A 71,560-nucleotide genomic window follows, 5' to 3' on the forward strand; every position below is an offset into this window, starting at 1 on the left:
TTTTGTAAATCTTATCCTCATATTTCATTTATTGGCAATAATTGCTCATACTGTCCTCTACCTTGGTACAGTAGGACCAAGTTTTCTCTTGTCCTTAAAGTCTGGGGATCTTTTTGGCAGAGAACAGTGGAAAATTTGGCCAGTGCAGCTTCAACTAATTGTGTCAGCTCTGGTGATATTCAACCATCAGGGAGTAATTAACTGGAAAAAGAATGAGAAGAACTGCACATCAGAATCCAAAGTCTAAGGTGAACAGGCAGAAGATCCAAACCCAGGGGAGACTGTGCTTTATATTGTGGCTACGTGGTAGAGGGCAGATGGGACTATATGGAGAGTGGAAGCAGGATTCAAGACTCAAGGTATTCAGAATGAAGGCAATAGCAAGGACGCAGTGTTCACAGCCAAGGTAGAATGGCTTTTAGCTAGGAAAACATTAAAAGTGGTGATCCTCTCCTTCTTTCCCTTGGCACTAGTTGCTTGCTTCCGTTGCCCGTGTTGTAGCTCTGTGAGATCTCAAACTGCAACAGGGTCAGCTGAATGGGGGAGCTAACCAGGCTGGAAACAAATAATTTACTACCTAAGGTTTATATGCCAGTGGATCAGGTCCCAGATCTGACTCCCACACTGCTCTTCAAGCAAGGATGCTGGCACAGGGGAAGGGCTGTCACCAACCAGAGAGATGGGGACACCCTCATTTCATACACTCTCTCCCTGAAAGTGTCAGGCTATGACAGCTAACGGATTAGTGAGAAGAGGCTAGTGGCCACCCTGGTGCTCGTGCTTAAAGAGCCTGTGTGAAGAAACAACAAACACTTGAAAGGCTGAGCAGGCCTGGGCAAAACCAAGCAGTCATTTAACTACCACAAGCTGCTGCTTTTCAGAGGCTGTGGGCTGCACAAGTCATTACAGAACTCATGAGGAGCCCACGCCTGCAGCCCAGTCAGAAGTAGCTTCAAAAGATGGTCCACAGAGCCCAGCTTCCAAAACTCTGCTCTGAGCGTCAACAGCCTGCACCCCCTAGCAACTTCCCACCAGGGAGCAGCACCAGTGCAAGCTGGATAGAATTAAACTGGTCAAAAAAAAAAAAAAAAAAAAAAAAAAAACAAAAACAAACAACCAAACAGAAAAGAAGTAAGGACTATAGTTAGACCAGCTTTAGATGGAAGCAGCGATAGAGAGCGCTGTATCCTGGGAGGTAAGATTAGCGAGACAGATAGACAGATTAGAGCTGAAACAGAGATTTCATCCAAAAAGGGGGAACTCCGCAGGACATGCTTTTCCAAACAGAGGTTATGTGGCTTTTCTGAATAGATACCACAGGAGGTGAGCCAAATCGTCACCTGGAGTGAAATGGGAAAGCCCTCCTGTCAGTGGGGCTCAGGACTCATCCCAGCTGAGACCTGATCCACTGTACTGATGGCAACAGCCAGCCTTTCCACGTGTCTTCTGTGTGCTGCTGCTTCCTTCTGCCTGAGTCTGTGACCACCCCCCACTGGGGGAGAGGTCGGGGAGCCACTCACCTTTGAGGCCACACAATGATTTCATAGGAAGTTCAGCCCCAAGACGTCTTCCCTAAGCTGCATTCAGTCACCCCTGCTCTGGTCAGCTGCCTTTTGTTAGAAGTGCTTGGTCTCGGTAGAAGAGGCACTGTGACCCTGTTGAATTGCTCTCCCTTATCCTTGGGATGATTTTTTTCCTTTTTTTTTTTCTCAAGAGCTTTGATGTGGAGAGGTAAGGGCCAAATATCCCACACCCACCCCGCCGCCCATCAGCTGCTGCAGCATGGTTCAGCGTCTCGCTGGGCTTCAAGCAGAGTTAATCTCCTCTTCACTCCCACTTCCTCCCACCCCCCTCCAGCTTCGCTCTCCGCCATGAGTTTAGCTGGATCTAGATCACACAAACACCCCTGGGCTCCCCTTCCCTGGAAGCAGAAACTGGAGTGACCCCGGCTAGCCGCGGGAGAAGAGAGACAATCTGCAAGCCCCCGGCAGCTGCGGTGGTTCTGCCTGCTGCTGTGCGCCAGCACGAGCAAGCAAATTCCAAGAAGATGCAGTCATCAGCAGCTCTGTGAAGACAGGAAAGTGGTTACAAATGCTCCCTGCCTCAAAGAGAGAGAGAAGAAACCACAGTCTGGCTGCAACCTCACCTCGTGCTTTCTGATAATCTGCTGTTTAGAAACATGCGCTATGGTACCAGTGGCTAGGTAGAGGTGAAAACAAACATGCCAAACATATCTCTGGCCAACTCAAATGCAGACTACTTTCAGCATGCATACAATAGCCCTCATGAACAAAAGGGAACAGAGGCAGAGGTTTCTTCCTCAGAGCTGTCTACATGGCATGTTCTGGAAGAGAAAAGTTTGCCAGGGCACACAATGCAACTGTCGGCTTCCAGTAGAGGCAGGACTGTTCTGCCCCAGTACAGGCCCTGGGGTTTTCCATACTGAAGTCCCCTGTGAATCAGATACAGCATCTTCTTTATACACTGATGCTACTCAGCAGAGGAATAGGTGTCATCATTCAGTAGGTTTTCCCTAGGCTTCTGCCTAAATTTTCTCTATTTTGATAATGTGCTTCATTTGCCTCTGTTTGCTTGAAAAGGATGGAGGAAGTATCCACAAGTATCCCTGCCCTGAGATTAAGTGGTAGAATTAACAAAGTTGAAAGTTTTCTGAAATATTTCATAATCACTTAAGGGACCAGATTCTTCATCCAGTCCTATGTCCACATATTGTCCAGTTGGAAATGACTGAGTTGGGTGGGGCGGCAGTGCAAAGAGAAAATATTGATGCCTCCCCAGCCAATTAGTGCCAGCCCTTAATGAGCTGGTTTATGAGCTGAAGTTACACGTTCCCATCATACCTCTGTAACTCACTAGTGTGCCCCTTGTTTCAGGAGCTGTAGGGGAGGGCATGTCCCTGAGCTTCTTTCCCAATGCTCCACTGCTGCAAAGCTGCGTGCTTCCTTTTCCGCCCCAGTCTGAAAAGGCCACAACAAAACACAGAATCTGGCCTCCATTATCGATATCTGAGATTTCATATTTCCATTATCAAAAGGTTTTACTGAAGCCTGGAATTTGCCACAGTGGGTGTCCTTTCAAAATCCGCCAAGTTTGCTTTAGAAAAAACAGATAACATTACCTTGGTATTTGTGGTATTCCTTGTGCTGCTCTTCCCACTTCAGTGGAAGACTGCTGAGGATGTTTAGGGAAAGGCTAATATAAATGTACTTCAATATCAAAATAAATATTTGAGGCTAATGTGCAGCTTGTATTATTCATGTTCGTACAGGTTTGGTTTAAAAAGAGCTGCCCCAGAGCTTTTAGGCTATTGCTCCCCAGTCCAGAAGGATCAAGGCAGCTCTGTCATGAATAATGGCTGGTCTTGTCCATGATGCACAAATGGTTTTGAGCCCAATACTGTTAAATTACAGCAGGTGTGATCTGAAGCCTGTGCTGGTAAGAGCTGTTTCATTTCCCACTGTTCCTTGTGTTGGTCTTCAAGTGCCTGGGGACCATTGCATCTCCCCCGAGAGATGTGCACAATGGGATTGCCATTGTTCTTGGCGTGGGCCTGGAGATGGGCAGAGTGGCTACATCTGGCACGCAGTCAGCCATGACTGCACAAAATGTGGCTCCGGTTTGGAGCTGCTCTGCACAGCTGGAGGAGACAGCTCTGATGAGTTTCTCCCATGTGAGAGCATGCATTCTAGAAGACAGACACTAATGTGCTTGATCAAGTCTATGCCCACTGTCTTGATCTATCTCTCCATCCAGGCATCACTCCTCTAAGGGCACTTTGTGCAGAAACTCACAGAGAAACGATGACTTACTGGAACTTGAGGTAGAAGGGAGGGCAAATTCATGTGCATATGCAGATAAAGAAGTTTCCCCATGTAAAGTATCTTTTTTGAGGTGGAAGCATGTTGCCAGCACTCAGCAAATAATAAATAATAGTAACAGTACCAGAATTCTTCCACAGAATAATTCATCAGCCACAAAAATTACCATAACTATTCACCAGCCTCTGGTCTGGCAGGGCAAAAGCCAGAAGCTTAACATGCTGCATAACGGGAAAAGAGAAATTCTCCAGGACAGTCCTTTAGTAATCTGGAGAGATCGTGGTTTTCCTGCTTTGAACTGTGTGCAAAGCAAAGAGAGAAGTTCAGAGTTAACCAACTGATAATTCAGGTCTAATATTTGAAAAGATCAGACACTGAATCCTTGATGTTTGGTCTCTCACACCATGTTGGTTTTATTCTAATGTATTTGTTGCATCAGGAGATTACAGCAAACCATCCTAGCATAAACCACATGGGGGTAAGAGTCTAGGAGAAAAATATTAAGGCAAATGATTGCTGATTTAAGCCAAAATTTAGTTAAGCAGGGCACCATTGCATAGCTAAGTAAACAGACAAAACATATGATGCTATTTGTGCTTTAGGACTTATAAACTCCTCTATGGTCTAATACTGCAACTCCCATGGGATAAAATTTGATGCCTCAAATATCCTGCTTCTGCTAAAAGGGCTTCTAAGAAGCACCTGATGTGAGACACTCATCTATACAATCTGTACCAAAACAAAGAAGAAAGAGCTGCAGAATTCTGGAAGCACTGGCGCAAAACACAGCCATGCAAAACAGGTTCACATTTGATCTCTTTCTAAGAAGACGTTATCTTAGAAACATCTCAGTGTGTAAGGCACTAAGTTGGTAGCTTGCTGCTCACGTAATGCTCAAAAGACTGAGTTGCTGAAGACTTCATCACAGGCATCATCTTTGAGACATGCTATTTTTCTCAGTTACCAAATCTATGTATTTGGGTTTAGTTTCAGTGTGGCTGCTGTTGCCACTGTAGTGTTACCTGTGGTACTGCAGAGAAAGCAGGAGACAGAAGTGTTCTCAGTGGTGCCTCAGTTCCACAGGGAAAAATACTGGTTGGTTTCTCCTCTCACACAGAAATAACTCCACTGGCTTCAATTGAGTTAGCGCTGTCAGCTCCAAATCAGGTCCATTGACCTTGCTCAGTATGTCTTCAGAGCACAACATTACTGCTATTGTTGCTGAAGTTACAGGATTGAGCAATGATGGCCTGTATTTGTTATGGTGGACCTTTGAAACCTACACGAGGGAAACATTGTGGTATTCCACATAGATTTAGCTAGTACACAAATGGCTTTAAAAATCCTTTTGCTCTCTCCTTGTGATTGTCAGAAAAATCCTGCAATATCCCATGATAACACTGAACACAGACAGTTGTGCTCCCCCAGAGCAGTATGACACTTCACTTCAAAGTGATGTTCCTTTGGGAATATCTGGTGGTAGCTTCTTATAGAGGCAGCTAGCCTTGATTTTCTATCCTAGGCCTACTGACACAGGGTGCAGAAACCATTCCTGAGCTTCCAGGACTGATGTGTATTCCTGCTGTGACTGAACACAAGTGGTCCTGAAGACAAAACCTTAGAGATGTGTGCTGCAGTCCTAGCGGTCTGGCTGTAAAACTCTTCCCTGGTGAGGATGATAAGTAAGATTCTGGAATAGCAGATCTTGTAGGGTTTTAGCTCTAAATAAATCCAAAGGAAACAGGTACAAAACCAGGCTTACTGAACTGGCACAGACACATGTCAGAAAGTGAAGAAAGTGACAGATCCTGATCCAAGCAGTGGTAATGGGGTTAAAAGGAGAGCAGAGCTCATCTGCTTCTAGACGAGGCAAAGTCTATCTATCTCCTTTCCCGCCTAGCAGATGACTCTGTCCACTTTTTATTTACTGCTGGACCACAGTGTTGTAGATAATCACAGTGTAAACAATATTGTTTTAGTAAAGCTTTTGTCTGTGTTTTCTGTAGGATGTAGAGTGTCCTTGTGAAATCAGACTGTTACGCCAGGCTCTGAAGAAGACGTGTTCAGAGACAGTGACTGTTCCCAGGCGTTCGAATGAAATAAAACCAGACCAAAGGTGGGGGTAGAGTAGAAGCCTGCATGAGGATCTTGATGGAGTTCCCACAGCAAGTCCACAGCCAAGGAGTCCAAACACCTCATGCCCAACCAGCATGGCGCTGCTTCCCAGACCCTTTGCACTGATCATGAGGTTATGATTTTCCTGCCCTTTGCTGTAACATACAGTCTGGTTTGTAAGATGTATGAAAATTATGGCTTCATTGATAATGTGATCCAATTAGTATTTGCCAACCATTTGGTCTCTTTTGTATATTCAGTATTACCAACAGAGATCACTGATAAACTAAGAAGAACTGCACGTGCTCATTTTGCCTCCTTTCTGAAGTTCTGGATGTGTTTATCCTTAACCATAATTCTTTCCTCAGCCTTGCTCCTACCACTGGCCCTGACCTTATCCTAAGCTGTCAGAATAAAAGCCTAAAACCATATATGGAACCAGTTTATTTAGTTATTTATTTTGTTTTTAAAAATACAGCTTGATAAGCTTGAAATGTGAAACACAGGTCTTCCAATTATCACAAACTTCTCTGATTGCCTATCTGGTTTGCATGTTTTTATGCTAATGTGTGTACACTCTTATTAATTTAAGTGGAAGAAGTGGGCTATCTTACATTTACAGAGTTGATATCGTAAAAGCACAGGTAGACTAGAATTTATTCATAGCCTTCAGACATGGGTGACCAAAGCTGAGAAAATGCTAAAACATTAACATGCTTCTTGTTGTTATAATTTATTACAGTGGCTGTATTGCAAGTTCACAGCTGGTGTTACAACATCTGTAGTAATCACTACACAGTTATGGTTGTGCTAGGTATTGAGGAACTGGAGCACATCCAGAGAGGGGCAATGAAGCTGGTGAGGGATCTGGAGCACAAGTGTTATGAGGAGTGGCTGAGGGAACTGCAGCTGTTCAGCCTGGAGAAAAGGAGGCTGAGTGGAGACCTTATCATTGTCTACAACTACCTGAAAGGAGGTAAACTGTGCTTCTCTGGAAGTAAAAATAGACCTAACAGTTGGACTCTACAAAGTCTGGATGGAGACTTTGTGGGGAACAACTTGGAGAGGAGAGTACTGACTGGATGCCTCAGCAGAGAAAACCAGGGGTGCAAAGCAGCAACTGGTTTCACCAGCAGACTGTGGAGAATAACAAAGGGGGAAGATGCCAGGTGGCTGCATCCATGACCACTGGTGGCTGCAACAAGAGTGCTGGTACAAGATGCTGGAGCAAGTTGTGCTGACAGTGCAGGACTAGGGCTGACATGTAGCTAGCACACCACTGGCTCTTTCAGCTCTTTCCAGGTTGCTATTCTGCTTTCCCTGTCAGGTAGTTTTGTTTCATCCCTTTGCTTTGTATTTGCAAGTGGGAAGGACATCAGGACATGGCTGGGGGAGGTAGGGGTTGATTTGTTGTTATTCTCAAGCTTGTGGCAGGGAAGCAGGACGGAGTTTGAAGGTGACTCAGTTCCCACTTTCTGTACTGTGTTTATCTTGTGTCAGTCACCTGCTTTGTGCTTCTGCTGGCTGCTTGAAGAACTAGAAAGAAACACTGTAGTGTTTAATTTCACTTTTTGAAGCACCAACATTGCCCTGGCTGGAAAAAAAGGAGGCTGGACAAGCATGCTTATACTTGTAGTGGTATTGGAAAATTTCTCAAGTATCTGTGGGCAGGTGTGGCTCACATACTTGGGTTAAACCTGATCGCCAGGTCTAGGGTCAGGAAGGAATTTTGCCCTAGGTCACATTGGCAGGGATTATTGTGTTGGTTTTGTTTCCCTTGCTTTGCAGTGTGGGCTGTGGTTGGCTTCCTATATTATCTACTGCCATCTCAAGAAAAGCTAAAGACCCAGGCTTTGGGCCCACAACTGGAAAAGTAGATCCAGCCCTACAGATCTCAGTCCTGCCTCATATAATCATGCAGTCACTTTATGACTGTGTGCAGAGACTCTAGCCTCAGAAGCGTAGAAGTAGTCCTCAGGACTGTCAACATCCTTCAGATTGCCCTGTCATCTGAGCATCTCCACCTAATAAAACCCCTGTAAGAGTATGATTTGGAAATCTGGCCATGCTGCTCATCTCTCTTCTCCTATGGCACAGTAGGTTTGGCGGCAAAGGTTTTCAGACTGTTTTGAGTGATGCAGCATTTTGTGCTGGGGGTGCGGATACTCCCTGGAACTTCTCAAGACTGCAGGATGCTTGTGACTGCGATGCTCTGGACTTGTTGATGTGGGTGATCTTCCCTGAGTGCCACAGAGCTGTCATTTGACTTCCTGTGTTGCTGAGGTGGGGCTGTGTTGGTACCGTTCACTTTCTCTAGCAGTATCTTGTAGAAATTACTACAAGGTTTACATTTAACAATTGCTGCTTCTCTACCTGGAATCACATTAGGAGGGTTGTTGCACAACCCAAGGACACTGGAATGAGAAAACATTACTTTGGAGAGATGGCAGTTTCAAAGCAGGCACTTTTCTCTGTTAATCAAAGGACTCCAGACATAACTGCACTGTTAATTCATTTCAAATATGTTGCTGCATCTGAATTTCCTAACTAACCAGTGATTAAAACAACATGCTTGTTATAAGCCTCTTGGGGAGTGGCTTTTGTGATGTTGGTATTAGTAGGATGAAAACAATCAGAAAGTTAGGGACATTCTTCTGAGGTATTGAAAACCCTTAATGAGGCCCTTAGTTATGCAATAATTTCTTTGCAAGCAAACACATGCCTATTATCATTATTATTGTGCCGATTGTTGATATCCCACTGACATGAACAATTTAGAGAATTCCAAGTATTATGCAGCTCTCCTGCCAGCTCAGAATAGGCTGACACAGCTACAGCTACCTATTTAAGAAGATTAGCCTGATTTTATTTGCATAAGAATTTAAAGCGACAAAACCACTTACCACACCCAGGAAATGATCATTAGAAATGAATTACTGCACATTCTTCTGTTAGCTCTGTGGTTAACTTCTGAGTGCTAAAGTAGTTACCAAATCCAAAGATTGGACTATTTTCTCCTGGGTTTTCTAGGTTCTTTGACATACAGAGAAAATGTCTTATTATCTATACTGGTAAAGAGGGATCTTGTGTTCAACATACACGAGTAACCTTCAGTGGGCATTCCCTAGCTAAGATGACAAGTAAATCTTGGCATGACTTGCATTACTCATACGCAATTGCAGCAGTTTTGCGTGTCTGGTCGACCTGTACGTAAAGCCAGCCAACGCTCTGAGACATCAGACTAAAGCAGTCGCAAAACAGTGGGCTTCATTCTCTGTTGAAGTTCCCCCAGTCCCGCTGGCAGCAAAAAAGAGCCCTTCAAGAAAGGTAAGCCATTTTATGCTTTGGTCCTCTGCTGAAGGGAGGCTGGTTGCAGAAGAGAATCTGTCGCAGCAGCTCAGGCTTGAGCAGGTAAGTGAAAGCAGAGAAGGAGCAAAAACAGATGGAAAAGAGAAGATAGAAAACTTGGTACTACAGTAACAGCCAGAGGGCCCTGCCAAGGCCAGTGCTCTGCTTTGCTGGGAATGAGATTCAGCCGGGACAATCTGATTCTCTTTTTCAGCTGAGAAGTCCCCAAACACGCTCAGGGACAAAGATCAGGCTGACCAGGTAGGTTAAACCGAGAGATCGCCAGGTGTAGTGCCAACGATGGGCACCCATACCCGGCTGGAGGCCGCTACATATATAATGTATATGTCACTCTGCGATTTCGGGCAGGAACAGAGACCAAAGGTGCGGGGCTGCCGGTACCCCCATCCCCGCAGGAACCAAGCGCCCAGGGCGGCGGCGGCTCCGTCCCGCGGCAGCTGCGGGGCCGGGAGGAGGCGGCGGGGGTGGTGGCTCCGTCGCACGGCTGCGACGATCCGCGCCCGCCCTCTGCCGGCACCGGCAGCGCCCGACCCGCCGGGCAGCCGGGCTCCGGCTGCCTGGGTCGGCCAAGAGCCGAGCGCTCGGGGAAGCTGCTGGAGAGGGGTGAACAACGTTGGTCTAGTGTGGAAAATAACGGTGTTGTTTCAGAACGTTAAGAATGGAATAATATATTTTTTCTTTCTTTTTTTTTTTTTTTTTTTTTTTCCCTTGCTTCCAAAAATTCAACTCGAGCTACTTCACACCTGTTGAAATTACTGGACGTAGTTTCGTTTTGAAACCTTTACAATTTTAAAAGCCTCTTCAATAATAATTTGGGTGATATTTCTAAAATAAGGAAGAATGCCTGAAAGAGATTTTCTCCCTCCAGTCAAATGGGAAGCAGAAGCAGTATTCCAGCCCAGCTCCTAGCAATGAAAGAGAAAAGTGAATTAAATGCAAAACATCTACAAGCCAGCAGTAAGAGCAGTGAGAACACCTGTTTTTTGTTGTTATTGTTTGTCAGTTTGTTTTTTGTTTGTTTGTGTGTGTGCTTGGTTGGTTGTTTTGTTTTTGTTTTGTTTTTGTTCACTCTTGAACACATTATTCTTCTGCCATAAATTTTGCACCCTACCAATTTTACTCTTGTCATCCCCAGAACAATGGTACAAGTTCTGGAAAGTGCTAATGATGTTATTGCTGAATCTTGAAGCAAATATATCCTTATCTTCTCCAAACTGATGCTTTTTTTGTTGTTGTTTGTTTTTGTTTGGTTTTGTGTGTGTGTTTGGGATTTTTAGTTTTTGTTTTGTTTTGTTGTTTGTTTTTGTTTGGTTTTGTGTGTGTGTTTGTTTGGGATTTTTAGCTTTTGTTTTGTTTTTAATGGACTATGTGGCACTTGCATAGCTCTGTCAGAGAAATGAGGCTGAAAGGAGCCTAGAAAGGAAATTGCACCTGATGTGGCCCCTGATCACAGTGACAGCACTATCTGGCCATACTTTTTGGATGCATATTTGCTGTGAATGGTGCCTGAGGAGTTTCCAGCCTTCCCCAGCCAGGAACCTCACACCAAAATCTCCATGTGACTGAAAGCAGCATGACAGCTAACCATGCCTTGGAGAGCCAGGGAAGAGGTGTCCTGGGAGGAAATCAGACACAGAGGTAATGAATTCCTGAGGGTTCCCCTCTCCACTATGGGCTGGGGCATGCCTGGCCCTGCAGCTCCCTCCCAAGCTGACCTGGGGATGGTTGCTCTCACCTCTCCAGCCTTGCTTCCTTCAGATTGCTCAGCCATCCCTACATCATCACAGCCTTGCTGCTGGCCATGGGGTGAAGCCACGTGCTTGCAGAGCTCGTGAGCCTAAGGTTGTTTATGCTCTGTGACCCTGGGCAGTGGCAGGGACTGGCAAGAGATGGCTGTGGGACTCGGACAGCCTGGTTCCCAGGATATTAGCAGGTATATCATTGAACTGTCAATGCATTCAGCAGCTCTTCTTGCCACTTGTGGCAGTTAAGGGACCAAAAAGTGCTTGGAAGTCTGATCTGAACTGATTTCCAGGGGCAGCAGAGCACTAGCATCTGTCTGAATTCTTCAAAATCACATGCCCGAATGGCCACAGAAAGTAGAATCATAGCATTGTACGGGGAGATCTTCCACCTCAGGGCTGGGAACTGGCAGGTTCATGCAAGGAACATTTGTATTCTCATGTCTATACCTCTCACATGTGGCTAGATGTTTGCTTCCAAGGCTGTCGAGCTTACCATTTATGTGGGCCCTAAATTCAATGCAGACAACTTTGTCAGCTTGAGCTTCTCAGCCTGTGCAATAAGAATGTGAAGACACTGCACAGCAGTAGGGAAAGTGACAGCGGAAGAGGATGGTGGACCCTGTTGTGGAAATGCTCCTCTTGCCAGTGATGCTGGTGCAGGGTCCATATAAGGAAGGATGCACTTGTGCTGTTACAAGACAAGACAGGCATTCAGGATTTTAGGCCATGAATTTAGGGAGGTCCCTTAACAAGGAATTTTGTTCTCACAGTAGCTGATGGGAGTCTTTCTGTGGAATTCAGTCCTTTTATAAACAAAAATGGAAAATGTCCTGTTTGACACTGGAGAGGAAGTGCTTTGGAGCGAAGACCGTCTCTTGCTTTGATGGTTGGTGGCCCTTTAGTCCATCAGTTACACATGGAGCAAGGAATAAGAGCTATATAATTGAATGAGAGAGAGATTTTAAGGCTCTGATTAAGGGAAAAGAAAAAAAAATACTTTTCAGAAGACAACTGATATGTACCTTCGGCTCAGGATTTTCAGGAGTCATGAGTCTGAAGAGAGAAACAGAAGTACAGACCCCGGTAACCAGGGGGCCAGATTGGTGGCAGATAGGGCAGTCTGATTTAATGCTGCAAGGAGGTCAAAACAGAAACTTTAGCATCAAAGAAAGGAGGAGCACTGCAAAAGCCCAGTGCTCACAAGTAGCACTTACCGGAGGTATCATATAAACTTAACCCTGCTGTCGTTATTCCTATTGGAAAAAAAAGGAGGTGAAGGCCATGACCTGTGAAGCAGAGGTCAGATGTTACAGACCATCAGACAAAGGAAGTGACAATGGGGAAATGTTCTTCTCTGAAGCATTACCAGATGGTAGCTAATCTCAGTCAGGGGAGAAGGCATGGCCATCAAATCTACATGCGCTTCCTGAACCTGACACTCAGGCACTATCAAGGGAAAAGACTGTCCTTCCAACTGTTACAAGACAGACTATGCAATGCAAACCATGCAATTAGTCACAGTCCTGTGCTGATTTGGGACAGAATTTTCAAAGATCAGACGTATAAAATGCATTTACTTGTTAATTGCTTCTGCATAAAAGCTGGAGTCTGAAATAGCCTAAAAATTTCTGCCTTAATGAAAATTTTTCCTCCTGACTCCTTTGCTTGTTTGCCAAAATGATTTTGGTTTAGGATTTAGAGGAAAGCACAGTTACTCACATCAAGGGCTGGTATGAACTGCCCGAGCTCTGTGATCAATACTGGGGTATGTCCTAGTGACTTGTTTTATGATAGCAGTGGTGGAAATGCTGTTGTCTCTGCATTCAGCTGCAAGTCTGCTCACAGATTTACTGAGACATCTCTGCTAGCTGAGCTCAGGTTGGACTACAGCATATTTCCATATCTGTAGTGGGGAGAAGGAACACACAAATGGGCATACAGGTGGAGGTGAGCTCAGTAATGCCAGAGTGACATCTACTCGAGGCAGCAGGGTGCAGACCCAAGAATGGAAACCTGAATGGTTTTGTGATGTTCATGACTACATGGCTTGCATTTAATCTCATCTGAGTAGCTTATGTTTTCTCTATGCTTCTGTTTTCTTGCCTGGGCAAGAAGGAATAGAGCCCCTGTTGTTGTAAGCAGCTGCCACGAGAGCTGCGTGCAGAATGCAGAGCTGAGATGTTGCTGTCTGTGCCTGGCAAGAGTCTTGTGAGACAAAGACTGTGATCAGGTTTGGGTTTCTTCCAGTCACTTCTTCTATAGGTAGGAATAGGGGGTTCACTAGGACTCTAGGCCAAGCATTCTTGCCGTATCTTTTGGAAACCTCAGTAGTGTGATTTAAGTCCTTCAGTTTGGCAGGGCACTCTAAAGGCTTAAAAAAATAATCCAGTCTACAGAAAACAACGGCAATTAAGCACCTTCATGAAATTCAGTGTGTGCTATAGTGATAAGCTGGGTCTTTCATTGCTGTCGTGGTCAGATCTCCTCAGCATTATGCACGTGAGCAGTATCATACTCGTTTTTTTTTTTTCCACAATCAGGAAAAGCAATGAAGATGTCATACCTTACATGCTTACTGCTCATTACCTTAATTCCTAAAACTGTTATGACCTGATTTAAGGTCCTTACTTCTTCTAGTCTTCCTGGAAACAGGGTGCAGAGCAACACACACATATTAAAATGATCCACTGTGCAATGCCTGTGTTTCTATCTACCAGTAATGCCATTTTTTGTGCCTGACATGTGGGATGTCCAGCTCTGATCCTTAGAATTGATAGCTGTAATACAGGCCAAGGAGGTATAGAGGTGAAGTTCAAAGCCATGAAGTGAGAAAATCCTCCTCAGCTCTCTGTGGCATACCCCTAGTGATGCTGCCATGTGCTAAGAGCTGTCTTCCAAGACCATTTTCTGGGTACCTCAGCCACCCTGTAGTGAAGCAAGGTTATGAATACAACAGAAAAGCAGGTTTTAGCCATGACATAAGCTGTAAAATCACTCCGAACTTGTACTGCTTTTGCTGTTGTTGCCTCTTGAGAAGTTCTGCTTCATCTTTTGAGTGCTGTTAACAAGGACATTTCAAAATGTTTTGCCTGTGCTAAATGTGCACAGCTAGCAAAGGGAACACAATACACACTGCTTGCAAAAAGCCTTGCTCTGCCCATTGACAGAGTTTACCAATCTTGAAATTCCCTTCAAAATTCAGGTCTGTTGAAACTGGGGCATCTTTCTGGTTTCTTTTAGGCATCTTATTGTTATTGTGTGAGATGTACTCTATGGGGCAGGCAATCATTTTAGAGAGAATGGAGTTTCTCCCCCCAAACTGGCAACTATTTATTAGGAAATGTCCACAAAGTGACATCATTTTAGAACTGCACCAGTAGAGCAGAGCTGGCTGGAACTTTCAGCATGAATTCAGATTTTGTTGGACAACAGAGTTGGAGGTTTTGACTAAAATGTTTCTGAAAATAGCAAAACTCTCACCCACTCAGAGAGCTGAATGTGAAACCTCAGATTTTGATGGGGAGAAAAAAAAGCGATGACATTCTCCTTCCAGCTCTGGATCAGCCCCAGCAATAAACTTCGCTTTATATAGGAAACAAATAGACATAATAGGAATTAAACCATAAGCAGATCATAAATAGAAAGTACAAAAGACTAACACAAGTATCGGATATGCACAAGGCATCAAGTTGAAGAACAGCAGAAAAGAAAATGAAAAAAAGGGGGAAGGTATAGTTTGTCTGTTGTAAAATGAGACCAGAGTAGAGATAGAATCATAGAATCATAAGATCATAGAATAGTTTGGCTTGGAAGGGACCTTCAAAGGTCATCTAGTCCAGTCTCCTGCCATGAGCAGGGACATCTTCAACTAGATCAGGTTACTCAGAGCCCCGTCCAGCCTGGCCTTGAATGTCTCCAGGGATGGGGCATCTACCACCTCTCTGGGCAACCTGTGCCAGTATTTTGCCACCCTCATTGTAAAAAATTTCTTCTTCATGTCTAGCCTGAATCTCCCTTCTTTCAGTTTAAAACCATTACCCCTTGTCCTATTGTAACATGCCCTCCAAAAAATCTGTCCTCGTCTTTCTTACAGGCCCCTTTTAAGTACTGAAAGGCTGCTATAAGGTCTCCACAGAGCCCTCTCTTCTCCAGGCTGAACAATCCCAACTCTTTCAGCCTGTCCTCAAAGGAAAAAGCATAGGAGATGAAGGCATAGATGTTGTCTTGGTGCAATGGGGAAGGGTTTTGCTTCAGTGATGGAGAGCCTGCAGTCATGGACAAGGCCAGGAGCACAAGGCAGGGAGTCTGCGCTCTCTCCACAGCAACATCATCATACATGCAAAGTAACCACGACAGTGTTTAGAATGCCATTGCGTGCTGCACAGAAGGGATTACAGGACAAGTGTAAAGGAGGACTGGTGATGGAGAGAGGTGAGACAACAACAGTGAAGGTGCAGGAGTTGGGAAGGGGGAAAGCAGGAGTGTTCACTGCAAACAGCAGCTTGCAGGGAGCCCTGCTGGATAGAGGCAGGAGAGGAGAGAAGCCATCTGCTCAGGTTGAGTTGGAAACTCTGATCACACTGTGCAATCTGGTTGGAAATGGCAGCTGACCTAGCCTGGCTAGGAACTGAAGATGCACCCATGCTCTCCTTGAGGATGTGAGGGACCTGGTGGCTGCTCTTGACACAGGGAAGCTACTCTTCCAGAAGACTGGCCCTGCTGTAGATATCTGTCCTCGATCACCTCAGCCCAGGCTGAGGGAATTTCATGGAGCTGCCAGAGGTGGCTGGAAGACACCACGAAGAGCCTCATGCTGCAGCCAACCTCCCACTGACTCATCTCCCCATCAGGGCCAGGGCCATGGGATGCGCTTACCAGGGAGGTGCAGCCTTACACTGGAGAGGCAGGAGCTGTTCTAGGAGACACCTATGACTCCTTTGGCCAGCAGACCCGTCTGGGACCTACAAGCTTCAGGCTCAGCTTCTGCCTCTGCCAGAGGCTTTCTGGGTGCCTTTGGGCAAACAGCTCACTGGCCCCTGCGAAATGGAAATAATGAGTATCAACTCCTCCCTCTCGTTTGTCTGCTCAAGCAATTCACAAGCAGCTCACAGCTCAGACTGGGTTTTGCTCCCTGTCTCTCTGTGCTCCATGCGGGGGATCCTGAGGGCATCGCCGCAGGACAAAACAGAGAGAACAACAATAACTGCGCAGTCCTGGCACAGGAGGGGGAGGATTGTTTTCAGCCTCCGCAGCCCGCAAGTGTTGGTAGAAATGACAGATACAACTGGGCCTCAGGGGTTTTTTACATTTATATGTCTGGGGAAGGACGTCAGTGGCTGTTCTCAGCCACTCCAGTCACTCCAGTCTTCAAAAAGGGCAAGAAGGAGGACCCGGGTAATTATAGACCGGTCAGCCTCACCTCTGTCCCTGGGAAAGTAATGGAACAGCTTGTCCTTGGTGCCATCTCAAGGCATATCAAGGATAAGAGGGTTATTAGGGGCAGTCAGCATGGCTTTACCAAGGGTAGGACATGCTTGACCAACCTCATAGCCTTTTATGAGAATGTAACAAGGTGGATGGATGATGGCAGAGCGGTGGATGTGGTCTACCTTGACTTCAGTAAAGCCTTTGACACAGTCTCCCACAGCATCCTCACAGCTAAGTTGAGGAGGTGTGGTCTAGACAATAGAGTAGTGAGGTGGGTTGCAAACTGGCTTAGGGAGAGAAGCCAGAGAGTGGTAGTCAATGGTGCGGAGTCTAGTTGGAGGCCAGTATCTAGTGGAGTGCCTCAGGGATCAGTGCTGGGGCCAATATTATTCAATATATTCATTAACGATTTGGACGAGGGAATTGAGTGTACTATCAGCAAGTTTGCTGATGACACCAAGCTGGGAGGAGTGGCTGACACGCCAGAGGGCTGTGCTGCCATCCAGCGGGACCTGGACAGGCTGGAGAGTTGGGCGGGGAATAACCTAATGAAATTTAACAAGGGCAAGTGTAGAGTCCTGCACTTGGGCAGGAACAACCCCAGGTTCCAGTATAGGTTGGGAGATTACATATTAGAGAGCAGTGTAGGGGAAAGGGACCTGGGGGTCCTGGTGGACAACAGGATGACCATGAGCCAGCACTGTGCCCTTGTGGCCAGGAAGGCCAATGGCATCCTGGGGTGTATTACAAGGGGGGTGGTTAGTAGATCGAGAGAGGTCCTCCTTCCCCTCTACTCCGCCCTGGTGAGACCACATCTGGAATATTGTGTCCAGTTCTGGGCCCCTCAGTTCAAGAAGGACAGGGAACTGCTGGAGAGGGTCCAGCGTAGGGCAACAAAGATGATTAAGGGAGTGGAGCACCTCCCTTATGAAGAAAGGCTGAGGGAGCTGGGTCTCTTTAGTTTGGAGAAGAGGAGACTAAGGGGGGACCTTATTAATGTTTATAAATATATAAAGGGTGAGTGCCATGGGGATGGAGCCAGGCTCTTCTCGGTGGCAAACAATGATAGAACAAGGGGTAATGGGATCAAGCTGGAACACAAGAGGTTCCACTTAAATTTGAGAAGAAACTTCTTCTCAGTAAGGGTGACAGAGCACTGGAACAGGCTGCCCAGGGAAGTGGTGGAGTCTCCTTCTCTGGAGACATTCAAAACCCGCCTGGACATGTTCCTGTGCGACCTCACCTAGGTGTTCCTGCTCCAGCAGGGGGATTGGACTAGATGATCTTTTGAGGTCCCTTCCAATCCCAAACATACTGTGATACTGTGATACTGTGATACTCCGTTGAACTGAAGCTAAAGATTTGGTCAGGTGGGGGAGTGAGCAAGAGAAAGACATTCAATTGCCATGGAAAGAAACAAGTATAACTCCTATAAATGCTTTGTGTCATCTTAAAGATCCTACTGGAAATGCAGCTTATTCTCTGACCAACATGTTTTCTTTGCAGAAGGCAGAAACTGATGTCTTTTTCTTTTTTCTTTTTTTTCTTTTAATCTGCAGCAGTAGTCTGTACCTATGTATTCTTCGCCTGAAATGCCTGTAAGTTCAATCAGCTGAAATGGCTTAAATGTGGCAAGGGATGGGGCAAGTTCACATTGCTCTAATAGGACCTTGTGACAAAACACAGCCTCACTGATGTAACTGGAGCATTTTCTTCAAATCTTGGCTGATTCTGAAGGATGAAGCAGGAAAGAAGGAAATACTTAACCTTTCCAGTAGAAAATACCATGGGAAGCAGAGAAACTAAGACAACATTCCTCTAAAGCCCCATCATAGAGTTGTCGCCAAATCTGCATAAAGTTCTTTCTCTTCCCACTGCCTTTATAAGAGTATAAAAAAGGCATTTCTGAAATTTTGCTGGTGTTGGACTTTGGAAAAAAACCCAAACAAACAAACCCCTGCAACAGTTAAGCACTGTTATTTAATAGAGCTTTAAATGCTAACCAGCAACCTTAAATCACCAAAAAAACTTGATAACGGTTGACAAAATTCAGCATTAACAATTTGAAACAGATGCCAGACCTACCTGCATTCAGATTTATGTGCTATGAATGGGTTTATTGGAGGGAACGGTGGCGGCACCTGCCAGTTATCATGAAAACGGTCTGAACATTCAATTTGTGGAGCCATTTCTTCAGTGCAGTCTGAGACACAGCTCAGTGCTTCTTCCAGCCTCATCTTCAATGCACTGTGGAGCACATTGTACTGAGGAATCTGACGGCCCTGGGCAGATGGAGCGGTGATGTCATCGGGCTTTTCCATTTCTACTTCCTACGAACATTTGCCTTATTCTTACATCCCAGCTCTTTCTTGACATGTTTTAGACTAGAAACATTTTTCTTTTTTTTTAGGTGCAGAGAAGGAATCACTTCTTTTTAATTTCAGACAAGATCTGGCAAGTGAGCTCTTGTTGCTAGTCAAAGAAAAAGCCTTAAAAAAATTAACACAGAATCTGTGTTTAGGAAAGTGATTTGCATAAGCCGTACACTCGGTTCTTAGAGTTGGAACAGTTCTAACCTATGACAAATTCCTCTGTCTGGGCTGTCTTCCAAAATCATTTTCATCTACCCTGGCAAAAGAACTGAAGTCTGCGTTCTGCACTAATTAACGGCCTTCAGGAGAAGGGCCCCAGTTGAAATGCTGACACACTTTGTACACACTTTATTTGTGAAAGGGGATACTGAGCCCATTTGATGGCGCCTCCTGCTCCATCATGCCGTGCAAAATTTTAAGTGGGGAAGCAAAATGGGTACAGTTATGTCTTGTTAAGATTCTGAGTTACTAAAACACTGCAGTTTTCCTCATTTAAAAGCATGATATTGGGAATTTTTAATCTTTGAATAACATTAATAAGCGTTAAAAAGACTAAAATCATGGGAGTTCCTTAGTGACATTCACTACTTTTATGGAGCATTCTGGCTTAACGCAGCTGAGTCTCTGTCTCACTAAACGTCTTAGTTTTGGAAACAGCAGAATGTACACCCGACATCCCTTTCACATAAAACTGGAAACTGCTGAAAAGGGAAGGCAGATAGAACAGCTGTCCTGATAACTCTGTGGAATCCTTCTAGCAGGTCTACCCAGTCCCATAAGGAAGCTTTCTGTGCTAGATCAATGAAGATTCACAGCTTTTAGGCACCCAAAGCATTCAGTCAGAGTCCCTGGTTGAGTAAGGCACCTACACATGTGTAGAGTCAGGCATACCAAAACACAGCACCCTAAAAAGCTAAGGGAGACACCCCTATGTTGTCACTAATAAATGGGAGATGGCATAATGTTAGTCTTCTGTGGAAGAGCATCCATCCCTGTTTGGACCTCTCACCAACAAGCTTTCTTCTGGAGCTTTGTGTTTGAGCCAAGAGAGTTCCTACTTGCAAGGTACAACCTTCTACAAGAGGAACAGCCTATGCCAGGTTCAGATTCAGTCCCTGCTCTGTGTGATATGATTACTGCCTTTGCACTGAACATCCAACCACAGAACTACCTGTGGAAGGGAGTCTGTCTTAGTCTCTTCTTCTGAGGTTGTTGATCCGAGTATTTACCATCTGCTTTGGAGAAATGAAAACACATGTGCTTGGACTGAAGGGATGCTGGATGCTAACTATTTCATCCAAGTGCCCATCATGAGGCAAGGAAAGAAACTCCTTTTCTGGCTTCTGTGTGTGGAGCCTCACCTAGGAAGCATGCTCTGAAAACATTGATTATACTCAACTCTGCAACTGAACCACATGGAGAGCTCCTGTGGAGACTAATAGAGCTTAACCAGGGCTCAATGCACTCACCCTGGATAGGGAAAGGAGTGAGGTACATCTATCCAGCAGCAGATGTTCAGATGCTTAGTGATCTGTGGGAGAACACTTGGTAGATGCAAGGGCATTTAGGCAGCTGCATGGTGTTCGGGGAATTTAAGGAATCCTAGCTCTCATGTCTTAGGCTTTTCTCCTTTCTCCTTTGTGGTGAGTGCAGAAAAAGAAAAAAAGGAAGAACAGAAGGATTTCTCTCTTAGATATTCTCATAGCTTTTCTGTCCTCAGGCTTTGCCCTGCTTGCCTGCTGCAGCCATCAGTAAACTATTTCATAGTGAAGCAGGAATGCACTGATATTATAGCCACCAAGAAAGATTCAGGGTTTTTGCTAGCAAATAAACTAGCAGACATAATCAACATTCTTTGTGAATCCTCATCGTTCCCTTAGGAGGAGGAATTTCCAGTCTATTTTCTACAAACCTTAAATGTGAAGTTTCCGCAAGCACAAATGCTCCAATATTTTCTCTTCTTCTTGGGTACAGAGGACAATTCTGTCTTGTTTGTGTCCCTAAAAGTATTGACTGTGTTAAACACTAGGCACGTGCTTTCAAAAGAAAAGCACCATGAATGCTTACATGTCCCTGTATTATCAGCCACGTGCTTCATCACTGGGAGACAAACAGTCCACTGAAATGTGGCTGGCCTGGACGTTCCACATACCAAGCAGATGCAAGCAGAATGCCATAGGGAAATAAGAAACACATTGTATGTGATTTAAAAGGCTTACAGCTATGGAATATCCTTCTGAAAGCCTAATGAATATCTCCAACACATACGCAATCGAAATACAAAACGCGCCCTGCATCAAAATACAAAACCTCGGAACTGGAGATAATCTCTAAAGAGACCCACAAAATAAATCTACTGACAACAGCACCTATAATCAGACAAACCCAGCATTTGGCTTGTCAAAATGTCTCCAAGCTCAGGATTTTCTGTGGAGAGGAAACCATCCACAAAAATTCTTTCTTGGTTTTATGCCTTTGGGTTGCCACTCAAATAAGCTTGTGTGCTGGGTTTGGGGATTTTCTTTGTTTTGCTTTCCTAGATGCTAGTACGGCCCAGACTGACTTTGACAAAATTACAGATTATAAATTTAGCTTTCTTTCCACAGATCTGGAAAAGGATCATTTAAACAAGCACTTGTTCAAGCGACTGAAAATTGAGGCTTTTTTTTTAACCTGTTGACTGTGGAAGTGATAATACCCTACATTTACATCCAGTGAGGAGAATATTTAGGAAGAAGGAGGAGGGAGAGGGGAAAATCTCTCAGGGTTAAGCTTGTAAAGGTGCTTTTTTGTTTGGACCTCCCTGGTTATTTTACACATGAGCTCTTGGAAGTATGCCTGCAGTTTCCATCAAAAGCTGAGGTGGCAAAGGTGGCAAAGGCAAGGTGAAAGAGGTTAAGAACATAATTTCACCCCTCATTCTCAAAGGGAAACACATCTCTGAGATAATTCATTCTAGAAATGTGTTAATTCCTGAGTTTTCCCAGTTGCTGTAGTAAGTGGAGGAATGGCTGGTGTTACAGCTGTATTGTGAGGTGAGAAGCAGGGTTAAGCAGGCCAGGTTCCGTGACTTTTTGTCAACAAGACTGGTTGTAACAAGAGCTCAGAGCATCTACTCTGTGGTTAAACAAGATGAACCCAAGGTAATTAAATAGCATAAGTTGTGTTGTTTCTTCTTGTCCCTGTGTCACACACCTTACATAAAGGAGCTATGACACACCTTAAGGAGCAGAAAGTGTTCAGACTCTTATCCTCCAGAGAGTGCTAAGAGCTTACAAGCATGCTCAAAAAGCAGTGGACAAGTTCAGCTTTGAGAACAGACTCAGCCTTGCTCATACAGTGCACCAAGAGTATCAAGGCTTTGAAGCAAAAGCAGAAATGGCATAGCACTTTTACACAGAAATCCCAGGAGGTGCCTCAACTTTGGGGATAAAGTTCTGGGAAAAGGTGTGGGAAAACACCACCATACAATAATAACACAAAAACTCTGCCTACCATTCCCCAGGTTGGTCCTGCATGGACAGATGATCAAGACTGCCAAGAACAAAATATGTGCTTTCACATACAAAAAGAACAAGAAAAGTAACAGATATGATAGACAGAAACTAGGCTGAGACTCAGGAGACCAAGCTGAGAGAGTTCACTAATTTCTGCCACTGACCTGCTGTAGGACCTTGGGAAATTCATTTTGCTTTTCTTTCTTGCCCACTCATAGTATATTTTCAGGGTGGGGACTGCCTGTTGCTACCATTTTAACTGTACAATGGGAACTCAGTCTTAGTTCAGCCTGTTGGTGCTACTGCAATTGAAATAATAACATGTAAAAATAGATTATAACAAATAATCAAATCAATTGGTGGAAGAGTGCAGATGGGAGTGAAAAGAGATATGGGTAACACAATATGAATGAGCAGAAAAGATAGGGAGAAAAAATGGCCTGAAAGGAAGAAAGTGAAAAAAGGGAATAAACAAATGGTAGAAGAGAAGTTGAACACAGACAGACACTGATCATTCTGAGATCAGCTGGTGCATGTAGTCTCCTGCCATTCAGATGGAAAAAAACCAAAGTTTTCCCTTGGCCCCAGTAAGAGAACTAGTGCTAATACCATCCTGCCTGTCACTGGCTGTCTGCCAACCCTGGTTCCCTGTTTGTGAACTCCTAGAGAGCATTTAGTGATTTGAACTTGTAAGATACTTGGTTAAAGGCAGTGGAATCTCTCCTTAAAGACCCAGCACAACTATAAGCCAAGCACAGTTGCCAGCATTTATTAGTCCTCCAGGGGCCATCTTTGACCTGTGCTAATGTAATCTTGCTTAAAACCTTGTGGCATACCTGGGACCTGACTGTCTACAGCAAAACACCAGTCTGAAGTATTTATGGATTAAGATAAAATTATAATATAATTTCCAGCCATTTTTAGGGGAAGTCTTCAGTTTTACTCGTGACTAAGTGATACAAAGTCTCTAAAAGACTACCAGTGACAGCTAAGTAGCTCAAAATATTGTGATAGAAGGTGAAGTCTATGGAGACAGTCAAAGCCAATGCTTCTTAAAGTCGATGGAAAGATTTCTCTGTCCCTCTGAGTGTTGAATTGGTCTGTGAGAGACTGGATGAGATCCAATTGAGGCCCACAGTTACCAGAAGTTGCTACCAACCAATGGCTATTTAGTGAGTCACATTAATCAAAAAGATGGCTGCAGTAACATACTCAGTGACCAAAGGCTGCGGACACAAAATATTTTTCATTCTTCGTAGTGTTCTGGGGTCAGAAGAAAAGGGCATGAAGGCAATAATAATGAATTTATCAGTCTGCACGTGACACTCACCGAGAGGTCTAGAGGAGCAGTCAGATGAATGCAAACCCCATCCTGTTCTCTAAAAGGTATTTGGTCCACAGGGCTGCAGGCTGAAGTCACCATGTCTGTCAGGATGACTCCCTTTACCCGCAGTGAACTGCTGCTTTAAAACAAAAATCCAAGAATTGACCTACCCCCACAACACTGCCAAATACAACTGAGATGTCTTAGAATCTGCTCTCACTGTGTCTTTTGTGTGAAATGTTTCCTAAGATGTCTCTATGTGGCTATTAGCTATTGTAGTTGCTGTGCCGCTAAACTCTTTTAAATGGCAAGTCAAAGGGTCTACTTGAGATCTCTCCTGAAATCCTCTTTTGTTATGGATGGCTCTCAAGCTAAACCTGGAAAACAAACAAACAAACAAATAATAATGAAACTGCTAAGGAATGGCTAATATTCCTTTCTTTCACCCTCACTGAAAATAACTCAGAATCATATATTTAAGGGAGCACAGATTTCTGGTCAACCTGAAAGAAGACACTGGAATGAAAACTGGTGAAGACAACATCAACATGCTGATTATTCAGCCATTGCAAGTCTTTCAGGGGAAAGTTAAACTAAACAGTGGGACACATTTTCTATTGGTGAGGATGGTTTATAGAAGAGGACAGAATACACTGCCTAGAGAAATCATGGAATTTTTAATTTTGGAGACTTTTAAGCAGAGACGAGGCAAATGTTTGCTAGGAACAATTTAGGTAGCACCGATGCTATGGCGGAGCAGGGGAATAGACCAGAAGACCTTTTCAGGTCTCCTGTAAATTTATCTTCTTTGATTCTATGCTTACAAACAGAAAGGAGCATTAGCCCAGAACATGCTAAACTTGGGAAGGTGTGCAATAATGATTTAAATGCATTTATAGACAAACTAAAGCTTAAGAAAATATACATATGAGGTGATGAACTGCAAATGAGAGATGACAGAGAAGTAAAACACGGGTATTTGAAATGCAGGCTGAAAATAAAACAGGGTTCAGCTCGGAAAATGCATGCTAACATACTTGGGAAAATATAATCTGAAATAATACCCTCAGTGGGAAAGCAAAGCCTGAAAATCATTTATGTTACAAAGGAGTCTTCTGGCTGACTGAGTAGAGTGAATTAGATTGGTGTGTTTAAAGCACCACCATAATGGATGCAGCTCAGCTGGGACTTTAAAATTCAAGTTTGCTGCTACTGCAACTGAGGCACACAAATAAATCCCCCAGCACTCATGGTAACAGCCTACCAGCTGATTTATACCGCCATTGAAAATTTGGCTTAAGTGTTTAGAAATTAAACTGACCACCTGCCCTAGGAAATAGCTTTGGTGTTGAGTCTCCAAAGCTTCACCTGGAGACCAACAGCTGGCTCTAGAGATATGCCCTGATGATGAACTGGCTGAACACTGTTTTCCAACAGAGTGAGTAAGGCAACAGGCACCCTTTTACCCATCCCCAGTTTATGCATAGTAAGGAAGCCTGAGCAAAGTCTTAATTCACTGACATTAGTAAACAGTAAAATTAATCTTGCTGGGTTCTGTGGACACAGAATTGTACCAATACTGGATATTCAAAAATTCTGAGATTAGCTGGAAGAAACAACTAGGCAAGTAAGTGTGAAAGAGTTCAGGTGATGAGATAAATCATAGAAATGAGCATGGGTTAAAAACCCCATGAATGCAGATATTGACAATCTCTTAGTTTTTCAATTCTTACAAACTATTAGTCTCTTTTACCTGCCTTGGCTACAAGCCATCCCTATCTGTCTGTTCAAAAGGAAATCTAAAGCCATTGAGGAAAATTCCTTCTCCACTCGATAGAAGCAATCAAATCAAACTCCAGATCCTTGCTTATGTGAGGAACTTTAGAATGTAGGTAGACAGAGATGACAGAAACACTACACCCCACTCAGTGTACTCTTGGCAGCACCTTTTTACCTAGTTACAGAGAAAAACAACATATTATTTTCAGAGACTTCTATTTTCTCAGAATCTATAAGCAATAATTTTGTTTTAGGTGTTTTCTTTAACGCAAAGTTCCATTCTGTCAGTGGTATACACAGCAGCTCCTGCCATAAGGACAAGTCCAAGCACACTACAACTTCATGAAAGACCTTATGTCAGCTGGTGGAAGCAATGGGAAAGTCTGTGTTTGCTCTGTGTGAAATCTACAGACTCCTGTAGTGAACTTATTTGTACTTACACACAGGAGTTAGATGTCCTGTTACCAGATAGAAAAATTAGTTTGCTTCTCTTGGCCTCTAATACTCCCTTTGTGATTGTTGTATCCTTTTCTAACTCTTGTCCATTTTGAAGGAAACAGAAGATAATATTTCCATAGGAACTAACCTACAGTCTGAGGAGTCTGTCTCCTAGCTCTGTTAAGATGATAGCCACAGAGTAAACCAATCCTTCCACTTCTCCCTGCTCTTGATACTATTTCTCTATCCAAAGGAAGCTTTAATTAGACCTCCCTGTTTTAACTACATCATGCACTGAAATGAGGTCATCGCTATAATCTGGCAAATGAGGTTGATCTGTGTGGTCCTCCAGCTGTGCAGAGAACTTTTCCTCATGCGACTTCTCCTGTTCACTGTGAAAGGAATTTTATCTGACATTTTTTCTTTCTCTCACTGTAACTATGAACACATGGAAAGGGTCTGATGTTGGCCTTCACCACATTAAGCACAGAGAAGGTGTGTTGGACAAAATCACTTACTGAGTTCATTGTGCAGGATCCTCTCTGAGGGCCTTCAGTGGTGGAAAATACAGCATGATTACTGGAACATGCCATGTCAGTTTCCTGCTGAGAAATACTGGATTGGCAAAATATGCCTGTATAGGAAGCAGAGTCATCTGGAAATATACAGGCCAAGTCACCCGAGACTCATGCTGTCTCCCCACTATGGTCCTAGTTCTGTCGCAGGAGCCCTTTGGGGTGCAGAGGGTCAGTTTGTTTACTGAACTCCATGGAGTCATTCCAGACTTAACAGTAGTGCAAACACAATCAAACTTGGGCAAAAATGCATTCAATAGGCTGCAAGAACCAGAAACATGTTAGTTTTCAATTCACTGACCTTCTTTGTAACCTTTATGTATATTTACTGCCATGTAAGTGTTCATAAAGTAACACAAATGACTGGCCAGGATCACCTAGGAAGTAGAGTTATAAATCCTGATGAACGGTAGTGATTACTGTCCTGGGTTCAGCTGGGATAGAGTTAGTTTTCACAGGAAGATGAGAGGGGGCACAGCCAGGACAGCTGGCCCAAATTAGCCAAAAGGGTATTTGATACCATATGATGTTATGCTCAGTATATAGCTGGGGGAGCTGGTTGGGGCAGGGAATCACTGCTTGGGATACTGCTGCTTAGGAGCAGGCTAGGCATCAGTTTTGTGAGCAATTGCATTGTGTATCCCTTGCTTTTTATATTCTTTTATTGTTATTATTGTTGTTATCTCTTCTTCTGCTATTCTGTTAAGCTGTTTTTTATCCCATCCTACCAGTGAGAGAGGAGTTAACAAGTGGCCACGTGGTTCTAGTTGCCAGCTGGGGCTAAACCACGACAACTACTTACTGGTATTTATCTCTGTTATGTTAGTTATGTATTCTATTATATTTCTAAGCAAATTCCTTTCTTGTTTAAATATTTAAAGATCTCTTGCACAAGCAGACATCATGTTATATGTCCATTCCCATGGAATCTTGTAACCCCCAATTTAATTATTCCAAAAAACCCACAACTTGTAGCCCATTATCAATTTTCTACCTTCTAAATTTCCTCCATTATTACAGTGTTTTTTCTGTTAAAGTAGTTTCTTGAACTGGATTTACCATTCAAGGAGCAATCGTATAGGGATGTACAACTGAGGACTATGGCGCCCTTGTACTTTGCTAAGTCAGGTCTTAACATATTTCCTTATAGTCCCTCTGCTTCCATGCAGTGTATAATAGTGTATTGAAAACACATCTCACTTGGTGTTCGCTATCACTCCTTGGCCTCTTTTGGTGCTGTTTCCCTGTCTTCTGCATTTCACTAGGTACTTGTATTTCAGCTGTTTTTTTTTTTTTTTACAGCTGCCTTGCATTATTCTAAATTCTCTCTTTCTTGATATTATAGATTATATTATAAATACTATATTATTCTGTCCTGAAACTGTATGCTGTCTCTCGTTTTTTTTTTTTCTGAGTCATATTCTATGCCTTCAGTGGTCATTTTTGTTTTTTTATTATTGGCATTATCTAAAAATTTCAATATTATCCTATTTTTTCTATTTTTCACATTATATAAAATCACTCTTAGCCTGCAGTCCCTACATTTGTGTCATAACATGTTGTCCCTGGATGTCCATAATTTTTCTCATGACACTGTGCAGATTTCTAAAGAACAGACTACACAGTACAGAACAAAAAACCTGGTTGTTTGGACACCAGTCTCAAACTTGCAAATTCTTTCAAGGGATAAAGAGCAAAGTTGGAGAAATGCTAAAACCATAGAGCTTGCTGGGGGACAAGGACTGGCTGGAGTGCATGAGTGACAAGCTGGTTTGCCGTAAACCCTGATTTGCTCCACAGAGCAAGGAGCTTGCTTTTTCTTTTATGCTCCCACTTTCCAATTTCATGGATGGGAAGTTATCTAACAGAGGGAGAATCAAGCTGTATTGCATTTAGTGTGTACAGAGGAGAAACAAACCTGGTAATGACTCGATATCTCCTGGGCTTGACTCCAAGAACAGTGAAAACTTGGGGTAAAGACCTTGGACCCCTCTGCATGGGGATAAACTCTGCCTGAAGAAAGGTACTCAGGAAGGACAGGAACTCTGGTGGAAACAGCCAAGAAGAATGTGTAAAATTTGCATCAAGGAGGTAGGTAAACAGTAGATTTTATGACCAACTATTTTTTTCAGACTGACTTCCCCAGCTATTTTGCTTGCTTTTTAAATCCATGTTTGCCAAGGAGTAGTGCAACTAATATCAGCTCCTACAAATCATGGCTGTATAAATGAGTCTGAGATGATGGAGTTGTGCTAAGTTCTTGTCTGATATACCATGTTATGCTTTGCTGGCCCAGCATCATGCTGCTGGTGAGGACATGATAGGCAACAGCCAGTTCAAGACTGGCAACTAAACAGAGTTCCCTGCAGTCTCACCAGACTGCCTTCCCCTCTTGTATTTCAGGATTGCTTGTAAAATTCCTCACACTTTGTATCCCTTCTCCAATGGCACTGATGATGCTTTCTGAAGCTGCAAAAAAACAGAAACACAACAGAAGTGTGCTCTAAACCAGAAGTGATATACAGGTGTGATACACCAGATGTACTGATAAGGTCAATTATTTTAAAAGGAAACTGAAGAGACTGTGCACACATGTCTGTGTGTGTGTGTGAGCACGATGTAGCAGATGTATCTCAATCCTCTACTTCCATCCTGCTGTTGGAGGCTTGAATTCTCCATGGCTGGATTCTGTAAGAGGCTGCCAAATGGAATGATTATAAGAGGTGAAGAGCTGCTCTGAACACAACTCAGACTGCTCTTCATTGTCCAAGTTGAAAGAAATATAACAAATACAGAGTGAAAAGTAATTTGGGGTTCTGAATTATTTGGATACTCAGAATCCATAGCAATTCCGTAACATCGGTAAAAATGTTTGTGAACAACTCATAATGTTTATAATGTAAATATTTCCTTATTAAATGGCATTGCCATTAGAACATTTCCAAATGTAAATATCTTAATTTACGTAATAAATTTTGAAAGTAAATGTATTTGTTACCTTTAAAATTAGTCCCACTGAATTTGTGTGAAATACAGTATATAAGATAATTTTGAACCACCTTTGTTCTGAGCTAAAGGTCAGTATTTTTCTGTACGTCTTTATTTCTTGTGAGTTTACTCTCTTGTAACAAGACTGTAGATTAGCAATATTGTTATGCAGGAACTAGCTTAAAAAGATAAATATCTAGAAAATCTTTTCTTAAAGAAAAAGATTTTTGTTCCTCATAAGGCAGCATAGATGGGGAGAACCAACCAGATAACTAAGTCCAGTCGCTTTCTAATTTCTGCCTTGCTTATTAATTAACTCGTCGCCATCTGAGAAGTGGAGAGCAAGCACACCTGCCTGAGAGGCAATCACCTGCTGCAAAAGGGCTCAGAGCTGTTACATTTTTCAGAAGGATTCTGATTCACCGCTACCACCCTGTGTCCTGTGGTACCTTTACTGGATTTCAGCAGTTCCCATGCCCTCAGAGCCCACAGGTCCTGTGCCACCCTCCCTGCTCCTCCACTCTGCCAGAAGTGACTCAGGATTACTGGATTTAACTATTATAAGACACAGCTTTAGCACCATATCCACCAGACTGACAACAAAATATACCCTGCTGCTACCTCCTCTGCTCAGGTCAAGTTTATCAGTAAGCATTTTAGTCAGTCCATATATGGCCTCTTTACAGGATTTTTCAGTGTCTGAAAGGCAAATATGTCCCTTAGTGTTTTTCCCAGTGTTTTTGTTTCATCAGCAATTGGATTTCCAGGCTGGCTTTCTACTTTGCAAACAAAAAAACACCTCTTCTATTTTTCCTTATTAACTTCTGGATTAGCATTAACGTAACACTGGGCACATCATTTTCTGGCTTCTGCTTTTCAGTGTCTGACTTTTGTGAATCTATTTCTTCAGCTTCTTTTGGTGGATCCTGACATCTTTCTTTAAATCTTTGGAAGGCAGGGTCATGAGGCCCCTGTAATACCAACCCAAAGGCAGTGGGACCTGTTTTGCTAGCATTGCCACTTCTGTTGCTTTTTGTTGGTATTCTTCTGCTAGATTAGATGACACTGTATGGGCAACAGTGCAATCAAAATCAAGTCCATGACTCTGGTTACATTTTGGCTACATCCCAAATTTCTGAACTCCAGGGCATGTTCTTCGGTGATCTTGTTTCAGCTTCCCTTCCTGGTTATGATTTTGAGCATTGGCTGTATTGGTTTTGGTCTTCATGCCAGAGGGTAAACCCTTGCTTAATAATGTGGTTACCCACTGCATCTGCACAGGTTACTTGTTTTTCTTTTGGTAATGTTCAGTCCTTGTTGCTGTAAACTTTCGTTTTGAGTCTTTGCATCTGTTCTTTAACCTGTCTTTGTGGAGGCATATGCTAGACATTATCTCCTCCCGGTTTTGCACTAATTTCTGCAGCCTTTTGACCACCTGATGTGAACAGTCAGCTTCACTGAAGCAGCAAACTCTGAATTAGTCAAGAGTTGGCCTGCTATGTCATGTAAGTTTTTCATAGAGGAGTCTAAGTCTGAAACCACAACCTTAGAGTGCTTCAGCAGGATGTTTTTTGGCACAATACAAGCTATGTTTGAGTAATTTCCCTGACATTCCCTGGTCTTCATCACTGAGACCATTATGACTGAAACTAAATTATTTCTATAAATTAGTATGTCTATGCTTAAATTATCTGCAAATTCATCTTGGCCAAAATGTGTGGGTTGTTTTTTTGTGTGTGGTTTTTTGTTTGTTTTCTTTTTTTTTTTTGTTGTTGTGATGCCATTTTTGCTTCTCTTTTCTTCTTTTCATCCCATTCTTCTCTTCTGGAAAAACTAATTTCTACTGGAAGACTAGTTTACTTATTTATAGAAAATGTCTTGTTGAAAGATGGACTCTCTTCATATTTGCTTTCTTTCATATTGAGATGAGTAACATTTGCTGATGGATTATTTTTATCTTTATTTGTACCTAGTCCAACAGATTTATGACCAGGCTCTCCAAGGACAGCAAAACATGGGTCAGGGCCATCTGACTTTTCATTAATCTCTTTATAAACCATTGCAATGACAAGATTAGAGAGTCTGTCAGCCTAAAAGGAAACCTCTTCTAACTCTCACTTGCCTTCAAGTAGTGGCCTCACCCTCTGCTCTCTTTGGCTTCTTTTGGATTTTGAGTGGTTTTCATCTTCAAGTGAAAATCTGGTGGCTCAGTCCTGGATCTGACATCCATAATAATATGTTTGCCATAGACACTGAATCATCTTGGTGGTAGGCTGCACTGTATTTTGTGCATTTGACATAAATTTTGGTTGCTTTTTTCAATCATATAATCTTCTCACCTAATTTCCTACTTTATTTGGGTATTCCATTTTGCTGGAGGTAGGAGAAGATGCTTACAACTTGGATTACAAAATCCTGATAATGAAAACTCAAGAACAGATATGGCACCTGAAATTATTTTTATTCATTTTATTTTGGAAGTTATTAATTTTCAAGTTGATGGTGTCCTTTTAAGTCAGCAAAAATCTCAGCTCAACTCATTCCAGCCACCTTATGGTGGCATGAAGTTTACCTTGCTGGAGAGCAAAGAGGACCAAGAAAAACAGCTCTGTCAGTGCAATTCAGCAAGATCATAAACGGGAATGGGAAGCCTCAGGGGTGTCTTGCTGTCATTGAATCTAATTGTTCATAGAATCATAGAATAGTTTGGGTTGGAAGGGACCTTCAAAGATCATCTAGTCCAACCCCCCTGCAATAAGCAGGGACATTTTCAACCAGATCAGGTTGCTCAGAGCCCTGTCCAGCCTGGCCTTGAATGTTTCCAGGGATGGGGCACCGCAACCTATCAAAAAAGTGAATCTCTTACCAGATAAGGCAGTTGGTACTGGCTGAGGAAGAGTTGCTGGAAATAAAGATTTATGGGTTACAGACAATATAAATAGAGGCATTCAGATAATTATTTGAAGCAATGTTTTACACAGATCCTGGGTGTGACAATAATTGAAACCCAATGATTGAAAAAGCCTCTGAGGAGACAAGCAAGGTCAGTGTGCTCATGAAGCTTAGGGGAGAAAATATGCAGTGACTGACCACAGCTGTCACACAAAATGTTGAATTTGCCTTGACACAAAGGGGAACTGGGGGACATCCTTTCTTCTAGAGGAATGGCTACATCAGCTGCATGAATCAACTGGCTGTAGAACTGCACATCCCTGACTTAATCCAACGAGCACAAATGTCTTCCTGCATAAGCCAGAGCAGGATGGGGAATGTAAACATGAGAAGCCCCTTTTAAACAGTTCTAGACTACACATTTCTGAGACTTCTATCAATACTCTTCCTTGTCCTGCACCTGAGCTGGCTTCAGACCATGTATAATATGACTTCCAGCAGCAGAGGATGCCCATGGTCATGATGGTGAGCATGTTATAGAGACCTACTATGAGAAACATGTGAGTATTGTGATTCAGCTGACTACTGCAATCGTTGTAGTCTGCTAAGTGTAATTTGTACTTGTATTGTGACTTACTGTGATTTATTGTGATTGCCATTCTACTAAATGAAAATCCTTTGTAACATCAAATACTTTCAGGTAAGTAAATCTGGTATTAAAGATTAAATCCCTCAAGTGTGGAATATCTAAAAGCACCTATTTAGAAAGTGTTGGAGTCCGATGCTGGGTCAGATGTGCTGAGTGGGATCCAGGATATTGCAAGTACCAACTACACCATAGCTAACATCCAAGATGATGTAGCCTAAGATGTCCCTGCTCATTGCAGGGGGGTTTGGACTAGATGACCTTTGAAGGTCACTTCTGACCCAAACTATTCTGTGATTTGATGGTTCTATGATCTACTGGAAGGACAATGGATGTGAGGGCTCACTGTTTTCCCTGGTGCTACCACTGCACCAAAGTAGCCACAAATTCACACTGGTGGCATAACAAAGCTCTGGGGACCCCCTGTTCCCTTTGCACCTTGCTATGAGTTCCAGGAAATGTGGTTGCCATGTGGCTTCACCTTCTTCCCGTGACACTTCTGTCCCAGAGGCCTCACACGTAGGTGTAACATCTATTTCAGCCAAGGCTGAATTTAACCAACTATACCTTTTTGTTTATCTAAGAACAAGCTATTATTGTCAGCACTAAAATATTTTATTTGTATAGGTCTTAATGTGAGATGGTCACATCTGTTTTTCTCAAGTTATTTATTGTTATATACTACAAGAAAGACAATTTGTGGGAAAAAAATTTAAAAAGCAAAGAGGTATCATAAAAGTTATTCTATATCAACAGGGGAAGCTGTAGGATTAGGATATTAACCTAAAAATATACTACCTATAGAAAATAAAGTTAACCACTAACAATAATATCAATACTTTATTCTAATAGAGTGCTTTTCATTAGTATATTGCTAGATGTTTCACAAAGTAGGCATCCTTATTGCATTTTATGGATGGGGAAGCTAAGATGTGACAATGCGACATGACTTCTATATGTCATGGAGCAGACCAGCAACAAAACTGGGAACACAGCCTTGGTCTCCCAAGCGCTAATGTGGTGCTTGATTCACTGGCAATGCTGTGATCCCATTCTGCCATCTACAGCATGTCGTTTCACTTTGTCTAAGTCAAATTCATAAGTAGCATCACAGGAAACAACCTATCACACCAAGATCTCTGCAGTATATGTCAGTTTTCTTGCACTCAGAAATGGCTTTCATTCTGATTCATGGGGTACTTTAATTGCAGCATGAGAAGTGAACACCCTAGGGAAATTACATGAAATTTTACAAATCAAACACTGTTTGGGGAGTCAGCAAATGAAACAGATGCAAGATACCATAATGCAGATGCAACATGGCATGTACAGAGCAGAGATACCTCTTGCCTCTCATCCTGTACCATTCCTGACTGCTGGCCTAAGCCACCGAAACTCCTCAGTAGACAAACCCAGCAGAAAAGGAAGGAGGAGCTTCAGAGGAAGGAGAGTATCTGCTGGCTGTTCTTCACACACTTCTCAAAAAGCCAGATTAGGGATAAGGCAGACTATGGTGAGGGGAAGCCTCAGAAATGAATAGTCTGGAACTATTTCAAAGAGGTTTCTTAGACCACTGAAACATCCAGATGAATTCAAAAGATGGTGAAAACAGAAAGAAAATGGTGTCTCCAGACATTAGCTCATGGCCTTATTTGTCCCTTACATGTGCTGAATAATCTGAAGAATCAACTGGACTTTCCTGCCTCAGCAGCACTGTTGTGTTTGTTGGGTCCAGGCAGCTTTCAATGGATGGTTTTATAACTAAGCTGTTCAGTCACTGTCACCAGACAGGCTCTTTGGTCTCCCACTTATCTTGCTCCAACCAGAAAGCAGAGTGACATCAGCATTTCCATAACAACAGTAAGGCCACAAGGACACAAAGGGTGCTGGGGTGTGTGGAAACTGAGGCATGCCTTCTACACCTGCCAGCCCTTAAAGCCAGCATTTGCAATTAGCCTGCTGTTTCCCGATGTTGGAGAGCTGAGAGATGCCAGAAACACTCAGCACAGGACTTCTAATAAATCCTCACACATTTAGGTGTAGCCCTGAGGCTGCTTTTAGATGTTTGCCTTTAACTTCCCTTGGATTCAAATACAGTGTTATAGTCCTTAATCAGTAATATGATGATCCAAATTGCTTTTAAAATCAAATTCTTCTCCCTGTAAATTGCACATTTAACCTAGTTAACTTGCAATTGGAGCTGTAACAAGTTGGATGTGTCCATCCATTACCTTCCTGCTTTTTTTTTCTTCGTGATTACATCACTGTAAGACATAAGCATCTCTGGTCAACTAGCACATCTGAGCCCTCCAATAGCACTGCTGAAATACAAAAATATTCTTTTAAAAAACGAGAGTGGAAACGACAGAGTTGTAGTTCATCTCTCTGAAAGTCAGGGGATGGCGAGCCTGGAGCAGAAGACACATCTTCTGATTTATACTCATTGCCTTAGCCTTAATTCATCCTTCTCTTTCTAGTCCAGTCTTAGAATTTGTTAGAAAATCACTTTCCATGGACATCTATGTCACCATACAAAGCAAGTAAGGGTCAAGTTGGATACTGGGAAAAATTTCTTCATGGAAAGAGTTGTGAAGCAGTGGAACAGGCTGCCCAGGGGGAGTCACCATACCTGGAGGTGTTTAAAAGGCGTTTAGACGAGGTTCTTAGGAACATGGTTTAGTGCCAGAGTTAGGTTATGGTTGGACTTAATGATCTTGAGGGTCTCTTCCAACTAAAATGATTCCATGATTCTATGATTCTAAGCCTCCACAGCAAGAGATTCTGACTTGGATCAAGAACAAAATGTCTTTGTGAGATACTGGAGCTGGACTGTTGCCTTCATGTAGCTGTGCGCCAGTTCTGAAATGAGAATAGGTACCCAGTTTCGCCTGGTAAATTCCCACCACTTTCCATGAGCACCCATTACATACAAATACACATTGTGAGCATCAGATGTTTCATACCGTATCTAAGCACAAAGGTACCAACTGGATTTCCCAAAGGTGATGAGGCAGGCTGGGCCACTCAGAAAAGCTCTGGCGAGATCATCAGGCATGAGGAACGTGGAGAGAGCAGTGGTGTGTAGGTAGTTTGAGCATAGGAGATGGAGGGGACTTGCTGCTGTGGTTCCCATCTACGAGTAAAAAGAGATGAGCATGTTTAGTTTGATGTGCACCTGGCTTACACGTAAAAGAAAACGTGTGTTGTCGCTGAGAGCTGGAGGTGACGAGAGTTCACAGAGCATCCAGATTTCTGCCTAAACCCCCAAACTACCCACTATGCTACAGCTTTGGCAGAACTGTCCCTTAAGATCTGTGTCAGAGAAGGAGTTGAGTTAAAACTATTTTGGAGTCTGTACCAAATTGCTAGAAATATTCTCTTACTGCTCTGCCTTTTACTGCACTGATGTTTTAAAAACATTTTTGTGAATATAAGCACTGGCTACAGTGGGGTAAGCCAGGTTACAAAAGAACAGCCATTTGTATTCAATGCAGGCTAAAAAGCAATGGGAACCCATGGGAAAAACGAGGTTATAATAGTGCAAGTGGCAGATTTAGAGTGCCCTGTGTGTGATCATGATGCAACATTCACAGCAGCACTTGCTTAGGGGAAAAAGTCTCAGTGAAATGTTGAAGACCTGGGCTGACAGAGGGAGTTAGGAATTTTAGAGTAGTTGCATGTCTGTAATCATAAAATTCTTTAATGCCCATTTAAAGGCTAATTTAATGAGGCCAGGTAATTCAAGGCATAAGTAATGAGTTACTGAAAATGTTTTCAATCAGTCCAGCTCAGTAGTGGCCAAAGTTACTGTCATTTAATTGTTGGACTTGGCTGCTTTCCTGCTTGACAGGCACTCGGAAGCAGGCACAAGGAACTGAGAAAGAGCATTTACCCGAGAGAGAGAAATAAATATTTAAGCTTGGGGTTTTCACATGCACCTGTAAATGTTGGGGGTGACCCCTACTCTGAAATTCCTGTCTTAGGTGCTTCCAAACTTCTGTCTCACTCTCCAGAGCTGTGAGCCCATGACCTCAAGTCTCCTTCCCCCTGCCTGGCCCAGACTCTGTGTCATTCCCCACCACAGTGCTCACACTCCGGCTGCCGTGTCCACTGGGGGCTGGCTGGGCTCCAGCCCACCATAGAATCACTGAATAGTTTGGGTTGGAGGGGACCTTCAAGGGTTATCTGGTCCAACCCTGCTAAATGAGCACGGACATCTTCAACTATCAGGCTGCTCAGAGCCCAGTCCAGTCTGGCTGTAAATCACACACAGAATCAGAGAATGTTAGGTATTGGAAGGGACCTCAAAAGATCATCTAGTCCAATCCCCCTGCCAGAACAGGAACACTTAGATGAGGCTACACAGGAAGGCGTCCAGGCGGGTTTTGAATGTCTCCAGAGTAGGAGACTCCACAACCTCCCTGGGCAGCCTGTTCCAGTGCTCTGTCACCCTCACTGAGAAGAAGTTTCTTCTCAAATTTAAGTGGAATCTCTTGTGTTCCAGCTTGAACCCATTACCCCTTGTCCTACTGTTGATTGTCACTGGGAAGAGCCTGGCTCCATCCTCGTGACACTCACCCTTTGTATATTTGTAAACATTAATAAGGTCACACCTCCATCTCCTCTTCTCCAAGCTAAAGAGACCCAGCTCCCTCAGCCTTTCCTCATAAGGGAGATGCTCCACTCCCTTAATCGTCTTTGTTGCCCTACGCTGGACTCTCTCCAGCAGTTCGCTGTCCTTCAACTGAGGGGACCAGAAGTGGACACAATATTCCAGACGTGGTCTCACCAGGGCAGAGTAGAAGGGGAGGAGAACCTCCTTTGACCTACTAACCACCCCCTTCTAATACACCCCAGGATGCCATTGGCCTTCCTGGCCACAAGGGCACAGTGCTGGCTCATGGTCATCCTGCTGTCCACCAGGACCCCCAGGTCCCTTTCCCCTACACTGCTCTCCAGGGTTGGCACATCTACCACCCCTCTGGGCAACCTGTGCCGGTGTTTTACTCGGCTGCCAGGCAGCCGTGCCCAGAGGACGGGGAGGGGGGGCTCGGCGGGGGCTGCAGCCGCCCCAGCAGGACCGCGGCCAGACCCTAGCTGAGGGAACCCCCGCCAGCCACCACGGCCCCCTAAGCCGGGGGGTGGGCGGGGCCCAACCGCGGGGCGGGGCCTCATGTGCCCGAAGCTCCGCCTCCAAAGCCCGCCCTTCGAGAGAAGGTAAACAGTGTTCACACACGCATGCGTGCTGCGACGGCTGGGACTACGCATGCGCACTACTTCTCCTTCCCCACTCCCGTTGTTGCTCTTGCGCACGCCGCGGGGGAGAGATTTGACCTTCTTCGCGTGCCGTCCGGCGCGAGGGTTGGTGGGTAAGGCAAGATGGCGGCTGCGGCTCGCTGCTCCCGGGTTCCCCGCGGCCTCTTGTTGCCAAGGGCAGGTGAGTGTCACTGCCGCCCAGGGGCCGGAGTGCTGCGTCTCCCCGCTGGGTCGCGGTGGAACCCGAATGCTCTTGCGCTCTCGGCCGGAGCCTGTACGGTGCCAGCGGCCTGCCCGCGCTCACCGCGGGGCGCCCTCGGTGGGGAGCGGTGAGGGAACTCACAGGGCAGCGCCTGAAAAGCAGCTGGTTAAGATAACTGCTTGCGGTGGAAATGATGTGGTTTCTGCCTTCCTTCTCTTTAGAGAACTGGGGTTTGCTGCCCTAATGCCTGCGTGGAGTTGGCTCAGGCTGCCGGTGTAGCGGTACAGTGGGTTGTCTCACTGGGACTGTCAAAATCTCGGCAAATGAAATGCTGCCCTGTAGGCTAAAAGTTTAAATTCCTTTTACGACCTTGACGTTTTGGCCGTGGTCTATAAGCGTGCTTAATTACCAAAAATTATATATAAAGCTTGTATTTGGGCCTTTGCTGTTAAAACAGAGCTGATATTTAGTTAAATTGATTCAGCACTTGCTCCTCTGTTGAGTGAAGTGAGAGATGGGAAACAGGACATGTTGGTTGATAAAAGGGAGGAAAGAATTTAATATGCTTCTAATTGTAGCAATGTGTCTTTTAAAGAAAAAGATCGTTCTTGTTTACTGTGGATATTTGAGGTTTAATTCAAATCAGTTCTCATAAACTGCTTCAGATATGGATTGTTAAAGTAAATTTGAAGTGAGAAATAGGTTATGGTTAGTGAAGAAGATGAAATTGTACTCTTTTGGGTAAATAATCTCTGAGCAAGTGTGTGTTACACTGAAGCTCAGAGTTTTAGCAGTGTCGCTCAGTCTGGCGATACTAACATGAGTTGTGAAAGCTGTATGGTTCTATTAAATTATGTAGTCCAGAGTTATTATGTGTTGGCTGCATTTTGACAGGGCTCTGTGCCACATGGAAGGTCCTACTGGTTCTGAATCAGTGTGAGGATCTCTCTAGCCTACTTTCTTTGAGTCTCATGGACATCCTTAAAACTCAACTTTTTTTTTTTTTGTATATGTGTAACATGGTAGTCACTGGGCACTGAGCCATAGATGGTGATATATTGTGGCAGATCTTGTACAGTTATGGAACAAGAAAAGAAGTACACCAGTAAAGACCTTGGAAAATAAGGAAGGTGAAAACAGGAGTATATGCGCAGGTGGGAGAGCACAAAAGAGGAATTGGATGTTATTTGTTAGTGTGACAGTCATAGCATCATGAAGAGCATATCATCAATAATTTTTGCAGAAATGACAACAAAAAAGCTACAAAGTAGTTGGAAGATGTGTAGAATATTTTTCAGATTAACTTTCCTTACCTTCTTACATAGGTTGTTCTGTTTAATAATACTTTTTTTCAGCATGGGTTCACTGTGGACTAAAATGTTGCTTTTAGGTTTTGTATTGTAAGGACTGAAATATTCCTATCTGAAAGTAACACATACTGTTAGCTCTCTAAATGTGGATATTGTGTGGTTATTTTTTTTACAAACCTTTAGATTCTAGAGAAGCGTATGTAAACGTAGTACTGAGCTTTCTGTTTCACCATCTCAGCATACCATGTAGCTTCTTTGCATACTTGAAGGAATGTTGTTGGTTATAAAGAACCTAGTCATTTCTCTGTGAGCCCGCCTTTTCTAAAAATTAGTAACAAAACCCTCGTTATTAAAACACCACAAGAATAAAGGTAACAAGTTAATCAAACCATCTCTCTCAGTATTATCCTTTGCACTTGCACTCGAACTGAGCTTGGTTAATGTTCGCTCTCCGGCTATCCATTACATAGCTACAGGCTTTATTCTGTACAGAGTATTCAGGATACACTCCTGATTTCATTGGCTACTTTATTTTGTTGTTGTCATTTAAAAGAATAAATTAAAAAAATTCCCCCTTCCCCTCAAGATTTTTGAATGTAAGAATTTAGGGTATAAGCTGCATGTTTGTGTATTTTGTGTCAGATAACGTTGTAAAGATAGCGTGGTAATGTGTTTTAAAACATGCTATATTGGAAATCCATTGAAATTACTGTCTTCACCTTCACGGTAATTTTGCAGAAGTATACATGAAGTTTTTAGAGGGCAATGTAAAATTAACTAGATGGTAGAAAAAGCAGAGAGTGAAGATAACTGGTGAATATAGCAGTGATGAGTTGGCATGTTCTGTAAAATTTCAGTTTGAGGTGTTGTAAAGTTTAATATGAACATACTGCATTACTTTAAGAACCTGACATATAATTTTAAGATATTAATTGGATACCACAGAAGTGTGTATTTCTATTAAACTGTAGCAGATCTTTCACAAGTTGTGTGGGATTTTTGCTTGGGTGTGGAGTTTTTGGTTTGTTAGATTAGTGTTGTATGTTTTGTTTGTTTGTTTTTTGGGTCTTTATCAAAGGGTATATTTTCCTTCTTTCTTATACTTAGTCTCAAGGTATCTGCTCCAGTAATGGAGAGGCCCTGCGTATCTGCCACTTTAAGGCAGATACCATGCCCAATTTAGCTGTTCCTGATCTTGGAGCTTTTTGGTAAGAGAGTTGCTTTTAAAGAAGTCATATACCTACTTGAAGTTTGTGTAGGTAATATCTTATTTTGTCCCATTTCTATCAGCCAATTGGAGTATATCTTCTAGCCATATTGTATTAATTTCATAAGTGCAAATGTATATATGGAATTGCTTTATTTATTTAAGTGGGTGCTAGCCTACTTTCAGGACAAGGTTGGAGATACGGTATCTGTTTTTATTCCAGTTTGTGCAGTATGGAGAGAGGAGGGATAGACAAACTTTGAGGTACAGAAATGCCTCCTTAAGGCACTGAAATCTTGCTATTTTGTTTTTGGTTTTGTTTTTGTTTTTTTTTTTTTTTTTCTGGTTTGAATTCTATTAGCTGATCTAACAAAATATAATTTGTCCAAACACACCTTGTCCTTTTTGTCTTTTTAATGTCGTGGCTACAACATAAGTGTCACAGGGTAACTGGCAATACAGAACCATATGTGGATAAAAGGTACTCTTTCGTTGTACAAGGGGGATTTTTTTGTGGTTTCCTAAAGAATCCATCATTCTGTTATCAAATATTAGTCTTGTTTTCATGATAATTCTTGGTACATAGATTTATATGGGGCAGATGAAACTTGCTTATTCTTATCCAGAAAATGCTTATGGCTGTGACTTCCTAAAAGTTGGATTTCTGTTATACTTGTTATATTCTCAAGCTAGTTTTCCAAGGTCAGCTCCTAGAGTCTGCTCTTGTCAACAGCCAGATGTCTGTACCATGTTAACACACTCTATATTTCATCTGTTCCTTTCTTTTTATAATCATGGACATGTACTAACATTAAACACTTCTAATTTCAAAAATCTCTTTCAGTCACTTAATTTCTTCCTTTTGGCTAACTTTGTTGGAGGGGACATAGGCTTCTTCTCTTCAAACTCCCTGTTGGAGCTACCTTAGCAATATCCTAGTGATGTCCTGTTTCCCTGGCTGTCATCTTTTCATTGCCCTTTGAGAAAAGGGACAGCTTGGAGGCAATTCTGTATGTCATGGCTCTGGCTCTTTGCATTTCTTCGTTTCTCCTCACTCCTAGAGATTCGATATAGGTGGGTTGCTCTTCCAACATTTGGGTGTGCTATATTTAGACTGAGGTAAAAAGTCTGGTTAACTGCATCTGGAGTGATTCTGAGGTCTTTATCCTGCAACACCCAGATCTAGATGTGAATATACTTGGATGGGACCTACCTGTAGCAAGTATTCTTTATTTGCTTAACCTCTGTGCTTCACCTTATACATCAAGTGCTAATGCTAGCCGGTTAAGCTTTATTTGCTGTTTAGGAACCGATAACCTTAGTCTGCACTTTTCGGGTCATAATTTGGTCTTTGACTTTTGTAACCACTTCCTTAAGCTTCCTGTCCTCTGATCTATCCAGATGTCTCTGGAACAGCCTGTCAGGACTCTTGACATGGGAAATTTTGGTGAGGGAGATTAGAGGAAATGAATCTGTAATGAGAAAAATAACATTAACTATGGTTTGACGCTGATAGCTTTTAGCTTATAATGTGCTCTCTCCTGTTTTGTGTTATAGGCCCTGGCATTTCTGTGTTAGCTGCAGCACCATCTGTGTTGCCGCAGCACCGCCAGGTTCATCATGCGGTGATCCCTCATGGAAGAAGTGGACGATCCTCTGTTAGTGGTATCGTGGCCACTGTCTTTGGGGCTACAGGTTTCCTGGGACGCTATGTTGTCAACCGTTTAGGTAATATTCGCCAGTAGCGCTAAGTAAAAAATTTCGGTGTTTAACAAAACTCTGGTTTTGCTTAATTTTGCAGGATAAGCTAGAAATCTGTAGCATTTTTGGTTCTTAAAAGTACAGCAGTGCAGAAGTGTTTTGTGTGATATTTTCATAGTGTTTGGTCTGCTAAAGTGCCAGGATGTGACAATTAGTAAAAGCTGGTTTAAACTAGGAAATGTAGAAGCCTTTGAAGGTTGTTAAAGTGATTAAAATAAGCAATTCTCCTTCAAGTACTGTTTTTCAGTCTGTAAAATGCAGATCTGAGGAGCATACAGCATGTATTTATTTCTTCTGGTTTTGGCCTTATTAGGACTTCTTAGGAAAATGTTTGCAGGAATTTGATTGGAATTCTTTAGAATTGCCATTTGAATTTAAGTATTAGAAAATAACTCTTGCTTTTTTTTTTTTCTTCTCATTTCCATGCAACTTAGAAAATGCAAATATCCTTATGTTACACATTTTTAGGTATTGTACTAATATTTATAGCACACACAATGATTTTTTTTTTGTTGTTGTTAATGAGCTTATATTGTTTCTTACAAGCCCAAATGTTCAAGTGTGTCCCTGCTTAAGAATTCCAATGATGTAGGTTCCAAAACTTACTTCTATGCTACTTTTAGCTTTGAAGATAACTATTCAAGATATCTATGTGTATTTGTTGTGTGTTAACATCACAGAAAACAAGGAATTTTTGTCTATTCAGAAGTTCCTCTGCTTAAAGTGATGCAGTAGTTTGAGAGAAATGAAACTTCTTTTTGAACACTTAGGTCGCATTGGATCTCAAGTAATCATACCCTATCGCTGTGATCGGTATGACCTCATGTATCTGCGACCGATGGGTGACCTGGGGCAACTTCTCTTCCTTGTAAGTCTTTTACTTTGGCTTTAGATCAAATACAATGCCATTGCTATACAAGGAAGTCTGCTAATCGTTCTCAAAGTCAGAACTCCAGCTATTGTTTAGCCTCTAAATGGAAATGATGTGAAAGAGCTTTCTTTGATTATGCCTATCTACACATTATCTCATCTTTTTCCCATTTGATGCTCTGATTACAGGAGTGGGACTGTAAGGACAAAGACTCTATCCGAAGAGCCCTGGAACACAGCAATGTGGTCATTAATCTTGTTGGAAAGGAATGGGAAACAAAGTAATTTTCCTTTTTTTTTTTTTTTTTCCCTTATATAGATAGATTGGCACTAGATATTGGGTATTGTAGCCACATTTACAGCATGTGTACAGTATACAGTAATGCTTACATTGTTCTTGGCTTCTATGAAAATGCAAAACTGAAATTTTACGTATAAAAGTTCTTTCATTTCTATAAATAGTTAACTAGAATCCTGGTTGTGATCTGCTCTTGAAGTGTGTTCTTTCTGTAATTTTCTAGTGTACAGCTTTTGATCTGCCAGAATGTTCATTTTACAGCTTTCATACACCTTACAGATGTTTGCTGGTTGCTTTCCCTCTAGCTGACAGGGAGTCGCTGGTTTCTGTGAGACCATGATTACATTGTTGCAGAAGTGGGATAGTTCCTTTTTGACATCCATTTAAAAAAATCCCATATTTATTTTATGTTAGAAATACCTGTAATAGCCTCATATTGGGGTTTTTGTGTGTGTGTGCGCAATTATGTCCACTTTATTTAAAGCATTGGAGAGAACTGCCAGATAAAAACTCATTAGTTGTGTGATTTGCCTTTATAGGCTACATAATTTTGCTGTTGTAGTAGACAGAAACAAATGTAGATATCAGTTTCATCTACACTTACAAGCCTAATGCCTTTGCTCTTTTTTTTTTTGTGAACAGCCATTTGCTGTTGTAGTGTCAAATTGTGTAATTATTTTTCCTAAAATAGTATGTCTGTTGGCAAGCACCTATTTCAGCTGTTTCTTGTCTAGTCAAATATCATACATAACTTCTGGAGACACTTTGATTTTTGAATTCAAATTCGTAGAGGTACTGTTTTTTTCTGATAGTCGCGTAGTTCCTTGTCCCATTGTTGGAGTCTATAACATAGCTTATTTGGTAAAGACCCACCAAACCTAAACTAACTTTGGTCTTGTGCATTTGTCAAGGTTTTTTATTCGTTTTACATCTTCTTCAGACTTTGAGATATAGGTAAAAAGGTACAAACTAACCTGTCAGGATTTTTTTCACTGTTAACTAAATTATGAACATAATAGTTCAAACACCTATTGCTGTCAAAATAGAAGAAATTTCTTCGTAATATGAGAGTGAGGGAAGAAAAGAGACTGTACATTTGGCCCAAAGCCAATGTAATCTTGGTTCATCTTTCATATATGTATTTCATGTGTACTTCCAATTTCTGGACTCATGTAAAAAGTATGATTTATGCAAGGAAGGTCTCTTTGTTATTGAAATGAAGTGTAAGGACTACCACAAAAACTTTCATTCTAGTTAAAAGCCCCCAAACCTCGTCACCCCCATCAGTTTCAACAGATTCAAAAGCAGAGGAGTCTTGGTACATGTTAAAGACTTCTGAATGGTGAAAAATTACTCCTGTATTGCACAAATGTTCCTATCATGTGGTTTATCTACCATGTTGGTATCATTGATGGTGCTGAGATAAAATTGTATGTTCTATTAAACACGAGGTTATACTAACCATTGTAATAACCTCAAAGTCTATGAGCAACTTAAGGAGGGGAAAGAAAAAAAGTAAAATTAGAAGTTCAGATCAGTCAAAAAAGTAAAGCCTGCCATTAAACATGTTCCTCCTTGCCTAGTACTAGTGTACAGTGCCCTCTGTGTATTCTGTGTTGTTTGGAAACTCCATAGTTACAGGAGGGATGTTATTTGTTCTTGTGTGTTTCTAAAATCTATTTTTGTGAGTAGAACAGGAGTGATGGTTCCCAGGATCAGATTAGTTATTGAAGGGTCAAAAATAACTTTTTATTTTTAAGGCTTTCTTTAGACTCCAGTGGGATCTGAAGAGCTGTGGGAGTAGATAAGGACAGAGAGAGAGGCATTTGGACAAGTTGTTTGTTCTCCAAAGCAAATGGAAAAGATGGAGCAGGGTGCTTACAAGGACAATATAAAGACATGAGAGCCAATTCTCTTTCTTGCAGTCTTGTGATATTTGGAAAGAATTTGGTGATTGTTGCCAGCCTATAGTGTCATTTCTGCTGGGAGACAGAGCTTCTGTATTGTTATTGATTAGATGCCAAACTAGATTACAGTTGAACCCCCTAATTTAGGCCCCTTGAATGCCATAAAGTGAGAGAAGTTGTTCTTTCTGTATGCTTCTCCTTAAAGTCCTTTACAGCTGACATGAAATGGTTCTAACTGTTATGTCAATGTGAAATTTTGCATTTGCATAAACATCTGAATGGTGTTTGGTCTGGTTTTGTCCACTTTCCCAATGTCTAGCATCTGCTCTAACTTAGGCTGCTCAGAACTTTCGAGCTTTTGAGAGCATCAAATCAAGTCAAATTTTGAACAGGTGTGGTAGAAAGACAGCTTTGCTCTGAATTCAAGATGCAGCACTTCTCGTAAAAAAAAAAAAAAGATAAAATCTCTTTTCACTTGAAGTCTTCCATCTGTTACAAACAAATGGGCAAGAGGATTTTTGATACCGATTTAACAGGTGAAAAAGCAGACAGTACCATTGCTGTAATTGTAGCTTACTGTTGCATTTCACTCTCCTCATGTTTTTCTTATGTGAAGAGTCCCTCATGGAAGGAAACTTTGTAACAAGGAGCGTCACAATAGCTTTTTGAAATATATTCAAGGAATATGTAATAATTGCTATTGATTGGTAGGGAATTACTGTTGATTGCTCTTAAGTTAACATTTGGTTTTTTGCCTTGTTTTAGAAACTTCAAGTATGAAGATGTATTTGTAAATATTCCTCAAAGTATTGCACAGATAGCTAGGGAAGCTGGTGTGGAAACACTCATTCACATCTCTCACCTGAATGCTAGCATGAAGAGTCCTTCCAAATACCTCAGGAGTAAAGTAAGTCTGGAATCCTTCTGAATATGTATTCAGAGGACCTACTTTTGTGTGTGTGCATTTTGTTTGTGGTTTTGTGGTTGTTGTTGTTTGATTGGTTGGTTGGTGGTTTTTTCTGCACAACTGGGTCTGTTTGAAGGAAATCAGTGTATGTACTGACTATGGAATGTTTTCTGCAACTGAGGAATTTTTGAGTTTCTGTTCATATTTGAGCTAGAAATCCTCCTTAGTACTTCATGTGCCTTGAAGGGAAATAGAACTTGTATTCCTGAAAACTCGTCCTTTCTTCTAGCTGTGAATATCTTTGCATCTAAAATTGCTGTCATTAAGGAAGAGGAACTAGTCTGATGATGGTTCGGGATCTGATATGAAGCCTAACATCTAAGGCTGGAATGACCTAGCAAATTAAGTAGTTGATGCCAAAATGAGTGCTGCAAAGTGCATGATAACAGGCCCTTGGAGTGGGATTGTTACCTGTGCAAAAACAAACAAACAAACAGGTTTTGGTATCCTATTATTTTTTTCCATATTAGGAGGTATAGTTTTCTATTACTGGTTTTCTCTTTTTAATATAGGTGTTGTCCCAGTTTCAGCTATTTTTGTTTTATTTGAGTTCATTGTACTGCACCTTGTCTTTAATATAAAAAAATTTTAAAACCAGGTTTCAAATTTGGTAGTTCTCAACATACAACAGCCCTACAGGATAGTTAGGCCTTACTGCATTGGCCAGTCCCATGGGAAAAGCAGATAACTGCTGCTGAAATTTCTAACTCTACTTCAGCAGTTCTTGGAGTGTTCCGATGATGTAGCAGGGATTATGTAAACCTTCTGTTTTCTTCCAAGCTCTAGTCTGACTTAAGCAAGAGAAGTACTTAGGTTAGGCCTCTTTCTTTTTGAACATTACTACTTTAATTTTGTGTCACTTCACTAGTGAGACTATTGTATCTCAAGTAGAAGAAATTATCTACGTGTTTATGGGACTTCTGGGATGTTTTGTGAGAGCTGTATCTCAGCATAGCGTCTCAACCATCAAATGGCTCAGATACAAATAATTGTTGTGCTACTGATGGTGTCGTTTCTTTGAGTGCTGTAGCCAGTTCTGAAAAGGCATCCTTTTCTGGTCTGTTCAGAATGAATCTAATGGATGTGTTAATTTTAATTGAATGATAGGCTGTTGGAGAGAGAGCAGTGAGGGAAGAATTTCCAGATGCTATAATTCTGAAGCCCTCAGAGATGTATGGGAGAGAGGACCGATTTCTCAATCATTACGCAAGTATGTACTCTTGAAATAATAAAACTATATGTGATTTGTATACCTGTCTGTAAAGAAAATGTGATTTGCTTTTGAAAAACAGAGGTATGTTTTTATCAGAAATATTCTGTATGTCGTTAGCTGAAAGTGTGTAATGGAAACATAAAAAACTTTCATGACTCAATTATTTCTAGAATTCTTTCTAAATCTAGTTAGATTTTGCTGTGTGTGGTGGTTGTGGGTTTTTTTTGGTTTTGTTTTTTATTTTGTTTGCCTTTTTTTTTTTTTTGAGGTGGGTCTATGTACTATTGTGTTTTGTTTGTTTTTAATTTAGATTGTTCTGAGCTAAGGTTTGGCCATCTCAGCCCTGAAAGTAGTTCATCATGAAAGTAGTTTTTTGAGTTGGTAATGTGGGAATGCAGAAATCCATCTGAGTTGTTCTGGGCTCGGAAGCAACTGTAATGACTCTGATGTATCACCAACAAAATTTCTAGACAAGATAGAGTTGAATCTGTTTCTGTCTTGCAAAGCTGAGATATCTTCGAACCACTCTAGGTGAACAGTAAATACGGCCTTACTATGGCTGTTAATAAGAAAATTAAATGTGCATTGAAAACAGCACTACTGATTTTTAAAAGTTAGTTTTCAGAAGAAATCCATACTCAGTGTAGTGCAACATGCTTTTTATTAAAGGTTATTCATTTATTGAAAGGATTCACAGATTTTATTCTCAAGTTGTATATGTGTCTTTTCATTAGACATGCGCTGGTTTGGTGGTGTGCCTCTTATTTCTCTGGGCAAAAAAACAGTGAAGCAACCAATATATGTAAGTTTTCTATAAAACAAGACAATCCCAAATCCTGTGTGTGTGTGTGTGTTGGGTTTTTCCTTTTCCTCTGATAAGTCACTTCTCAAAGAGGAGTATGCGCATGCATTCGTGTATTCTATTGGTAATTATCTGAATTTGTTTCTCACAGGTGGTTGATGTAGCAAAGGCAATTATAAATGCCATTAAGGATCCTGATGCGAAAGGAAAAACATATGCCTTGGCTGGGTAGGTTACTTTTCTGATTCTAATTAAGTGAAGAACTTCTTTTTGGTGTCATTTTTTGGCATGCTGCACAGTACATTTAATTTCTCCATCCGTGCACACAGTTTGAGCTGCAATAAATTCCACCTCCTTTTTGGGAGTAAAAATGACTCAAGCTGTTGTTGCGAGTACTCTGAAAATCCTAGTTTGGACCCCATTGCATTTAATGTTATGTGTGTGCACACAAAGAAATACGCAGTGTTGGGAAATGTACTAGACAGCACAGCTTTGGAGAAAATTCTGCTAAAGCTGTGTGAAAAGCACCTGGAATGAGAGTGGGTAGAGACTGGATCTCTTGAAATATTTGGTGTGCAAAAGTCAGAATATGTCGTTAGCATTAAGAATAAACGACATGGCAAATGCCAAGATAATGGGTCCATGTTTTGCTATTGTAACATGGCACTGAAATTGGTCTTCATCGAATATATGTGGTAAAAGGAACATTAGATTAATTGATAAAGAAAGCAGTTACTAATTAGTTGAGATAAAAATTATGCTGAAGAGCTCTCTTTTTTCCCTTTGCATGCATATTTCTGTCTTCCCCACTTATACACTGAAAATGCGTGTAGCATCTGGATGTTGCAAAAGGCTTATCTGAGATTACATTGTTTTTGCCATGTTGGTTTTGTGATGCTGTTACATTAACAGCTGTTTACTCCTGTAGTGCAGAGATCATTGCTAGTTTGTCTTTCACTTGTGTGATGTGTCTTTCTTCAGCACTGTAACTGAGCTCTTGAGGAAGATGTTATCCCAGCAGCCAGGCCAGATGTGCTGTGTGTGCTGGTGCTCTGGAAGAGGCACCAAGTAGCTCTTCAGCTGCTTTTGGATTATGATGCTGAGGAACTTCTGCTCAAAAACTAGCAAAATAAGAGGCTAAAAATGGTCTGAAAGGACCAACAGCAACAATAAAGTTATTAAGTAACTTGGAGTGGTTTTCAAATCACTGGGATGATGTGAAGTGCCACAGTAAAGAACAAGTGGGAAAAAAGGCTAAACAGCCATTCAAAACCACTTTTTATCAAAGAGAATAGACATGTAGGTGTCAGATGGATATAATGCAAAACCACAAAATGTGACAAAATTAACCCCATGAATGACTATTTTATCTCTTGGGGGCAAACTTGAAGATGGGTCAATATGTATCCAAAACCACCTGCCTCAAAAGAGAGGTGCCTATTTTTAGGTTCATTTCTGTCTCAGCAGAAGCAGCTGTTCCAACTGCAGGAGAAATTGAGAAGTACACATTAAATAGAACACTGCAGCTAAATGGAAGAGCAATTGGCTAAACTTTGAAGGTATTCTTACAGTTTCACATTTTTGGCACTTTATGGAAGGCCAGGAGTTCAGTGCCCAGGTTTCAGAGGCAGGAATTCAAGCATGGATGCCAGGCTCTCACTGCAAGGAATACAGTTTCAGGCACATAACAATGACTGAAAACACTTTGAATAAATGATGGTCTAAATGGAAGATCCAAGTTAGTGTTGTAAAACCAAAGGAACTCTGAAGCATACCTCTTGACTAAAGCTTTATGAGACTTTTTTTTTTTTTTTTGAGAGGAGTTACCAGTTTGTGTTTCAAATACTAATTTTGTAAAAGAGCATTCTGTTTCTGTGTTTTTGTTTAGTTTTTTTAGGGTTTTTTTTCCTTCTTTTTGAGTGGTGGAACAGAGTTACAGCTATGACAGCTAGTCATGTTGTTGCTATGTCTAAATGACTGAATATTTGGTATGGTTTTTTACCTCTCCCCCCTGTGGCATTGGTTTTGCTTCATCCACTCTTTCAATCTTCTCTCTTGAATGCTAATGCGCTCTAGACCTCATTGTCTGCTAGTATTGTGTTTAGTGTAATGACACTTCAATGTGATTCTGTTCTCACTGAAGCTGTATTGTTAATGTTTGGTAATTTGTAAAGTTACAAACAGTATCTTTATCTTCACGTTTTTAAGTTTGGTTCTACTATACATCCTTACATGGTTCTTACATATCAGGATAAAAGTGAAATTTTCTTATGCTGCCTTTGGATAGACATGAAGATGTTAAAGTATAAGGGAAAAAAAATAGGTAAAAAAACCTGCTAATGACTAATGAAAACAAAGGTGGTGTCCTTTTTTTTTAATCTCACCTGAGTAAGTAAATTGGCTATTACTACTTCTTGCTGTGTTTCTCTTGTAAATTCTGTTAACAGAGGAAAACTTAATATCTTGGTTTTCACGGTAGTCCTTTAGTGTAACTTCATAAATGCAGATCTCTCCCAGGTTCTTTAATCCAGCCACCTAGATGAAGTTGATAAGGAGTTTTGAGTGTTGAAATCTTTTGAATTCTCCCAAATATGCTAACCTACCTTTAAGTATATTCATTAGAATGTTTTGCACTAATTTGCTTTTACAAACTAAAGTAGTAGTAATTTGGGGTTCCATCTTCCTTTTTCCAGCATTTATCAATAAATTTTGTTTGAGGTTATTAACATTGCTATTCATTTGGAAGAACGTGTCAATTGAAGACCTTGGTATCTATGAGATCTTGGGTTCATCAAACTGAAATTCATGTTCTTTGTATCATAATCTTGGACTTTTGGACTGTGTGAAGTTTTGCATACTTACTTTGTTTGGGTTTAGATTCCAATGGTAATTCAGTGTCTCCTATTTAAAAAAGAAAAAAAAAAGGGAGACTAAAGATTAAAAAAAAAAACCCTACAGTCTTTTAGAAGGCCCCAACCTGGGAAGTAATCCCTCTCAAGATGATTGTCATGTCCAAGCACTGAAAATCTTGTATTCAGAATTTGAGTCAGCATGGAGGAGGCACATTAAATGTGTGCTTTAAAAATACCCAGAATATACTTTATTCACCATGATTGTGGTGGGCCAGCCTTGACCAGCAGCCAGACGCCCACGCAGCTGCCCACTCCCTGTCCTCAAACAGCAGAAAAAAGTAGTATGAAAAACTTAAAATTTGAGATAAAGAAAAAAAAGGAGTTACTGTCGTAGGCCAAACAGATCCAACTGGGGAAAATTGATTTACTGTCAATTACAATAGGATAGTGTGAAATAAACACCAAAAGAATAAAACATCACCACCTCCCTGCCACCCTTTTTCCAGGCTCAACTTCAGTCCTTCACTTCTGAGTCCTCTCCCCTATCTCCCCAAGCAGTGCAATGGTGTGGGCAACGGTGGGTTATGGGTCAGTCCCTACTAGCTCCTCTGTGCTGCTTTTTCCTCCTCACGCTTTTCCCCAGCTCCAGGATGGGCCCTTCCATGGGCTGCAGCCTTTCATGTGAACCTGCTCCACCGTGGGCTCTCCATGAACCACAGGGTCTCTGCTTGGGTGCCTGGAGCACCTCGTCCTGCTCTCACCTTGGTGTCTGCAGAGCTGTTTCTCACACTTTTTTCCTCACTCCTCTCTGCCTCTGTGGCATTTCTGCCCTTCCTTAAATATGTTTTCGCGGAGACATTGCCATTTTGTCTGAGGGGCTCAGCTGTGCCCTGTGATGGTTTGGTTGGAGCCGACTGTGCCCAGCGCGGGGCAACCCCGACCTCTCTCCACAGGCCGCCTCTGCAGTTCCCCGCTCCCAGCACCTGACACAAAACAATCTTGCACTTTGTGATTTACACTGTTACCTTTGCTTGTGTCAGATGATATATGTTTCTAACTGAAAACATCTTAAATTCAACCAGTACAGAATCTTGAGGGCCGGAATGTATTCATCTCTTCTGAGGAAAATGACAAATCTGGCAAATTGTTTAGATTGAGCAAAACTGGGCCTTTGGTAGGCTTAGGAGAAGTGTAGGTGTGTGTATTAAAATTCTTGTCTCTTGCCGCAAGTTTTTAAGTATGTCTAACTTACCTACAATGTTTATTGCATTTTCTTTCAGACCTAACCGATACCTCCTTTACGACATAGTAGAATACATCTACTCCGTTTCCTATCGAACCTTTCTTCCCTATCCGCTTCCACGTCCTCTCTACCAGTAAGTGGGACCCTTCCTTCACTAAGAACTTGGGATCTACCAGGTGGCACAGAAGCATAAATAACCGTTGTGTTGGTTATTTAATACTGTCAATTGTTATTTAATACTGTCAATTGTTATTTAATGTGATGAGTGCAGATACTGGCTTTCCCTTGGTACTCATTAGTTACATTGAGGCTTCTGCTGAGGCACAGGCCTGCATTTGATGGGGTAGTGTGTGAAAGGTGTACTTGTAATAAATTTAACTATTCCAGAGTCATTGAATGGCTTTGCTTTTGCTGAGTCAAAAAGTAGAAAAAGGTCCTAAGCAGAAACAATCAGTAACAAACTAAACAAACTTCTAATAGTACCACAAAGAGAGTCTGTATGCTCCTGACAGATTTTTCTGCAGCAGCTTAAGGTATTGCTGCTGTCAGCTGTCCTTCCAGTCTGGTGAGCACTGCCACCCTGGAAGCAGAGTTGGGGTAAGGGTGGGTAAAGATATTGTTTGACCTCGTAGTTCAGTCCTTTGTATTGATTTGAGCCAGTGTTGGAGCCCATTTTGTACCAAGATCTTGGCCTGGAAATTTGAGCAGTGCAGTTGTGAGCAAACATTTCTTGTTCTGAGATATGAGGGCAGTAACATCTTTAGAAGATAGTAAAAAATTGAGAGATAAGAAGGGAAAGTTGTAGCATCACTTCAGCTGACTACAACAGATGAACTTGGCTCTGTTTGCATGCCCTGAGATGCTCCTGCAGCTGTGTGTTTTGGCCTCAGGGGGCACGGAGAATCTGATTTGCTGAATTGCAGCTACTTAGTGCTTGAAAAAATGTAGTATAAATCTGAGCCTGGGCTTAGTCCTTGAGGCATAATCAGACTTCTTTTTGAAGAGCTACCTCAAACAGTAAATGCTATTTCAGAAGTTGCCCTCAGCATGGTGGAGATATGTTAGTGTTTGGGCTGCTGTCCTCATTTTAAGTACAATGTGAACTACTAAGCCAAAAAAATTAGCTATGTTAGAACTCTCCTACCGATCTGCTGATAGGACTCAATGTTGGATTCATGTAATGGATGAGGAATAATGCTAGAACAATTTCTTAAACTGTTGTGGCTATTTCTGAATTGGCTGTAGAAGCATCGGGTTAACATGGCTCATCTGACACAGAGCAGCTTGTTAAAATGTAACTATGTGTGTGCTTATTAGTTTTATTCACATTTGCTGCTATCCATGTTATGCTTTTTTCTTTATAGACTAAACTAAGTGGTATTTCATATTTTTGAGAAAAGAGTGTATCTAAATGGTAGATAAGCCTAGTGCTGTTTATGTGCAGTCACTTTGTAACACTCTGGTCTGCCAGGTGAGCACTTCAGTAAGAAATTCTACCTTGAATATTGTTGGTCCCAAGATGCTGAGTGAGAGCTATAGTGTTTTTTTTATTATTATTATTTGCCAGATTTTATTTCTTTCAAGGGAAGTTTTGTTTCTGGAAACTGCAAATACACTAATCCTCATCCTTTTTATATATGCAGATTGCTCCAGATTCCATCATCTTGTTTGTATGGCTGTTAAATCATGTAGTTGTCAGCAAGCATGTTTTTTCATGGAGACACTGAATCAAACTTCATGACTAATTGGATTGCTGCCTATACTACTAGGGAACAGAGTTTGGAGGAAAGTCAGGGGCAAGACTGAACCCTCTAGTGTGTGGGGAATTGGATGTAGAGGCTTACTTTCCTCACCACTAATGCTCAGTTTTACTTCTAGATATCTACTCCTCCATTCCCTTCCAAAGTAAAACAATAGATCAAAAAATTCAGTAGCAAACAATTAAAGTTACCAGAAACACAGCTAAGAACTTGCTGGCTGACACATTTACTGCTTTAATGAATTCATAGCTTGCAAAACCAAGTTTTTGTGCACTCTCTGTTAAGTGTGAAATATTTTTACGAGTTCTCATTTTATTCTGTGCATCTGAATAATGACTATACTTCTGCAATACTATTTCTGTTCACAGTTTAGTTGCAAGATTCTTTGAGATTAATCCATTTGAACCATGGATAACAAGAGACAAAGTGGACCGGGTAAGTGTAGGACAAGTCATAAATTCTTCTTGGGAAATGTTTCATTGTGTATTTGTAACTTGCACTTGTTTTGCGTTCCAGGAGTGCTGAAATCTGTGTACCTCATGTGGTGTAGTACAGGGTTTTTCAAAAAGATGGACCCAGTGTCAAAGAGAGAGTGATTTTAAATTGGGTCCGTCTTTTTGAAACACCCTGTATTTCAGTCAGTTCAATGGCTAGAATTTGATTGTAAAGAATTGCTTTCAGACTGCCTGGATACTACAAAAAATTAAGTTTTAAAAGGTGTCTATATATAACCTTCCTCAAAAATGGTTATGGTTCCTGCCATGCAATTGCTGCAGCTAGTGTTCTGTAATCTGACTCTTAACTTGTTTGTTCAGACCTGTTACATTTCCAATGAGACAGATACGCTGTCAAAGCAGTCTGGAGAGTCCTCTGGTGTAGTCTCACCAAGACATAGGAAGAGAGAGGGACTAACACAACTTTTTTTAAAAAAGGCATCATTATCATGTAGTCTTTCCACTAACATTGATGGAAGAAGAATAAACATATTTCTCTAAATATGTTGTAAAAAGTGGTTGAAACGATTGGTAAGTGGGTTATATAGCAAGAGGTAACATGATGGGGGCAGGGAAAGGGCCCAAACTTCTTATGTCTTAGAAGTGGTCAAGGCCGCATGCTTCACTGTGCCCCCAGCCCACTCCCCCAAAACACATGCTATTGAAAATAGCAAAGCCAAATTAGAGATTTGATGTGCAATGTGCAACTAACTGATGGGGAAGGGGTACTCCCCACTTTTAGGTAACTAGTGAATTTATGTACCTCTGGTTTAATTAAAATCACTTGTACCATCCAGCTCATGGCATTTTTAACAAGTCATGTTGAACTGACAGCACTGGATACAGCCCAAATTCTTGCATAACGTTAGAATGCATTTCTTGTGAACACATTTCAACTTCATGTTTACTCTTCTTGGAGTGTCTAAGTTGGGGTGGAGAAATAACTTGCAAAAAAACAATTGCAAGTAAGGAAAAAGTAGCAATTTAGCAAGTATTGATGTCAAAATTGTTGGCATATGTGTAGGTTTGCAAAGGTAGAGTCCTGTACTCTGGCAAACTCTAAGCTTGCTGCTGTCTGAAATTTTTGCAGAGTTGGGGTTTAATGCCTTTTGTTATGATGCAATATCAATAACCTATTTTGACCTGATTGTTCCAAAATTAGTTTGAGATGGGGTACTACCGCAAATCTGAAAGAACTGGGCCATGTACTTAGAACTACTTACTGAATAGCTGTAAGCAATTAATTTCTGTTTACACTTATCCATCTGTGAAATAGACAGGTTTCCTGTTCTGTTTGGAAACTATTGTGAAAAACTGTGGATAGTGTGTGTAATGAAGGAGTTAAGCTTATTCAGGGTCTAGTACAAAGTGCTTTTTTTTTCCCCCAAACCAGTGACTCATCCCCTGTACTAAGTGCTGCCATTGTAGTTCTGTTGGCTGTATTGACTAGGATGTAGATGGAACATATCCTGAAAACCTTACTTCTAGCTGCCTTTGTAGTTTATAGAGTTACATTTAATAAAATAAGACTGCACCAAATCACTAAAATTACTGCAGTTCAGCTGTAGCATGGATATTGTAACAGGAAGTTTCTCTGTCACTTTGTGTCTGATTGTATTTCTTTCCTGGCTTCTCATTCTTAAGCAATCTACACAAAATTTAAGTGTGATTGACTTAGACCTTTCAGGGAATAATTGCGTAAAATAAATCCCTGTTTTCTAAGATATAGGTCATATGTGTTGCAAATATAGTAATAGAATTATTTGTTGTAAATGTTAAACATTTACAACAGGACTCTGTTGTAAACCATGAACAGAGAAAAAAAAACAAGGTGATAATTCAACATAAGTTTTCGTGACAAAGTAAAATGCATATAATTGTGTTTCAAAGACGCCCTCACAAGTTTGACTTGATTTTGTGGTTGCAAAGGAATAATATTCCTGATAACATATACCTGAAGAAGAGAAAACAAAGATACTTTCTGTGTGTCTAGCTGCTATTTATTCCTGAATCCAAATCTGAAGCCTGAAGGACTTTTTGCCAGATGCAGAATGTCTGTATCTCTTGTTGAAATACACTGGGTACTCAATACCTTGTATAATTACACCATAGTTCTGTAGGGCCACACTGAATCTTTTCCTCCTCCTGAGGAAAGAACACTGAGTGAAAATTATGGTCAAGGAACTGAGACTGACACACAGTTGGCTGGACCCATATTTGTGTTTGAATAGGTCTTCAGATTGTGTGCAGCAGTGTATTGTATTGCAGGATTCTTTCTTGGGGGAAACAGTCTTATGTCAGCAGCCTTGAAATTGTAGTAGAATCTCCCAAGAGCTGCCATTTGTAGAAAATTGTTTTGAGACATTTTGAATGTTTCTAGTACTATGAATTTATGGTAGTTCATTTCCGTAAAAGAAAAAAAGGTAACCTCAGGTATAAGTACACAATACTGACTTTAGTACATGAATGATTGCATTGGGTGTAATGCTGTTCATTCTATCCAGTGAATTCAGCCTTTTTTTTTTTTTGTTTCCTTCTTTTAAAAGTTTCACACAACAGACATGACATTTCCTGATCTTCCTGGTTTGGAAGACCTGGGTATTCAACCAACACCTTTAGAACAGAAAGCGATTGAAGTTCTGCGCCGTCACCGCAGATACCGCTGGTTGGATGCTGAGCTGGAGGAAGCAAAACCAGCTAAGACATATCCCATGTAACAGTTGATGAGGTGGTTACTTAACACTTCTTAAACTGCCTTTGTATGACCCAATTTGTTTGGAGAACTGTGTACATACTGAGTAAAATATATTAATCGTGTAAACTCTGTTTCACCAGTGTTGTCTCTTTAATTATGGAAGACTGTCATTGAAATGCAATTTGTCTCTTTATAAACTTGCTTTCATGACTTTAAACTGTTGCTTAGCTTATGAACATTAAAAAATTTTGAAGGTTGGGACGGGAGGGAATGTGTCTTACCACTAGTCGGTTTTTCCCTTAGCTCTCAAAGCAAGCATGTCACTGAGCTTTATTAAGTACTCGAGTAATTTGAATAATACTGCAGTTCAGGACTATGTGGCCTAGAACATGTCCTTTCTGGTACTGCCGCCTCGTCAGATTATGAGGTCTTAGATAAAGCCTCATTTTCAAGTTATTGATTTCTCTGTGCTTTGTTTTCTGCCCTGAGCAGGTTACTGAAAATGCCAGCTAAAATGGCACAAGCTGTTTATAAGGTCAGGGAGCATCAGTCGGATGTGTTAACAAGTTGTTACGTGTCATCTGATCTCTTGTGATACTTACGTGTGCTGTGGCTCATAGGTATGAGGAAAAGTATAATTACTTCCATTTTTAAATGAGAAAGTCTATTTTTAGATGCTCAAAGCTTTTACGTGCTCAGACATCATATTTCTTTTGGTAAAATGGATAAGCTTTACTTCAGGATTAAATATTTTCAATTGTTTCGAGATTAAGAAAAATCCCTGCCTGAATTTGATCAAGAACTGTGCTGTTTCCATATCCAAAGAGCTGCTGGAGGCTTTTGGTTACGTTTTGGCAGGGATGTGGTTAGCTAGGGTACAGTTTAGAGCTGAACGGGTTTGTGCACAGGACTGAGAGCAGACACCTAGATCTTCTATATGCAGTGCAGTGTTCTGATGGTTTGAAGATGTTTCTTGAATTGAGGACTGAGCTGCTAGTTCTGGGAGTAGGCCAAATCACATTAACTAGTATGAGTTGAGATTGGTAGGAAAACTAGTTTTAAGCTGAGGCTGAGGAGAGGTAAAATGAATGACAGAACATCTTGTGTCTTCACCTCCAAGTTTCCCTCCTACTTGCCTTTGTTGGATGTGAAATTGGAGGGATGGAACTGGGACAAGTGGGACAAATGAGTATCAAAAGTAGAAGTTTAATGGTAGAGGGGAGATGTGGAGACTGGGTTGGAACAGGTGATGAAAAAGGAGAGTAAGGAAGAAAGAATAGACAGATTGAAAAAACGCAAAAAGGTTAAGGTTATGGAAAGCACAGAAGTCTCTTGATTAAATCACACTGATTGCTGGAGCCAAAGATTAGAATCTCACTATTTCTGTATTATTGCCAAACTACTAAGAAAGTCCTGGGCAAAGTATTTTTTAAATTCCAATAGTTTCCACATTTTGCTCTTCCACATAAAACCTACTGCTGCTAATGTTTACTCTGTTAGGATGAGGTGAGCTCTTGTGATAATACAAATTTTTTGATCCTGCTTACTATGCATTCAGTGTAGCTCTCCTGGGTTGTTTATTTTTCTTTTGATAAGGTAAGTTCATTTGTTTTAAAATAAATCTACAAATTCAAACATTCAAAAGCTAGGACAAACTGGAAGTGAAGTGCATATTGTTAATAATATGATCCTTAACTTTCCTTATTTTTTGAACTGCAAACTTCTTTCCATAAGACCTCAACTGTAGAAGTAGCCCTGTTAGTGCTCATTTAATATGTGTGGCCCTAATGCTAATTCATTGCATGTTATTTACATCCTGCTGTGAAAAATTTTTGCAGGTGCCACATAGAGCAACACAGAGATATGTAATTGTCATTATAGTTCTGTTTGACCAACAAGCAGTTTCCATTTTCAGATGGCAAACTGAGGCAGAAAAACCTGTCAAAGCTAATCCTGTAATGTTGGGTGCTGATGCTGAGAATGCTTACCATAATGTGATTTTTTTTTCTATTCAAAGCACAGCTTTTCCCATGGCTTCAGTTGCACCACATACCATTCTTAGAGGATCTTAATTCAGCCAGCCATTAGGCGGAGAAACATGCAGGTGATGAATACCCATTAAAAGTTTGCTTTAAGCAGCCTGCTCCACATCCAATGGGAACACTAGTGAAAGGGAGCGTCATGTTAGTGTTGAGATGCTGCTGCAAATTTCGTTTTCCATAGTACTTTGCCTTACATAGCACTTCTGCTTCCTACCTTGTAGAAATTACAGTGTGATTTCTCATTATTTATCCTTCCAAAGTAATTTCTGTAGGGTTCTTCATTGTTAAAAAAGGTCGCTTATTTTGTAATACAGTCCAGAATACAAAATTTCTAAAATTCAGCTTAATCTGTGACTTTTTTCCCTGCTCATTTATCAATGAGAGCATCTTCCTTCTTATCTTGTCCCTAGTTTCTCAGCTTGCAATAATTTTTTAGCCATTCTTCAATTTGCAAAGTACTGAATGTCCTGTAAATGTGTGGACTCGGGCACATTTTTAATGCCTTTGTGCAGGGTGTCGCTCAGAAGACTATGGAGGGGGAAAGAGGGGGCTGTTGTTCCCCACCCTTGCCACAAGAGGTCACTAGTAGAGCAGAAAGTGGCAACGGTCTTTAAACGTGCCTTTACTTTTTTGCAGCCTGTCTCCTGCTCAGGCTTTGCCGTTTCTTATCTCTGTTCTTTGCCAGCCTGCGGCCAGAAGGATGTCCAGAAAGGGATTTTCTGGTCAGACTCAAAACTGTACATTGACAAATTTAGGTACAGTGGCATAATAATACATGGCACAGGTACCATCTCTAGCTGTAAAGGAACCGGCTTTGGTCCTTTCCCAACAGTCTAATAATCTAATCTGTAACCCCCCTTCAGCCTGCTCTAGAGGGTCTTGTGAGAAAGCAGACCCTTCGCAGCATCTGTTTATGCACCAGATGAATTGTATTTGCTTGGCTGCGTGCGCACTTAGGAGATGAATTGTTATGGACCATCAAGGACTGAAGAGCTGGTGAAAGCAATCATACTGACAGTTGTGTTAGATATATCTATGTGTGTATATATGTGTGTGTGCATGTACAGAGATATGTATGTATACATGCTGCCTCTCACCTTGGACCATCTAATGGAAAGTATGTGCATTTCCCTGGGACTGGGAAGAAAGGAGGAAATAGCACATAGGTGTCACTAAAACATCACATCTCACTTTTGGCACTCATCTAGCCTGAAATGAAAAAGGGACACTTCTGGTCAATGTCGTTAACTTTTAGTTCACATGCTGCCTTTGAGCACCAGTATATCTTGGCTGATGTGAAGAGAAAATTATAAGGAGTAGGAGAATATCATGAGAGATTATTCTAGTGGTTATGGTTTTATTAATATAAATTAGAGCACCTCTTTATTTTGAGTTTGTGTCAGAAATATTGATGGTCCTTATCCTTTATTGGGAAGGTAACTGCTAGTGTAATTTTTCAGTATGAAAGGAATCACAGAATAGTTTGGGTTGGAAAGGACCTTCGAAGGTCATCTAGTTCAACCCCCTGGCAATGAGCAGGGAGATCTTCAATGAGATCAGGTTGCTTGGAGCCCCATCCAGCCCTACCTTGAATGTCTCCAGGGATGAGACATCTACCACCTCTCTGAGCTCCCTGTGCCACCCTCATTGTAAAAAGGAATTAGGTATGGAAGAAGGAAAAACAGGTAACAAAACCAGAAAACATAACTACTTTGGGTTTTGAGATCCCCCTGCAAGTAGGACTGGAGGATACTTGCATTTTAGAAACAGCTTGTGTAGGCGGGAGTACTATCTGCATCTAAGGATGGAGAGAAGGCTTTGGACCTTATTGTCCTAGTTTCAGCTGGGGTAGACTTACTTCTGTTCCTATTAGCTGGTATCATGCTGTGTTTTGGATTCAGTGTGAGAAAAATGTTGGTCATACACTGTTTTGGCTGTTGCCAAGCCATGTTTACACCAAGTCAAGGACTTTTCAGCCAGCAGGCTGCAGGTGTACATGAAGTGGCACAGCCAGGACAGCTGACCCAAACTGGCCAAAGGGATATTCCAGACCATATGATGTCCTGCTCAACATGTAAAGCTGGGGGAAGGGGGGAAGATGAGTTATAGTATTTGTCTTCCCAAGTAACCACTATGTGTGATGGAGCCCTGCTTGCCTGGAGATGGCTGAACACCTGCCTGCCCATGGGTAGTAGTGAATGAATCCCTTGCTTTGCTTTTCTTGTGTGTGCGGCTTTTGCTTTACCTGTTAAACTGTTTTTCAGAATCACAGAATTTTAGGGGTTGGAAGGGACCTCAGAGGATCATCTATTCCAATCCCCCTGCTGGAGCAGGAACACCTAGATGAGGCAACACAGGAAGGTGCCCAGGTGGGTTTTGAATGTCTCCAGAGAAGGAGACTCCACAACCTCCCTGGGCAGCCTGTTCCAGTGCTCTGTCACCCTCTTCTCATATTTAAGTGGAACCTCCTGTGTTCCAGTTTATACCCATTACCCCTTGTCCTACCATTGGTTGTCACCGAGAAGAGCCTGGCTCCATCCTCATGACACTCACCCTTTATATATTTATAAACATTAATGAGGTCGCCCCTCAGTCTCATCTTCTCCAAGCTAAAGAGACCCAGCTCCCTCAGCCTTTCCTCATAAGGGGGATGCTCCACTCCCTTAATCACCTTTGTTGCCCTGCGCTGGACTCTCTCCAGCAGTTGCCTGTCCTTGAACTGAGGGGCCCAGAACAGGACACAATATTCCAGATGTGGTCTCACCAGGGCAGAGTAGATGGGGAGGAGAACCCCCCTTCTAATAGACCCCATCTCAACCCAAGAGTTTTCTCGCTTTTACTGTTCTGATTTTCTCCCTTGTCCCACTGAGGTCGGAGTCAGCAAGTGGCTGTGTGGTGCTTAGTTGCTGGCTGGGGTTAAACCACGACATACACACATCCACACAGAACTTGCGAAGACTGACTATGACCAGGGCATACTTAGAAAACCAAGTTTCTGCAGAAGGTGTCAATTTTCTGCGTTCAGTTCTAAGAGCTTTTCGGTTAAATTTGCTAGGGGGGAAAAGCAGAGGAATTTCATCTCATGTAAAGAGTGTATGTTAATTTAGAGTTATTCCTCAGAAGAAGGTGAAGGATGTCATTAACGTCTGGAGAGAAATTTTTAAAAAGCCTGATGTGCGTAGTGGTTCAAGGGCACTGGACACAGCTCTACAGCCTGAGGGTGAGAGCTGATCCTCAGCTGAGTGAGCTGGGGTGCTGTTCCCATCTGCCTCCTCCCTGGAGGGTAGACAGTTGTGTTCCTTCAAAGACTCTGTGTGTCCTAAGGACTCTGGTTTGGGCTTACCTTTTGGATTTAGTGCTAATTATATGCATAATGATGCTGAAAATATGGTAACTCTTCAATTATGCTGTTTATAGTGTGTCACTCCATGTTGGAACAGGTGATTTTTATGGAATTAAGCCTCCCTGTTTGTTGCTTTTTTTTTTTTGCCTCATACTTTTTCCTTTTTGACTTAACTTGGAAAGCCTTAAAACTTCCTTCACTTGCTTAGAGGGGAGAAGGTAGCGACTGAGAAGTCACACTGACAGCAATTATTCTGTAGTTCTGTCCTTGTTTCTCCCCGCTGCTTTACCTTCTTCCTTTCCTCCTGCCTGAAGTGATGCACATGGATACACAGTATATGAAATGAGGAGATCGGAGGACTACTGTATTTTATAGAGTCATAGAATGGTTTGGGTTGGAAGGGACCTTAAAGATAGTCTAGTTTCAACCTACCTGCTGTGGGCAGGGGCACCTTCCACTAAACCACGTTGCTCAAAGCCTCATCCAGCCTGGACTTGAACGCTTCAAATGATGGGACATCCATCACTCCTCTGGGCAACCTGCTCCAGTGTCTCACCACCCTAATGGTGAAGAATTTCTTTCTTCTATCTAATGTAAATCTACCCTCTTTCAGTTTAAATCCATTACCTTTTGTCCTATCACTACCTGCCCTTGTAAAAAGTCCATCTCCAGCATTCTTGTAGGTCCCCTTTAGGTACTGGAAGGCTGCTCTAGGGTCTCCCCAAAGCCTTCTCCAGGCTGAACAACCCAAACTCTCTCAGCCTGTCTTCACAGGAGAGGTGCTTCAGCCCTCTGACCATCGTCATAGCTCTCCTCTGAACTTGCTTCAGCAAGTCCGTGTCCTTCTGCTGAAAACAACAGTACACCAGGTGGGGTCTCATGAGAGCAGAGTAGAGGGGCAGAATCACCTCCCTTGGTCTGCTGGTCACGCTTCTTTTGATGCAGCCAAAGGTACATTTGGCTTTTTGGACTGCAAGCACATATTGCTGGGTCATGTTCAGCTTCTTGTCAACCAACACCTCTAAGTCCTTCTCCTCAGGGTTGTTCTCAATCCATTCTCTGCTGAGCCTGTATCTCTACTTGGGATTGCCCTGGCCCAGGTGCAGGACCTTGCACTTGGTGTTGTTGAACTTCAGGAGGTTCACACAGGCCCACCTCTGAAGCTTGTTAAGATCCCTCTGCATGGCATCCCTTCCCTTCAACATATTGACTGCACCACGCAGCTTGGTGTAATCAGCAAACTGGCTGAGCATGCACTCAGTCCCATTGTCCATGTCACCAACAAAGATGTTAAACAATGCAGGTGCCAGTACCAACCCCTGAGGAACACCACATGTCGCTGGTCTCCACCCGAACATCGAGCCAGTGACTGCAATTCTTTGAGTGTGACCATCCAGCCAATTCTTTATACACCAAGTGGTCCATCCATCAAATCCATGTTTCTCCAATTTAAAGACAAAGATGTCATGTGGGACAGTGTCATTTTGCACAAGTGCAGGTAGATGGTGTCAGTTGCTCTTCCCTTATCCAGCAACGCTGTAACCCCATCATAGAAGGCCACCAGATTCTTCACGTATGATTTGCCCTTAGTGAAGCCACGTTGGCTGTCACCATTCACGTCTTATTTTCCATGTGCATTAGCATAGTTTCCAGGAGGATCTGCTCCATGATTTTGCCAGGCACAGAGGTGAGACTGACTGGCCTGTAGTTCCCCAGGTCTTCCTTTTTTCCCTTTTGAAAACTGGGGATTATATTTGTCCTTTTCTAGTCAGTGGGAATTTCACCAGACTGCCATGCCTTCTCAGATATGATGGATAGTGGCTTAGAAACTTCATCCACCAGTTCCCACAGGACCTGTGGATGCAACTCATCAGGTCCCATGGACTTAGATGGCCTTGAACCTGATGATCTGATACAGTGGGTAGTTCATCATTCTCCCAGTCCCTGCCTTTGCCCTCTGTGACTTGGGCAGTGTGGCTGGAGCACTTGGAAGTGAAGACTGAGGCAAAGAAGTCATTGAGTACTTCAGTCTTCTCCATATCCTGGGTAACCAGGTCTCTCATTTCCTCTGGGAAGAACCCACGTTTTCCCTTGTCTTCCTTTTGTTACTGACTTAGCTATAGAAGCTTTTCTTAGATGCCCTTGATGTCCCTGGCCAGATTTCATTCTATCAGGTCTTCAGCTTTCCTAACCTGATTCCTGGCTGCTCAGACAATTTCTCTATATTCCTCCCAGGCTACCTGTCCTTGCTTCCACCATCTGTAGGCTTCCGTTTTGTGTTTGAGTTTGTCCAGGTGCTCCATGTTAATCCATTCAGGTGTCCTGGCATTTTTACCTGATTTCTTCTTTGTTGGGATGCATTGCTCCTGAGCTTGGAGAAGGTGTTCCTTTAATATTAAACAACTTTCTTGGGCCTCTCTTCCCTCCAGGGCTTTATCCCATGGTACTCTACCAAGCAGATCCCCGAAAAGGTCAAAGTCTGCTCTCCTGAAGTCCAGGGTAGTGAGCTTGCTGTGTGCCCTTCTCACTGCCTTAAGGATCTTGGTCTCCACCATTTCATGGTCACTGCATCCCAGGCTGCCCTTGACTTCCACATTCCCCACCAGCCCCTCCTTGCTGGTGATAACAAGGTCCAACATAGCACCACTCCTCTGTCACTTGGTGAAGGAAGTAATAAAGTAAATGGAAGTGTTGTTAAAATTGATGAGTATTTTATGACAGTGCCAGTGTAGCCTCTTTGAGGTACAGAGACAGAAGGTGAAGGCCACTGTTGAGATAGCTGGTAGCAGAGCTGACAATAGAGTGAAGTGTGCTGCTGAGGCATCCTTATGTCCTTTTAATGGCTAGTTACAGCTTGGCACTCACCCTAAACATTCTTCTTTCTTGAAAAATCTTACAAAGGTGGTACTATTAAAATTTTTGTAATAAACAAATGAGACCTTTTGAGAAAATTCTGAATGAAGCTAGTTCTAGATTCCTGTGAATCCCAACTTCTACTTTCCTTTGTGCTTTTTTAGGCCTGTTTTGACACACATTTCTATTTTGGCCTTTATGTGATCAGCAACAATAAATCACAGATGATCTGCTTCCAGGATTTTGGAGAGTGCTTTAATGTTGATAGACAAAGCTTGTTTGATTGTTTATTGTTTGTTTGTTTTGGTTTTGGTGGTTTTTTTTTTTTGTTTGTTAGTTTGTTTGTTTTTTAGCTGGTTGTTTGGTTCGTAGTTTTTTTGGTGTTCTTGAGGGGAGAGGTGAGGAGCGGGGGGATGGTGGGTAAAAACTAGAAAATGGAAACTGCCTTTCTGTTACCACTAGGGAACCTCATCCAGGTCCCAGGGCTTTTGTTGTTGGGATCGTGATTTGGAGCAGGGCATACGGTACCAAATTTGAGAAATATGTATAGTAACCCGTGTGCATTGCCCCCTTCTGTATTGCCATGGTCTTGATTAGAATTAAATTGGCCAGTAGTCAGAGCTACTGGTTAGCAAATGCTTTTCTAGGTTTTCCACCTCTTCTGTAACTTTCTTGGCCAACGCTTAGTCTCTGGGCTGATAAAACTGTTTAAAATTGTATTAAATACCTTCCTTCAAAGTTTTCTGCTTTGTGAGTATATATGCATATATGAAAGGATTGTTTTTCATACCTGAGTTTCCTGGTGCAATACAAGAAAGGATGACCCAACAAGTAAGAAGAAAGGAGATGGCTTCTGCAGAACAGTTAGAAAAATAAGAAAGTAATTTTGAGGGATAAGTTTTTATCATGCCTGTATTTCTACCCTGTTGTTCATATTCCTTTGCCACTATTTTTGTTCTACCTGAGGAATCACAAAATGGTTTGGGTTGGAGGGGACCCTCAAAGATCTAGTCCAACCCCTCTGCCATGGACAGGGACATCTATCACTAGACCAGGTTGCTCAAAGCTTTATCCAATCTGGCCTTGAACACTTCCAATGATGGGGCATCCACAACTTCTCTGGGCAACTTTGTCCAGTGTCTCACCACCCTCATAATAACGTTTTTTTTCCCTTATGTCTGACTTAAACCTACCCTCTTTCAGTTTAAAACTGTTGCCCCTTGTCCTGTCACTGCAGGCCCTGGTAAAAAGCCTTTCTCTGTCTTTCTTGTGACCCCTCCCCCCCCACTTTATATATTTAAAGGCTTCAATAAGGTCTACCTGGAGCCTTCTCCAAGCTGAATAGCCTTGACTCTCAGTGTTCTTCATAGGAGAGGTGTTCCAGAAGGTGGTCCTTCTCTGAACTTGCTTTAACAGGTCCATGTCATTTTTGTACTGGGACCCTCAAAGCTGAGTGCACCCTCCAGATGGGGTCTCAAGAGAGTAAAGGGTCACACTTTTTATGCAGCCCAGGATATGGTAGGACTTTTTATATGACAGGGCTTTTTATGCAGCCCAGGATACAAAATAGGGAGGTTAACAAAATTATGGGCATCAAAATATTTATATTCCAGTTGAAAAGTTTTCTTTCATGAAAACAGTTAAAAACAATTTTTGAATTGGCTCTGGTGAAATCTGTATGGTTGGCAATTAGCTGGAAATCACATTGTTCAATCTTTAGCTGTCAACTCCAACTCCATTAATTTTGGCCAGTTTTCAGTTTGTGTTACTTTAAAACCTTGGTGGATAAATACATATAATTATGAAAAGCAAAATGAAAGAACCTCAGTGAATGCAGAACATTTATGGAATACATATGTCAATATCCTAAAGTTTAATTACAAAATGTGTGGGTGCTGGCAGTGTTCCATCTCTTTTTCTCCAAAACATCCTTTTGAATTCCTTCCAACAGGAAGAAGTGATTCAAATTGATGGGGGTTAAATGCTAACGTGGATTTACAGGCAACTGCAGAACCTTAAGAACTACAAACCAAATACAGTGACAACAGTATGCACATCCATAGTGTGAGTCTAGTGATTTAAAGAGAAGGAATGCCTGGCAGAGTTTCATCTTAATGCAATTTTTTCCCTATGGTTTGCAAGAGGAGTCAGGTAGTGCCTTAAGGACACTTGTAAATGTTTCTGTATTAGAAAATTGGCAGAGACCTGTGAGGATAGAGTCCTGCATCTGGGCAGGAACAACCCCAGGTTCCAGTATAGGTTGGGAAATTACATATTAGAGAGCAGTGTAGGGGAAAGGGACCTGGGGGTCCTGGTGGACAACAGGATGACCATGAGCCAGCACTGTGCCCTTGTGGCCAGGAAGGCCAATGGCATCCTGGGGTGTATTAGAAGGGGGGTGGTTAGTAGATCGAGAGAGGTCCTCCTTCCCCTCTACTCCACCCTGGTGAGACCACATCTGGAATATTGTGTCCAGTTCTGGGCCCCTCAGTTCAAGAAGGACAGGGAACTGCTGGAGAGGGTCCAGCGTAGGGCAACGAAGATGATTAAGGGAGTGGAGCACCTCCCTTATGAAGAAAGGCTGAGGGAGCTGGGTCTCTTTAGTTTGGAGAAGAGGAGACTGAGGGGTGACCTTATTAATGTTTATAAATATATAAAGGGTGAGTGCCATGAGGATGGAGCCAGGCTCTTCTCGGTGGCAAACAATGATAGGACAAGGGGTAATGGGATCAAGCTGGAACACAAGAGGTTCCACTTAAATTTGAGAAAAAACTTCTTCTCAGTGAGGGTGCCAGAGCACTGGAACAGGCTGCCCAGGGAGGTTGTAGAGTCTCCTTCTCTGGAGACATTCAAAACCCGCCTGGACATGTTCCTGTGCGACCTCATCTAGGTGTTCCTGCTCCAGCAGGGGGATTGGACTAGATGATCTTTTGAGGTCCCTTCCAATCCCAAACATACTGTGATACTGTGATACTGTGACTTTGAAGATGTTGTAAATGTGGACAGGAAAGGATCGAAACATGTCACTAAGGAAAAAATACAGCTTCTTGGGAAAAAATATGCTGAACAACTCTGAAGGCTGTAGTGCGTGACACACCCTGGACTGTTTCACAGAGTAAAAGTTGGAAGCATATCTTGGGATAGTGATGAAGGCCACAACTCTGTTCATGGCAATGACCATTTATGCCAGTTCATGATCTGAGAGTAACTCTCCAGAGTTACCATTCCTGAAACCTATGGGTTGGGTTCAAATCATTTCAGAACCAATAAGAATATAAAGAGTGATTCACAACATCCTTTCTTGGCTGATGCAGGAATTTTTCTTGGTGTGGACCATCTCTTTCTACTCCATTTCCGATGCACTGTCCTTCCTTGTACTGGAAGGCTAGTGGTATCCCTAGGAGCCTGCTCTGGGTAGTGTTCAGTTTCTTTCTCAGAGGGTAAAAATTTTCCGCTTTGACAGAAGTGCCACTGACTTCAGCTCATGTAGGACTTTCGCTTGGTGTTTCCTTATGAGCTGTGGAGGGTGCTGAGTATACTTACCAGCAATCTCCCAAAATTCTGCCTTTTAGAAATAATTTCCCCTCCCACCTTTGTTCAGTGTATCACTGCGGTATCTGTGCTGTGATACAAAAACCAGTAAAGGATCATTCTTTGATCCTGAAAGTGAGTGGAGTGGTACAGTTCTTGTAGGCATGCTTTTCTCTCCCATTGACCCAAGTATACCCAAAGCACACACAAAATGTTCCTATCACCAAAGAAGTATTTCATTGGTACTTTTAACCAAACATTGAGTATTTAAAAAATAAATAATTTTAAATACACGGTATTTAAATACTATTGTACTACACTTGTGCTATTGAGGTATTCCTATGTGTTTACAGTGCATAGTACAGTACCTGTGGTTTAACCATTACCTGTGCAGTACAAAGTGCTCTTGGATCCCTCTGATTATCCTTTTTTTTTCCCCTTCCCCTGGTTCTAAACCAGGCTGTGCAATAATATCGGAATAATATTTCAGCTGTGGTCTGAGCAGAGTTTACAGCCACCAGACTTACTTACCTTAGTTTTTTTCTTTCCTAGGATGAACCTCATTCTGTCATTTTTTTCTAGTCTTGTTTCTGTCCCGAGGTCCTTTATTTTTGTCTTTCCTGGATTTCCACAAAATTTTAACAGAAGAATAATCTTTATGCTTCATGAAAATACTTTTGTATTCTCTTTGTAAGTGTTCACGAAAAAAAAGTAAAATTGAAATGATTTTTTTCTTTAAAACAACCAACCTACTGTGGTACTGGGATTTGTCTTTTTATTTTTGCTTTCCTGCTCCCCCTTCTAACCCCTGAAAGAAAAACAAACAAATCAACCAAACAAACAAACAAAAAAAACCCCAAAACAAGATATCTCTCTAGCAATACAGTCCTGGGAGCTTTGTGAAGCTACTGTAACTTTCTGTTTGCAAGCTATTCCTTGGAGCTCCTACATCCCTTCATTCAGCAGTGAACATGGTAAGTCAGTCTTTTGACTTCTTGCTCTATGAAAAATTGCCATGGGAGTTAGAGAAGCAGGAAGGTTGTCTAAGCTTCTTTGGCCTGTGATGTTTTGTAACCAGGAGCTTCAGTGAGCAGCTGAAGGATTCTTACCTAGAGAAATTTAGTTTCTCACGCATTTGTGTCTTGTGTTTGGTTTCTCAGCTGTCTAACAGGGCATCAGCACTTCATTTTGTCCCTGTTCTGGTGTTTGTCATTCTCTCTGCCATTGAACTAACTGGTGTGTAAGGCTTAAACTTATGCTGTAGTCTTTCTGCAAGTGGGTAAATGGCAGGGTCTCTTCTCTGTGGAGTTGCCTACTGTCTTTAGCCAGTGGAATTGGGACTTATTAGGGGCATAGTGACAGAACTAAGTGAAAATAAAAACGAAAGCTGTTAGCTGGTCTCCAATGTTGCTGGTATGATCCTTGCCTGTTTCTCATTTCTATGCTCCTATGCTTTATAGCCTTATGTATGTTTTGTTTAGGAAAGAGAGATTTAGCTATTGGTTTGTGATAAACTCCAGGTCACCAGTTCAGTTGTCAAGACTTGATTTCACTCACTCTGGTCACTCCAGTTGCTGGCACAACAGGCACACGCTCCTTCTGACCTGTGATCTCCAGTTGCTGGCACTTAGAGCTCCAAGCACACAAATGCACACAGAACAGAGTGCCTCATTCAGGAATATGCTCAGAAATGAAGTTTGATAAGAAGACAGGACAGATCAGGTACAAGGCATGGCCAAACAAGCAAACTGACCAGCCACTCATTCTTCCATGTTTGTTCCTCCTGAAACCACCTTGCTCCCTTTTATTTCCTGCCTTTAGTTCCTTTCCTATGCATCCTGTAATTCTTGTACAATCTGCAAATACTTTTCCTAGCATTCCCAAGGAAATAAAACAGCTACGACTCAGCATCTGAACTTCAGGAAACGCTTACTGTGTGAGGGTGACT

The 71,560-nt window shown here is 42.0% G+C and overlaps 2 protein-coding genes across 2 annotated transcripts; one reads left to right on the plus strand and one right to left on the minus strand.

The window, feature by feature from the left end:
* Positions 1–29,919: 29,919 nt before the first annotated feature.
* On the minus strand, positions 29,920–31,106 carry AKAP3 (A-kinase anchoring protein 3; the record flags this gene model as incomplete). Its single annotated transcript, XM_082074807.1, has 2 exons — positions 29,920–30,094; positions 30,904–31,106. The coding sequence occupies 2 exons, from the start codon at positions 31,104–31,106 to the stop codon at positions 29,920–29,922; spliced, it is 378 nt and encodes a 125-aa protein (XP_081930933.1).
* Positions 31,107–38,285: 7,179 nt separating this feature from the next.
* On the plus strand, positions 38,286–57,974 carry NDUFA9 (NADH:ubiquinone oxidoreductase subunit A9). Its single transcript, XM_082070142.1, has 11 exons — positions 38,286–38,443; positions 42,539–42,709; positions 43,513–43,610; positions 43,802–43,893; positions 46,583–46,724; positions 47,892–47,994; positions 48,732–48,799; positions 48,951–49,027; positions 52,932–53,027; positions 55,023–55,089; positions 57,695–57,974. The coding sequence occupies exons 1-11, from the start codon at positions 38,386–38,388 to the stop codon at positions 57,863–57,865; spliced, it is 1,143 nt and encodes a 380-aa protein (XP_081926268.1). The 5' UTR covers positions 38,286–38,385; the 3' UTR covers positions 57,866–57,974.
* Positions 57,975–71,560: the final 13,586 nt, after the last annotated feature.

This window comes from Streptopelia decaocto (genome assembly GCF_964273445.1).
Source record: "Streptopelia decaocto genome assembly, chromosome: 1".
NCBI lineage: Eukaryota > Metazoa > Chordata > Aves > Columbiformes > Columbidae > Streptopelia > Streptopelia decaocto.

What these genes read in the sequence shown, in the direction of transcription:
- NDUFA9 (XM_082070142.1), top strand. Translation starts at nt 38,386, where the DNA reads ATGGCGGCTGCGGCTCGCTGCTCCCGGGTTCCCCGCGGCCTCTTGTTG. An exon ending in GGAAAGGAATGGGAAACAAA is followed by an intron (nt 43,894 to 46,582) that starts GTAATTTTCCTT and finishes GCCTTGTTTTAG; the next exon opens with AAACTTCAAGTATGAAGATG. An exon ending in AAAACATATGCCTTGGCTGG is followed by an intron (nt 49,028 to 52,931) that starts GTAGGTTACTTT and finishes ATTTTCTTTCAG; the next exon opens with ACCTAACCGATACCTCCTTT.